Here is a 72,089-nt window from a genome sequence, read left to right on the forward strand (position 1 = left end):
ATCTGACTCATATCTAGAAAAAAACAGGAACGGAACAGTTTCAGTTAAGGACAGGGCCAGGGCGGTATAAAATGTTTAGCTTGTAAATTGGAACGCTTCATCTTTATTTTCCAACCTGGGCCCAATTTTGAGATCTTTTAGGGTCTACTATGGATAATTAATGATCGAAATTGGTCCAGTATGGAGTTAGAACGCTAAAACCGGCGACCGCAAAACGACCATACAATGGAATCCTATGAGCGCAAGCCAGTATACCGCTTGTTTACTTGTAAATGTTGTTATAAGGGTCTGACAACATGGAAAGGATCCCTACAGAGATTCACCTGTGTCTGTTTACTTAAATAACTGTAAAGAAACTGTACGGTCAGTGTTTTACCTGTCTCGATCTTCCGGTCTCTGATGCAGCATCTCACTCAGTGCCTGTAGTCGATTATCGAAGGGAGACGCTCTCCTTCGAGTGCTCACTCCAGCACCACATGGGAGGCCCAGTGGACTACAGGCACTGAGTGGGGTGCTACACCAGACACCAGAAGAAGGAGACGAGGACACATTAGAGCTCTTGCTTGGTCCTATTGGATGAGAAGATGGAGACATGGGCACAGAAGAGCTCTTGCTTGGTCCTATTGGATGACCCAGAAGAGCTCTTGCTTGGTCCTATTGGATGACCCAAAAGAGCTCTTGCTTGGTCCTATTGGATGACCCTGAAGAGCTCTTGCTTGGTCCTATTGGATGACACATTAGAGCTCTTGCTTGGTCCTATTGGATGACCCTGAAGAGCTCTTGCTTGGTCCTATTGGATGACTCACTTCTGTAGGCGTCGCCGCATGTCTTTCATCTGATCATTTTTCTTGGACAGAATCTCTTTCATGTTGCGGTACGCTGCCGTCTCCTGGAACTTTTTGTCCAGCTCCTGACCAAGACCAAGGAGAAGACACACACACACACACACACACACACACACACACACACACACACACACACACACACACACAGTGGCAACTTGTTATAAGAAGTCCGTTCACATTAAGCTCAGACAATGACTTCATTACCCCAAAGTGATGGCATACATCACATCTTAAGTGATAGCATAAAAAGGGGGGAAAGTAATTATGCATGTTCGGTGTTTGGTGTGTGAGTGTGAGTGTGAGTGTGAGTGTGAGTGTGAGTGTGAGTGTGTGTGTGTGTGTGTGTGTGTGTGTGTGTGTGTGTGTGTGCATGCAGAGAGCATTTCACCTTCTCAGCCAAAGTCAGCTGCTCTTGCACGCGCAGCAACTCGTGTTTGGCTGACACCAGGTTCTCCTGCAGGTCCCGCTGTGAGGCCTCCTTGGCGCTCAGAGACTTCTGAAACTCGGCCTGCAGTGAGGCAACAGTGTCCTCCAGGCTACTCACTTCCTGTGACTGCACAGCAAGCTGTGGTGGGGGTGGGTGGGTGGGCGGCAGGTGAGGACAAACACACCATCACTTCCTGTACACACCACACTATTGTTTTTGTTTCTTCACTTCTCTTCATAAAAATGTGACAAAATGGTTTATATCTACTAAGACTGCTCTCTTAGAAAACAAGGGAGCAATATAAGCCCTACTCAAGGTTCCTGGGTTTCACTTGATATAATGAATAATTAATACTAAGGATGGGTGCCGTGTAGAAATGTCTACCACTAAAGGACCCTTATCATCCCTGAATAATTAGAATAAGTAAGTAAAGTAAGTAGGTAAATAATATACTATTAAAGAAAGCTGCTGAACACCAATTCATGCATTTAAAAACTAAAGGATTCTGAGTGACGGAGATAACAGTATTCTAGTCTGTGTCAGATAGGGGTGTGTTTGTGAGAGAGTGTGTGTCTGTGAGAGAGTGTGTGTTTGTGAGAGAGTGTGTGTCTGTGAGAGAGTGTGTGTCTGTGAGAGAGCGTGTGTCTGTGAGCGTGTGTGTCTGTGAGAGAGTGTGTGTCTGTGAGAGAGTGTGTGTCTGCGAGAGAGTGTGTGTCTGCGAGAGTGTGTGTGCCTGCGAGAGTGTGTGTGCCTGCGAGAGTGTGTGTGCCTGTGAGTGTGTGTGCCTGTGAGAGTGTGTGTGTTTGAGAGAGAGTGTGTCTGTGAGAGAGTGTGTGTCTGTGAGAGAGTGTGTGTGTTTGTGAGAGAGTGTGTGTCTGTGAGAGAGTGTGTGTTTGTGAGAGAGTGTGTGTCTGTGAGAGAGTGTGTGTCTGCGAGAGAGTGTGTGTCTGCGAGAGAGTGTGTGTCTGCGAGAGTGTGTGTGCCTGCGAGAGTGTGTGTGCCTGCGAGAGTGTGTGTGCCTGTGAGAGAGAGTGTGTCTGTGAGAGAGTGTGTGTCTGTGAGAGAGTGTGTGTGTCTGTGAGAGAGTGTGTGTCTGTGAGAGCGTGTGTGTCTGTAAGAGAGTGTGTGTCTGTGAGAGAGTGTGTGTCTGTGAGAGAGTGTGTGTCTGTGAGAGAGTGTGTGTCTGTGAGAGCGTGTGTTTGTGAGAGAGTGTGTCTGTGAGAGCGTGTGTGTCTGTGAGAGAGTGTGTGTCTGTGAGAGAGTGTGTGTCTGTGAGAGAGTGTGTGTCTGTGAGAGCGTGTGTCTTTACCTGCTGCTCCCCCTGGATGCCCTGCAGATCTTTCAGAGCTCTCTCTGCCTTGGACCGCTCATCCAGAGCACCCGTAGCCTGCCACAAACAAGAGAGAAGGGAGAACCATGAGGCGCGCGTGTGTGTGTGTCTGTGTGTGTGTGTATATATGTATAGAGCTCTCTGTGCCTTGGACCGCTCGTCCAGAGTGCCCATAGCCTGCCACAAACAAGAGAGAACGGAGACCCATGATGCCAAGAAACTACACAGAAAATCACCAGAATCTCAGATCATAACACAACACTCCTACACACACTTTTTATATTACAAATACATTATTCATTCTGTCATCTGTCCCTGACCCATCCATCCATAAAGACTTCCTTCCTTTCATCCACAGACCATCAACAGGTCCATCTATTCAACCCTATAGAAACACATGTCCTTTCATTACATCCTGCAGGGTGCAGTCCTCTAAGCAGGCGTCTTGGCAGGGATCAGACAACAACTGCACCGCCTGGACTTCAACTAGGCTTTTATCTGTCAGTCTTTGCAAAGGCGCACAGTGCAGCACATTTCTCCATTTTGTTTCAAGATGAGGACAGGGTGACTTAAACACATCCTGCATACCTGAGACTCCAGGGTCCGCAGTCTGGCTTTCAGCTTGTCATTCTCCTCCTGGAGTCTTCCAATTTCCTGGAAAAGTAGTGTATTCATATTATAGACTGCAGCATGACACTCGTTTCGCAATAGCTCAGGTTACCAATGTAATGGCTGTAACATTGGTCACGTTGTAAATGCCCTCTAGGGTCATACAGCTGAAATCGAAGTTACCTTGTTCAGCAGTTCTGACACTCCGCCTTCATTTAGTGGTGCTAACTTTGGTCTGCTAATCTCCTGGTTTGTCTAACAAAAAAGAGAGACTGGTTAACAATGTTAGAGCCACAATGATAATGTTGATGACATGATGTTCACACGGGGTTCATTTCTGAGAATAAAGCCTTATGAATAGTTAATTAATAGTTGGACAGGGACTTTCCATTATACACTGGGTTTTCTTTGCACGAGCTATAAGTGCTGCAGCGTAGGTTTGCACGAAAGGAGGAATACCCACAGAACAAGTGTTGAATATGTTTCACAAGTCAGTGCTGCATCACACCCAGACCAAGATGTCATGTGAGCACCCAAGGCCAAGGGAAATACTAATAAGAGTGCTTTCGTCTCTCACCTTTCTGCCAGATTTAAAATCTGTCTTCTCAAACTCAGCAACCTGTTCTAGAAGCTCCCTACAGAGGAAAAGACAGAAGAAAGGCGAGAAGAGAGATAAAGAAACAAAAAGTTAATGTGGGGAATGAAAAGGAACTGGTTGTCTTTTTTAATGGAACGTTATGCAACCATGGCTCAAAGCATCTTCTGCGCCAGCCAGTGAGTGACAGAAAGAGAGAGAGAGAGAGAGAGAGAGAGAGAGAGAGAGAGAGAGAGAGAGCAATCAACCACGCAATCACATAGTTCAACAGGTGCAAGGCCTCGAGGAGAACAGATACTCTCAAGGTGGTGGCTGGGAAGGGAAGGAAGCCGGAGGGAGCCTGCACACACACACACACACACACACGTACACCGCCTCGCTTGCATATGGCCGTTACGTTTCTTTTCATGAGAAAAATATTACACCTCCCCGTTCCCCCGTGGAGGCAGTTCAACACACAAACACAGTCTGTGGGTGAACAACAAAAGCATGCGCATCTGTGTGTATGTGTGTGTGCCTGTGTGAATACGTGTGTGTGTTAGTGTGTGTGGTTAAAGAAGGCCGCAGTGAGCGTTGAAATCTCCTCGCGGAGGGCGTTCTCCCTGCTTCATCAAAGCATGACCGACTGAAACACCTCACTAGTTTGGGAAAGGGGAGGTGGTCTCGCGTTTGAATGTGTGTACACTTCTGCTTGTTTATTTACAAATGTAGGTGAGAACAAGGTTCTGCGGCAGCTATCGAGAGGCGGCAGCTAAGAGTCGAAAAAGCCGTTGACTGCCCTCTATCCTTTGATTTTGATCTTCTGTTTTTGAGATTCTGTTTTTTGTTTTGAAGTAGTTTCTTCTGTTCTGTTCCCATCATTACCTTTCAAGGTCAAACAAGGTTCAGCGCAAGCTTGTTTGCAGTGCTGTGGGGATAGGCCATTGCTCATTCTGTTACTGCTTTTTATTTACTGCTATGAGCAGTGGTGCAAAGCACCCCAACTCCTTTCTCTCACAAAATGTTTTATTGGACATCAACACAGGTGACAATAAATGACGGTGATGTTTCACTGGGGACATGGTCAAACTGATCATTCTTTTTATGTCAGTTCAGTATGGACATGACATCATGAACATCAGGACATGGTCAAACTGAACTGCTATCTCACCTCAGATAGATTATCATGCTTATCTAAAGCCAGTTTCATTACATCACTCCAAACCTCTGCGGATGAGGCAAATTCACCATATCATCCTCAGCACCACTTATCTGATGGCTGGACAGACCTCTTGAAACCAGCTCTTATCAGTTCACAGACACAACATTTTGGTAATGGAGGTCTCATTTCTTCCTTTTGTAACCCATAGCAACGTGCAGACCAAGCCCTCTGCAGTACATTTAATGCAATGACTTCTTGGAATGCTCCAACTCCCATTCAAGGTGTTGAGATCCATTTCAGTTGTCCGGAAGAGTTAGTTCTGTGCGTGTCTGCGCCACAGCGAGATAATGGGAGAATGGTATGGACAGGTCAAGTATTGCCTGTGAGCTAGAAGTCATGCTAACTTATCAAAAGAGTTCTGTGCAAGGAGGTTTGAGGTGGTGATCTTACACAAAATAATACAATCTGCTGCAGCACTGACTGAAACAAAGAACTTCCCACTGCATAACCATTCAAATCATTCACCATTTTTTTGGGGGGGATTTTCCGTTATCGTCAAATGGATAATTTAGCATGCTACTGCTGCCAATAAATGCACCGTAGATAAACAGTTTTAGAAACTTCTCTTGTTTGACCAAGCAAAGATGTTGACACGATGTAAATGGTGGAAAAAGCAAGTAATTATGATACGCCACAAAAGACTTTCCCTTATGACACAATAGGGGGGGGAAAGCAGCACACTGAAGTCTCCAAACCAGTGGTGTGTGTGTGTGTGTGTGTGTGTGTGTGTGTGTGTGTGCATGTGTGTGTGTGTGCATGTGTGTGTGTGTATGTGTGTGTGTGTGTGTGTGGTCTGTTGAGTTATTATCATTTATGCTTTTCAACCACATGCAGAGGATCAGTGGGTGGCAAAAACGGCTTCACAATGCAACATCAGACATCAGGAGAGCTGCTGCATGAGATGACCTTTTCACCTGAGGTTTGTTCCCCATCTGTGTTTGTGTGTGTGTGATGTTGGGGAGGGGGGGGGGGGGCATTAGCCAATGTTCATATCCACAGAGATTTGCTTCTTTTGCGCAAACATTTGTAAAAAAACAACAATAATTTTCCTAATCTGAAAAAGGCATTTGTTAAGTGTTTGACTGTAATTTATTTCTAAGATATTGAGGTACATTAAGATGTGATGGACATAGTAGAAAAGTTGTATCTTTTCATTTGCAGTAATAAAACAAAATTAAGCATTGCACCATTGGCATTACAATATTTATATATGATTGTATTATTTTGAGTAAGCTCACCACCTCAAACCTCCTTGCACAGAACTCTTTTGATAAAGTTAGCATGACTTCTAGCTCACAGGCAATACTTAACCTGTCCATACCATTCTCTCATTATCTCACTGTGGCGCAGACACGCGCAGAACTAACTCTTCCGGACAACTGGATGGATTCTCAACACGTTGAATATTCAGAAACAGTGCAAAAATAAACAAATAGACACACACACTGCATACTGTATATATACAGTATTACTGTATATATATATATACAGTATACAGTGTGTGTGTCTATTTGTTTATTTTTGATCTGTTTCTGAATACTAATACTGAAAGTATCTCTCTCGTGCGTGGTGCGAGTTTAGATTCAGTTCTGAGCTGAGAAAGGGGGATTTCACCTTCTCACGGCTCTGCACAAATATTTTGTGCCCAATGGACCGGTGTGGCATTGACTGCACATGTGTATATAAGTAATTACAGCACAGGATCAGACACCATGCTGATGATGAAATACTACTATGGGCAAGTCTTTTACCATGTCCCTCCCCCATTGCCAGTCAGGCTTCCCTGTATGACTGACCTGTTCTCCAGCTCAGAGATGTCGCTCTGCAGCCGAGGTAGAACTTTCTCAGCCTGGGAGAAGAGCTGGCGCAGAAGCAGCACGTTGGTGTGGGCCGTGTTCAGCAGCTCTGTGTCCACTTCCCCACGGACCACCACCTGCAGACCGTCCAGCATCTCAGACACCTCGTCCACTGTGAACGTGTCCTCCACCAGCCTTCAGGCGAGGAATCAGCGAGGAAGAGAAGGGGGGGGGGTATTTAGGGAGTTTGGGAGGTGGGCCTGAATTGAGATTCAAATATCTGTATGCTGGGACACATGAATGTTAAGTAGCAAGTAGCCAACCTGCTGTCTTTCAGGTCTTGTAAGCAGGAGTCTATGGTCTTGAGTCTCAGGGTCCTCTTAGCACGGGGCAAAGCGCATATAGTTGATGATTTCATTCTGGTGATGCTCATTGAAACCAAATCACTCTGTATACACACACAATGTGAATACATTAATGGTCATCAGAAAGTACAAATCCACATTGTTTTCCTATCTATAATCATTGTCATGGCCTACATCATCTGCATAAACCGCAGGTATTCAAACATACCCATGGGCGTCGCCACAATATAACTTGGGGTGTCACGTCCCCCTCACTTTAAAAAAAAAGTCGTTTGGACCCCCCCACATTTGCCATCAAAATATTAGTGCATGACTGGTCTACTAGTCCAGCGTTCTTTCCATTGCTTCACAATCAAATCCGTTTCACTTTATCAGTATGGGGAATACCCATAGCAATAGAAATCCACTCCGCGTTTTCCTGGTTTCCTACACATCACGCACCAGATTCAACTCCCATATACTCTTTGATTGAAGCGTTGCGCTAGCTGTTCCACAGACGAGATGGAAGGAGTTTTTTTTCGAGGAAGAGTAAAGTAAGTCAGAGTTGCCCAAGTTTTCCCTTTAGTGGCCGAAGCACCCTTATGAGACATTATCTGGCTATAATAGCATTAAGTCACAAAGATCCTTCTGCAAACATTATGATTATAGCTAGATAGGCAAGCTATTTACCTACAACTAGCACTAGGCAATACCATACTTTATTTACCCATTACAGTGGGAACAGCATTTGTTGATTCTTATTCTGGGACTTGAATATGTTGTGCTTTTGGGCCGTGTTCAGACCTAGGCGTCTGTTTCAGGCAGAAAGCGATACCAGGATGTTTTTTTCAAAAGTACAAAAAAAAAATAAGGTGGTTATTTTTAACAACCGTGAGCTAATCTGGAGTTAACGTTAGCTAACATGCTAGTTTTTTCTAACGACTTTTAAATCCTCCTTTTAAATATTTTGCTCTCATTAAATGGAGAATAAAGTGCCAAAGTTGTCAGTGTCAGTCCTCTGTGTATTACACCAAAACATTATCCTGGCTATCACCAGACCAAGCTCAATCTTATTTAAGATTGCAGATCGGGCTGGGTTTACCCAGTCTACCAGAAACATAATAGTAGTCAGTTAATGCAGACCAATGCCACTCCAAGGAAAACAACAAATGAGAGAGAAATTTTTTATCTAAAAACATGGTAAATGCACCAGAATGCGGGAAATTGCATCTACATCTTTCAAAATGTTCTGGGGGAGAACCCCCAGACCCCCACTGAAATATGCCCCCCCCCACTCTCAAAATGCTGCTGACGCCCTTGAACATACCACATGCTCTAATAAGCACAGGGATTTCCCAAAACACGAAATAATTAACAGTGGCTATAATACAAAGCTATGTTCCCTTTTGAACTGCAGAGGGCATCGTAGTGACATGTTTTAGGTGTTAAGCCTATGACTGAGGATTAAGAGAACTACAGCGCCTTCAAGCGTAAAAAGTCAGTAGCGTAGTCTACACTTTATCTTGCAGTATCGTGTAAGGCCAAGCGACCAGAAAATCGAGGAGTGCAAACATTAGAATGGATGCAGTTTTCCCCTCAGCAAGCGTCTAAAGAACACACGACTTATCCTCATTGACGCCGTGGTTTATAAAAGTAGTGGCTCATTCAGTTTCGACAGTGTTTACTGAGTTTTTAAAAACAACATGTGGAACTAAACACATTCAGGTTTCTTTCAGTTAATTCGTTTATGTTAGCTTGTAATCACGTGTTATCTGCTGTTTGTAAACAGGTAACGTTAACTAGCTACCGGTAGATAACAAACTACTTGCACAACAGGATTGTATCTTCAAACTCCACTCAAGTTCCGAGCTAACGTTACGTCTGTGAACAGATAAAAGCTAGGATTTCAACTAGCGCTTGCATCATTTAGCGGTGACGCTATTTAAGAGACACGTTCACTGGCAAACTTCTATTTCATTATTACCTGTCTGGGACAAATCAAATGATTCACGAGTTTGCTAGCTGTGCTGGCTAGCTCCAGAATAGCTTGTTAGGGAGGAGAAACATTATATCTACCCCATGTAACCTCAGCGCGCAACTCGGCAGTAACATCCTATTCCTTTTCATTCACCCACACAGTCGCTACATTACCAGACACAAGCATCAACTTCATCTATCGCTTAAACGCAACCTTGAGTTGACAGTAATTACGCTGTTTTGACAATTGGTTAACTGCATCTGACATCAACTCTTTCATGCAGAGACGGGCTAGCCAGCTAAGCTACTTACCATTATGGATCTCTACTATCGAAGCAATTCGTGAAACCAAAGAGGAGTGTAAAATTAATGTTTAAATGTGTTGTAAAGGGACTGTCCTCCTGGTTATATGAACTTCAGTCCTAAAACCGCTATCCAACTCCGAGCTGACTGAAAAATTCCTGCAACACCTTGTTTGGAATGGATGGAGTCGGTTGTGCTTGGAAACGGAATAGCGTCATTGCGTTACTAACCAACTTGCAGGATAGGCCACTCATAGGTTTCTCGTCTGCGTGTCTTGGGAAGTGTGAGCTGTGCATTGTGTACCTTAGCTCTTCGAGAATTATTAAGACTGAACTGTATTACTACCCATATAGTGTGCTGATTATACAATTATATGTAAAATTCAGCTATGCTAAATTTGATTATTTGGCTTTCATTTGACATTTTTGTTTAATTTAGTTCTGTTACTGTACTGGAAATGAGTATTACAGAAAGTGCCCGTATATTTGTACAGCAATGTATAGCATGCTGTTGCGTTTGTGTTTTGTCTGTGGTAGGCTATAGTAGATGCACACATGAATATGTGTTCCATATATCCACTTATGAACACATTAGGCTGTTTGTTTTCTGTTATCAGTTCCATTACAGGCTCTAACAAATGTCTACCCTTTTGATTCCGTGTAGATAAAGTTCAGAAAAGTTCATGCTTGTCTTTCTTTACTCGCATGAGTGAGAGAGTGAAGTTGAGTCAATGTCCGTTTTGTTTCCAGAGCATCCCAAAGAAAGCATGAGCACAAGTCTTTCCTCTAGTGTAGCCCGATGTTAACTGAATTAGGCTAATGGACAGCGCATGTTTGGCCTCCCTAGATCAGATGCTTCATGTAGCGTGACCGCTCTGTGCGATTCCTCTTCATATCACTCTGTTTGCAGTCCACACTATAGGCCAACATGTTTCCCCTTTATCTTCAGTCACGGTGAGTAGATTTATTTACCATTTTTGGATAAGATCCAAATGTGTGCTGGCGTTTTTTGAGAGAGCAAAGTTGTTGTCAAAGATGAGATTAGGTCATTGGGAAATGTCAATGCTGGGTGCTCTGCAAGTCACATTCATTAGGTTCACCAGTGTCTAGGGGAAACAAGGGGTGAACAGCAGTATAAAGTCAACTCATGTATCAAAATAGTATCCTCATGTGTTAGACCATATTGGCCGGTGTGGGAGTTAGACCATTAGAAAAATGAAAAATGTGAAACAAATTGAAACGTTGTGCTTAAGAGACCACTGTGTAATCAATTTCTCTGATTATGTACAGGTCACTTTATTAATTTGCTGTGTGTGTGTGTGGTAGGGCTTTGGATGAAATGTAGTGAGAGTGAAAGAGATAGAAAGAGGTCAGATAGGTGTAATGGTTACCTATTTATACAAAGAAATATTTTTTGATCGTGACAAAGGATTCAGGACCCATTATGGCTTTTGTTTTACTTGGTGAACTTAATATGAAAATCAAACATTAAAGTATTTATTTATAAGTGGTACATATTCTACATTCAACCACATTAAGTGCTTCCAGACTTTCACACTTGCACATAGGAATCTATCTATCTTGTAAGACATCCCACTTTAAAGAGCAGCCCTTAAAAAAATGATTTGCTTTAAGAGCAATCGTTGTGCAAAACTGTTCAATTCTGTTTGTATGGTGAGAGAGACTGAGAAACTATCAGTGGGAAAAGGGTTCAGCTCTCAATGTTTCTATTTTCCATTTTGAGCTGCTACAAAATCTCCATTCAACTTTTCCGCCAACTATATTCAGTCCAAAGGTAAGCCTTTGGGGGGAGCTAGTAGACCTACAAAAGAGCTTCATAAGTAAAAGAGAGCTGTCAGTCTGCGGGATAGAGTTATTTCTAAGCATTTAACTAAGTGGATGAACTAAAAGAAATGTTAAGAAAGGTAGGCTACTTATACATTCAGTCGAAGTTTGTCAGATTGCTTGGTTATTATGCTTCTTTTGTAATAAACATAAAAAAGTGCATAGTTCCATGGTAACACATTTAACGCCGGCCTAGGTCTAATTATTAAGTTAATTATTTGCAAGACACGAACTGTATTATGTCGTACTTTAAAAAAAATAGCTTCACATTCAATTAACTCACTCTCCCTGATTTTTTTAACGTTATTTCCTAGGCGTTTGTAGAAATTAGGCAGTTTAGAGTTCGAGGAGAAAATAGAGACATAGGCTAATAAACACATTTTGAGCGGCTTAGCACTTCTGTCCTGACTACAAATCTACAGGACGCCACATACATTTCTTATCCCTCGACGTCGAGGTGTAGGTGCTTCCTGCCTAACCAATCAGCTGATAGACCCATGACAGGTTGGTTCTCTGCGCCTGCGCACTCTTACACTTGAAGCAGAACGAAGATGGCAGCGTCCTGAGTTTCTGACTGAGGGTAGCGCAGTTGATCAGCCACAGCATCGATTTGGGAAAACAAAACACAAGCAACAAAGCACATTGGAGGGTGGGGGTTGAGGGACGGAACACATTTGCTTCTGAAACCGATCGTCCAGGTAAAATTGCATTCTGGCTTCAACTGTCTTCTTTGCATTATAGCCTACCTCCATTTGAAATTCCTCGACTGGTTGCAATGAATCCAGCCAGCTAGCATAGGCAACTAGCTAGTATCAACGATTAGCCTCCCTTTCAGACAGTCATCCGTTAGCTATACATACCAAGATAGTACGTAACATAATTCGTACTTGTAAAATGTCGTCTAAACGGCCAATACAGAGCATTTCTGTGTTAAATCATTGTTACGTTTCCCTTGGAGCTTGTCACTGCTTATTAAGACTTTTTTTTTCCAAAGTTGTGCCGCCCGCTTGATGAACCTATCTAGATAGCCTAAGTAACGCTACCAAACCTAGCCTGCTATTGAGAGAGCTAAAATGGATGGCTAGTCGCCGTATCAAACTGGGTGTGATCAAAGTAATGTTAATCGGCGTTAAGTCTGGTATTCTGTTTGTGTTACAACAGTGCACTCATTTTGAGGTGGGCGTTAATTTGCTAGCTAACAGTTAAGCTAGCTAACGGTAACATTACATAGAAGTAGCTAGGAAGAATCAGGGTGCGTTTTAGCTACTTATGTTGTTTATCGAGTTTGCACGTTTCAATTGTGCCTTGTCAGCGTCCTTCTTGTTCAATCTGGATACTGTTATCTTAATATTGGTTTAAATAAGCTAACTGTTAGCTATTTGTTTGCACGAAGAACACTGTACGTCAGCAACCATCATTTGCTTGCTGGAAGCAGCTTTGCTGTTATCGGGAGGCGGTGTTACTAATGAAGTTGGTGACAGCAGGCGACAGCGCCCTCTTAATATGATGTGTTGCTTGCTACCGCGTTAGCTTTAATAAAAGTGTAACTTCGGTTAATGTAAATAAGTCCATTTTCATTTCCACAAAATAAAAGTATAGCCTGCGCTACATGCCCTCGCCTCTCTGGTTCGCAGTACTCATGCAGGAATCGTGCAAACCAACTTTTTTGTTTTGTGAATTGAGGTGGTCAATTCTTTATTGGAGTCATGTGCATCTCGTGCAGAGGCAGTGGCTGTTCAAAGTTGACTGCAAATAGGATGCTTCATATTTAAATCGTCATGGAAATGGCTGAATTAGGCTACAGCTTACTTGGGATTTTGCCTTGTGTGGTCGAAGGAAAACTAAAAAAAAAAAAATCTAGTATATGTCTTTGTTTTCAGAGAGTATTTTTTCAGTTAACCATTTCATTTCATGACAGATACCCTTAATTGCAATTTTAGGACTGGTTGTGTTTGTCTAGGTTTACAAGCTTTTTAATGTGCTGCTTACCTTCGTCCCACCTTAGAGGCATGATGCCATCACATGACTCCACAGCTGGCTATGTTGAAGCAAAACTGTGAATGCGTTGATGTGTCTTTTCTGTTTCTACTCACTCAGGGTTTCTCATTCAACACACTCACATTCAGAATAGTACTTAGAGCTGCTCACTTTTGATAAAAAGCCATAAATGCTATGACTGTTAGTCCTGCATGTCTGTTCAACCGGGTTACATAAGACCCCTTTGCCTGGCTTGACAAGATCAAGATATCCTTAGAAAAAGACAGAATAGAGTGAGTTCATTAACAGTATATCATATTGTATACAGTATATCATGCATACATGTTTATTACAAGGTCTGAGAAAGTGTCAGTGTTTTTTAATTAGATATTTCAAAACTAGTTATACTATTTTTGTTTGTCTTGTTATTTTGTGATGACATGGTAATGAGCAAGCAACAAATATGTCAAACACTTTGATCAGATTATATGCTATATTGGATGTCTGAGTGATTGAGAACTGGCATTGTTTGAACATTTTTATTTTTCATAGGTGGTCCTGCTCACATTTCAGACCAAGGAAAACACCTTTTGTTGTGATAGGTCCTATGGTCTGAATATTAAACACATTGCCTTACCGTTTGTAAACACACAGGGACACTTAAAAAGACCCCAGACAGACGCAGGGTAGTAGTGCAAGTAGTGAACACTGACATTCTTGAATTCACACGTTTTCTTCTCTTCTCCTTCTAGAATGCATTTGTAGCTAGCAGCTATGATTATCCATTGCTACTCTCATAAAAAAATGGAAGTTTCATGTCCCAAGCCTAAACTGTACAGTGGCTTTTGTGCAGGTGTTTGCCTACTTGTTATATGTTTGGCATGTCAAGATGCTGCTAACTCTATCCTGAAATGGATGGGTACGTAGATTTGGATAGAAATGTGAGATAAATGAAGATGAGATAACAGAAACATGTCATGACCTGCCATCTTGTAGGCTGACATGTCTAGTGCACATCGCCTGCGAAGGAGGGAGGGTTCCAGCCTAATTGGAGAAGCAAAGAGAGATCAACTCTGAATCCTGGCCTGTCAGAGAGGCCCTGTAGAGTCAGCTGTTATTGATCCACGCAAAGAGCTCAGAGAGCCAATTACATGGCCTCATCTTGGAACGGTTGCGGCTGCTCCTATCTCTCTCTCCCTCTCTCTCTGACACATAACGCCCTTTTCTCTTTTTGACCCTTCTGTCTCCCTCCACGTTGGTCCCCTTCACTTCACGGTTTCACTCTGTTTTTTCCTTTACTCCGTCTCTCATGTTCTCTCTTGGCCTTTACTGTCCTGAGCTCCATAATGAGGTAGAGCGCCTTGGTCTCTGTGGCATTGCAATGAGTGATGTGCCCATTACAGTATACCCTATTTTGTGCTGAGAGTCTCCCCCTCCTCCACAGCGAGACTGTCATTTACCCATTCAGTAATTCACCCCAGACCAGAACCGTGTCGGTGAACGACCTTAGTTGACCGTATCTAATCTCAGGTTAGTTGAGGAGCAAACCTGGCAACCGTAAAAGCATTCCATTGTTACATCTTTTGCATTCAGCCCCCATCTCCTTGATTTCACTTGAGCCGCCAACACACATCTGAGATCAAGGTTGACCGGAGAACAGGGCCTCACTGTAAGAATTTCTAAAAGAAACATGCATTCAGATTATTGACATCAAACATTGGCAAATAGTTGATGTCCCAAGGCATTTGTCCTCCCCCTGAAAGTGTCATTCCCCATTGGGCTTAGAGCCTGAGCAGTAGTACTACAGCCAGGTAATGTAGTGGGCAGGGGCTCCCATCTGCTGGTGTGCTGGCAGAGGAAGGAAGAGTGCAGACAGGCTTTTCCAGCGGTGCTGCAGAATGCTGACGAAGCCTCAGCCTCAGCCTCGTGCATGCACACAGCTCCTGTCAGATTATCACCCCTCGAGACCAAAAAGTGTTACGCCTTGGCCTCAACTCTTCCCTCTTTTATCTTTTTTTTTTTTTCCTCCCCTCTTGCTCTGGAATTCACATGCCCTCTGTTGCTCTGCTGTTGTTTCTCTCCTTTCTTCCTCTCCATCCATCTCATTCCTGTTTTCACTCACAGTTTCGTTTGCTCTCTGTCCCGCCTAGTCTTTTTTTCATGATGATGTCACCCCACACTCCCTGTATCTCTTTCGTTTTGGGCTTCTTCTTGCCTTTTACTTTTTTTTTTTTTCTCATGTCGGTGGTGCAATGTTTCGATTTGACTTGGGTGAAGCAGAGTTTGGGGCGAGAGCTCCCTTGCACACAAATCAAACTGAAATCTCTCAAAAGCCTTTAAACTCTGCGGTCACGTGCAGCCGTTTCTCCTCAGCAGAGAATTGTTCACTTTGAGTTTCCATTCTTTCTTCATGGCACAGTGCCATAGTGGATCTCAGCCAAAGTGCCCGTCTCATGGGTGAGATTTACCCCGAAACACGGGCCGAGGTTTGGAAAGCGACACAGTCAAACAGCAGGGCTTTTCACTTCACAACACTGAGGCATAGGAGGTAGCTCAAAACTCCCAACCATGAAGCAGCCTTTGGGTTATCAGTCTCTGGTATTGAAGAAGATGAAATGGTAATTATGATCCTGATGCAACAGATTGCGTTCCTCCACCTACAGGCGTCCGCAACACTGCACATGGAGCGGTGATGCTTCAGAAAGGGATAATGAGATCAGTCGATTTGATGTGAATGGCGGATGGTCCGATTTTGCAGTGGGGAAATAATCCTTCTCCACTTTACTCCACTTCTCGTTGATGTTTTTTACTCCTGCCACCTGGCGCGTTCGGTTGCATTGTCTCTTGCGCCCGGTCTGAGGGAAAGGGCGTTGCGGGCACAGTGTGAAATGTGTCTTGAGTGTGTGAGGTACGCTTGCAGCGTTTATTTTTGGGTTTTGTGAGTTGAGAAGGGAGGTTGGTGAGGTCAGGAGGAGACTGCATAGGGTCCGGCCAGCGCTACCTCTTGATGAACCCAGCTGGCCATCCCGCTCATTGTCTGTTTGGCCACATTCTTGCTGAGTTTGGCTTTCGTGGAGAGCAGGCACTCCAAGCAAGCGGTGTGCTTGGTCAAAATAATTCAATGAGCTCCCTCACATGCCGAGGAATGTCTGGGCATGTTACTGTCGCCAGGCAATTTGAGTTTTACGACTAACTTGACCTAATTGAGTTTCGGTGGGGTGGAGTGGACAGTATGTCTTAATTGATGGCGATCTGTCGGTAGAAATTTTTTCCCATCTATGAGACTTGTCAAAAAGTATAGTCAATCGGCGTTGATGAGCACATCCAGTGTTCAGAATTCACTGTAAGCCCTAATGTCATGTATTCAGTTATGTTAAACAACTTAACGTGTATTACGAGTTTAATGCATCGTTTTATTTACGCGGTCAAGAGTGCCCATGTGATCAGTGGAGGCGGCTTCTTTTGCTTTCTCTTTTTTCTTGCTGAGTCAGAATTTGTAATGTCAGTTTTGAATGTCCAGGAAGTGTCTCGTATTTCATGTCATCTTACTGCGTGTTCTTGTCCTCTGCTCCCAGGCCGTGCCAAAAGATGAACGTCCTCAAAGATAACAAAGACCTGGCCTGTTTCTATACCACCAAGCACTCCTGGAGGGGGAAGTAAGTGAACCCAACCTCACCCTCTCTCTCTCTCGCTCTCCCTCTTTCTCTCTCCTCTCTCTTTGTCTTTCTCTCTCTCTCTCTCTTTCTCTCTCTCCCCTGTCTCTGTCTTTCTCTCTCCCCTCTCTTTGTCTTTCCCTCTTTCTCCCTCTTTCTCTCTCCCCTCTCTTTGTCTTTCTCTGTTCTCACACCCTTTTGTGTCCTGCAGAGTGCTGTTATAGAGTTTCTTGTGGTGGAGTGGTTGCTCTTTATCAGTCAACATCCTGACCCCACAGTCAGTTATTCTCTGAATGTCACACATTTCCCTGTATGTCCTTATCCTCACATGAGCCTCAAACAGAAACTCAAAGGTGGCTTAACACTGTTGTTAGATTTGAATGGATTAGAAATGATAAAATATACGCTTTCAGTTGTAGGTGTACTTTGTAGGTTTACTGTGTTTTAAAATGAACATTTATCATTTAATTAAACAAATTAAAAGACATACCCGGCGTGAGAATCTCGCTTGTCTGTTGTTTTGTTTCATGTGCTTTTCAAAAAACCCACCCATGTGGTCTGGCTTGTGTGGAGGGCCGGTCATGTGACTGCTGACTGGCTGCGATGCAGCTCGGGTGCCACTTGAGCGGTCGCTGAACTTGGTAACTTAGCAGCTCTGATGATGGACAGCTCTGCTAGGGACAGAGGAAGACGGACTGCGGGCGGCCTGGCTGTGATGCTGACGGCTCTACAATGAGTCAGGGGTTTCAGCGCAGTAGGGGAAGAGCACACAGAAGGTAAAGGAGGAGGAGGAGGAGGAGGAGGAGAAGAAGAGCAGCGCAGCAGGGGGTGTGGGAGGGGTGACAGACGAGGGAAGAGGCCCCCCAGTCCCCTGGATGCACTCCGAGGGGGTAGGGGGTGCTGAGAGGCGAAATGCCGGCGGCCATTGTTGTGTCTCTTGGACACGGACCACCGCCAAACTGGGCCAGAATGAGGCCCTTCCTCCATGCAGACTCCTTTAAAAGGCCTGCTAGTGGGAAATACAACTCTGGTTTTATCATCCCAGTAATCTCACTGATCTCAGCCTGACCCACATCTCACGCATCCCCCGTCCAATGCTCTGCCCTTGGCCACACTCAGACAGGAGCTAATTTTGAACAGAGAAGCATGAGGCATCCGAGCTCTTCATGAACCCTGACGATGCTGTCAAGCTGCATGAAAATTCACTTCCTGCCTCCCCAGGAGTCTGGAGGGATAGCCGATTCAGTATTAGTTGGGACCAGTGAAAGTGTTGGACTTCAGCCATGGCCCAAGGCTCCTTCATTGGAGAAAACGACTATTTCCACTGCCTGGCCAATAGGCAGGTCAAAGGTCACTGATTCAGATCCTTATGGTGCTGTGTAACATTGGCCTTCACTGTTCTGGCCTCCACCTGGGGTGAAATATTCTGCTAAATTACTCTCTCTCGCTCTCTCTCTACACCCTTGCCCTTTCTCCCTTGTCTTTCTCCTACTTCCTGTAGCGAGGCGGCCTCCTGTGCCTCAGCGTCCGCTTGTTGTAATTACTGAGCCTCAGATGTAGGCCAGCTTTGATTTGGCTCAGACCCGCTTGCGTCCCTCTTGCCTCTTCTCCTGCTAGATGTCTCTCTCCTCTTGTGATTTACATTTGAGCAGTACTGAAGGCTTCTCCTGCTAGATGTGTCTCTCCTCTTGTGATTACATTTGAGCAGTACTGAAGGGAGGAACGAGTGTTCAAATCAGGAATCCACCGTGTTGGCCCACATTTTTCTTTTCGCTTTATCAAATTTTGTTTATATTTACCTTTGTTTCTCTTTTGATAGAGTTCAGGTGCGGTGTGGGCCAAAGATAACACCAGCGTTGTTTTACACACACACACACACACACACACACACATCGAGGGTCTCCTCTCCAAGGGCATGCCTGAGAGGGTAGGAAAGAGAGTTAAGTCTCATGATGTAAGAGGATTGCTGTTTGGGTGAATGGGTTCCCACACAGACGAGCCAAGCTTCTGAATAGCAGAAGTGGCTCAGTAGGTCTGTGAATGTGTGTGCCATTGAGTCAGTAGATGGGGAATCTGTGAATGTGTGTGCGTTTGAGTCAGTAGGTGGGGAATCTGTGAACGTGTGTGCCTTTGAGTCAGTGCTGTGTTTGGTCTGTACTGCAGCCTGCACTGGTTGACCTCAGAGCTCAGATTGACCATAGAAAGAGCCGTCAAAGAAATCTGTGTTCCTTCTTTGGGCAAGGAATCCACACTCCACACTTGCTCGAGAAGGGGTCAGTGTGAATCCACACTCCACACAGGCTCGAGAAGGGGTCAGTGTGAATCCACACTCCACACAGGCTCGAGAAGGGGTCAGTGTGAATCCACACTCCACACAGGCTCGAGAAGGATCAGTGTTATACACTGCTGTTCCTGAAATGTGTGTGTTCCCCGTGTCTTGTCAAAATAAGAGGAAGGGAAGTAGACTGACGGAGTTGTGGGGCACATGAGCCAGAAGATGTTTGTTTTGTGACTCCATGAATCACTGTGCAACATCACACCAGAATTCCCTCATGAGCCCTTTTAGGGGAGACCATAACGTACGGGGACCATCTGACTGTAATTTGATTGGTCTGTTCTGCTGTTTCCTTATTGGATGAAGGTAGCTGGAGGACTCAGTGTGGTTTAACACATGCAATGCCAGATTAGCAGACACTGTCACCACCTGCAGCAGTGGAACCTTCCTGTGGTTTTGAAACAAATTTTCCATTTGCGAGCTTCTTTTATATATGTGTGAGTGTGTGTGTGTGTGTTTCAAAGTTTGTGTGCCTGCACGTACGTGTGTGTGTGTGTGTGTGTGTGTGTGTGTCAAAGTGCGTGTGCACGCATGTGTGTGTGTCAGAAAGTGTGTGTGTGTTTTGTGTGTGTGTATGTATGTGTCAGATAGTGCGTGTGTGTTTCTGGTGTGTGTTTATGTATTGCAGTTGTCTGTGTGAACCCATTTAGAGGTGTGTGTGTGTGTGTGTGTGTGTGTGTGTGTGTGTGTGTGTGACTGATAATCATAGAAGGAGAGTGTGCGGAGCGAGGTGGAGGTTTGCTGGGGGGCTGAGAGACATCATCTCTCCGCTCCTCTCCTCTCCACAGTGAGCCTCTCGCACACAGGAAGTTACTCAACCCTCAGCTCTTTGTGAGAAAAACAAGTAAAGGAATCAAAAGCCGACTGCGTGGGTCTCAATAGAAAAGCAATACAGAATTGGCCAGAACAACCAAACCAACATGCAACGGTCCCTACATCACAAAGCCTAAGAAATGAGCCACGCGCCCAAATGCACTTTTATTTCCCCGTCGAGTGTCACTAGTTGCCAGTCTGTGCTATGCACTATGGCTTTGTTATACGGCCGCAGTGTGTTCTCCCATAAAGGCTGTTTATTGACCAGTGCAGATCTGCCAGGCTCTTCTGTGTCCTGGAGCTGTCCTGCTTCACCACGGGCGTGTGTGTGTGTGCGTGTGTGTGTGCGTGCGCACATGAGCCGTCCTGCTCCACCACGGGCTTGTGTGTGACTCGAGCCCTCTGAGAAACAGGCAGGAATTGTGCTGAGAATAGTTAATGAAGAAGCTGATTCAGACTGTGCGTGTGTATTTGTGCACATGAGTGTGCGTGTGTACGTTGTGTGTGTATATGAGCATGTGTATGTCCTATGTGTTGGAGTATGTGCTATGGACATGTGTGTGCCTCTGCTGTCTGTCCGTCTCCCCGTCTCCTCCATGTTTTGAAAGGGTGCATTCATACGTGTGTGCATGTGTTGTGATTCATTATTTGCATGTACGGAAGTAGAGGATCTTTGTGTTGCGCAATGCTTTGGCGTCTGAATGTTTGAATACTTGCTTTATGTGATTTCATTTTTTTTCTTCGTAAATGCACAATTTGTGTTTGGTAGATAACATCGGAAGTCGAGCTATTTTTATATTCTCAGGAAGACAGGGTATCACATTTCCTTGGAGGGCAAGTGAAAGTGAATGCTGTTTTGTTGAAACTATTACTGTGCTTAAGGATGTGTCTCCATGATATATTGTCAGTAAGAGAATCTTGAATGCTGATTCAAGGCAGAAATATAAGCAGGAGACATACAGGGGTTTTCTGTCTCTCTGTCATTCATGCTCTCACACTCTGTAGTAGTTAGGGGTGGGACATGCCATAGAGATGATGAGACCATACTATCACAAGATTTTGGCCAGGATGCAGTATTATTGCCATTCTTCACATTTAGGTCAAAACATGCATTTATAACTCAGTAATCTTACTGATTACTGATACTGCATGGCAGACTTTTCCAGATTGGTCAGTTGGGTCATTATTTGAAATGTGTTGGTCTGAGGTTGTTGTGATGAAGCAATGCATCTGGCAAGTGTCTTGTCCTTGTTGGGCTATAGTTTGTGTGAGCGTCTTGCTTCTTGTGCAACCCAAATCTAGTATGCTATTAGGAAGCCAAAGGGAGTTATATGCTTTTTGTGAACTTTCCTCACCAGGCCTCAACAACAAGCCTGGTTATTGTGGCGTGGATCAATATGCAAGATCTCTACTCAGTTCTGTTTACGTGCACACTCGTGGTCAGGACCTGTCTGCTTTGATGGGACAAGTCTGTTTGGTTCAAGAACTTGTGATCCGTGTCGATTGCTGCGCTGTGCATTAGTGCAGTGCTGTGCTCAGCTGTTGTGGACTTTAACCCCACTGGATGAGTTTACAGTCAGGTGAGGCCCACGTGTCCGCTGCTGATGCTGCTGCTGCTGTTCTAAGTGCAGGTTACCTGTTCACTTAATCACCGCAGCTGAATTTCCACTGTAAATCCTGACCTTGACCTGTAGCTAGGAGGTCAGTATGGCTTGTCCTTGCATCTTATGCCACTAGGAGAGTCATCCAACTGTACTTATACAACTGTTGACTCTACTCATACAGCTGTGATTGCGGTGGTGGCATATTAAGAGTGGCACAAAAAAATAACTTCCTGTGGCTCTCTAAGGTTAAGGGCACTCGCTACTTCCTGTTTGACAGGAAGCAGAGGCTTGATCATGTGCTTGAGGCTGCGTGCACAGTAAAGCCTGTTATCTGTGACCAGCATTCACTGAACTCTCTGAAGTCAAACGCGCTGACATGCGCTTAGTTGCCTGTCTATGTACAAACCCTGAGGTTGTGTTTTTTTGCTGGATTCAGTTCCTATTGCATGTATGGTAACTGTATAGAGTTTTGTAGACTATGTAAGCTCAATGTGATAAAGAGGAATATTGTGTTCCCTTCTGTCCTGATATAGGTTAATTTATTTGGGTTTACTTGAGTTCAGCCTCTTTATTTGAACTTTACTGAGTTGTATGTAACTGTCAATCAGATTTTTACAGGCTATAGTGTGATCTGATTAGAGTTGTTGATTAACTCCATGCAGAGTGCTCTTGTTGTCATTTGTCTGGTTGAGAAGGGAAGAGAAAAATCAATCTGGTTGGAATCTCATTATCGCGTCTTTGTTGTTGTCTAGCCCCAAGGAGATTTGGATCAGAGTTAGCGTTTTATCAGTTTTTGTCATCCTTCCTTATGTTGACCTCTCTACTTTTTGTTTGTAAGCATTATTGTGCGCAAAGTCCACCTACTGCCTGGTGATTGGGACTGTAAGCCTTTGTTGATGTTTTCTGTCTGTGAATCTGTAGAGCGATTCACCACCAACTCGTGTGTGGTGGGGGAGGAAGAGGACGTTCCATCAAGTCGTTTCTCTCCAATTGACCTCTGGCCTGTTAATGTGCAGCACAGGGATGGGAGGAGGTATCTGCACACACTGTTCAATAAACCCCTCTATGTGGTGTGGTCGATCGGCGTGTGTGTGTGTGTGTGTGTGTGTGTGTGTGTGTGTGTGTGTGTGTGTGGGCATTTCTGCGTTTGTGTGTGGTTAATAATTCATCCTTGTAGGCTTTTTTCGTTCAGCACAAAAACAGTCATGTGTCACGAGTCCCCTCCTGCACAGCCTCTTAAAGCAGAAAAAGAAAGAGAGAGAGTGAGAGAAAATCCAATAAAAACTGAGAGCTGTGGCACAAAGAGTGGAGTGAGGTGATTGAAGGGCTGTGACTCTGTCTGTCTTCACCGCTTTTAACTGGGTGGAAATATGCACTGCATCAGCACTCAGATGGGTGGACCCATAAAACACAAAGATAGGAGAGGTGGACAGACAGACAGCCACAGACAGACAGACAGCCACAGACAGACAGACAGCCACAGACAGACAGACAGCCACAGACAGACAGCCACAGACAGACAGCCACACAGACAGACAGCCACACAGACAGACAGCCACACAGACAGACAGACAGCCAGACAGACAGCCACAGACAGACAGCCACAGACAGACAGCCAGACAGACAGCCACACCTGGTGGTGGGGTAATGTGAGGAAAGAGCTGGATGGAAATTAAGATCCATAGCATCAACACCAAAGGTGCTGTCTAGCTTCTGAAACAGACCAGAACAGAGAGCCAGTCACTCCAGGTCTATTTTAGGTTAGTGATGCCATTATAGGGCAATCAGACTGGGTGGGAAACTCATTGGCTTGGAGTGATGCCTAGTCTTAGCCTCGTTAGCAGGGCCTGTCAGGGAGAACGGTCTCAGAGTAGTAATATCACTGTTAATATGGTTCAATCGACACTTTTCTCTTGTGCAATGGCATGACCAAAAAATACTGCCACCAAATGAGAAGCCTCCGCTGTGAGTCGTTAGTCTTTCAGGAAGGACCAGTCGGGAGTAACGGCTATCCCAGCCTGAGCTGTAGATGCGTCCATTGTGTCTGTCTGCGTAGAGCTTTGGTTTGTGTAGCGTCTGAACTGAAACTGAACTGAAATTCCCCAAACCAGCGATCACATCTGCTCACTTATTAGCTTTGGGATGTTTAGAGGAGAGCACACACACACACACACATACTCTCCTGGTACTCTTCCTGAATTATGGTACTACTTTCTTTTTCCCTCACACACACACACACACACACACACACACACACACTCACTCATTCCTGTCTTCCTGGTAATAGCATCAGCTCTTACGGCGCTGTGACACAGAGAGCTCTTTTGAAGCGAGGCGTATTGCTGACACCAGGCCTTTCAGTGTGTGAAGAAGCTCATCAGGGCCCCGTCTAACACCAGCCTCTGGTGCTGGGAAGCACAGGCCCTCTTCCCCTGGAAGAACAGTCAGCAAGCGTTGCACCATCTTGGGTGGCCTGGCTTATGTTGTGTCACGTCCACCACTTCTCACCACAAATCTGATGTGCCTGTGGCTTTATTGTGAAATGGCAGTTTGACTAATGCCTCTGTTCTGTCAGCTTAGCCGGTCATGCTAGTCTATGTGGCAGGGTGTGTATCTGTGAACTCCAAAATGCATGTTCCCTAAAGTGTTTCATCTCTCGTCGATCTCATGAAGTGATAGTTTTTGCTCCTTTGATCCGAACTTGGGCTAAATTGGGAGGTTTGCAATGAACAAGCCCAGGACCTGGATTGATTGCAGAACTGTGCAAAACCTGTCTTGTTTCAGTGCTAAACCTGACTTGTTTCAATGTTTAACCTGTCTTGTTTCAGTGTTTCACCACAGAGGGAATTGCTAATGCAGAGTAGCGGCTGTAAGCTGGTAGCAGAGTGGGAGATGTCAGCATGCTTTGCTCTGTCTGTGAGGACTGCAGCAAACCCTCACATAATATCATGTCTGAGGAATTGAATCAGGCTACAGGACTCTCCTGTGTGTGAGCGCTCTTCTGATCTGTGGTGTCTTTGAGGAGCTGGCGAGGCCAGGCCAGGCGGTGCTGGGAAGGCTGCTGTTTGCTTGTGCTTCTGTTGTTTGGTCCATACTAATGTGTCTCTGGCTGTGCTGATGATTGACAGCGCAGTTGGTATGAAGTTATGGGTGATTATGTCCCATGACTCTCCTCTTTGTTGGTTGCCTTGGTGATTTCTTAAGTGTGCCAGGGCCAGCCGTGTGTGTGTGTCTGTGTGTGTGTGTGTTTGTGTGGCAGCAGCTCTTATTCGTGTCCTAACCCTCAAGCAGCTCTTGTGGCAGCATTCCGCTTCACACCCCTACTGATGGCCTGTCTCTTCTCTCTCATACACACACACACCCTTACACCCAGAGCCTCACAGCATCTCAGTTATACACACACACACCCTTACACCCAGTCCCTTTAAACACATTTGAAACACGCCCGCCCCACGGAAGTGTTTGTGTAATGGTGAGACCGCCATCTTCACCTCAGGCAGCATGGTTGCACCTTGGGGCTCCTCTGTCTGCCTGATATCATGGAGTTGGGTATCTGTGCTTCTGCTCTCTGTCAGCTTGCTATGTTATATTGACTGGCTAAGGCAGCCACCATTCCATGTGTGTGTGTAGTGGATAACAGACCACCATTCCATGTGTGTGTGTGTAGTGGATAACAGACCACCATTCCGTGTGTGTGTGTAGTGGAGAACAGACCACCATTCCATGTGTGTGTAGTGGATAACAGACCACCATTCCATGTGTGTGTGTGTAGTGGAGAACAGACCACCATTCCATGTGTGTGTGTGTGTGTAGTGGAGAACAGACCACCATTCCATGTGTGTGTGTGTAGTGGATAACAGACCACCATTCCATGTGTGTGTAGTGGATAACAGACCACCATTCCATGTGTGTGTTGTGGAGAACCGACCACCATTCCGTGTGTGTGTGTGTGTGTGTGTGTGTGTGTGTGTGTGTGTGTGTGTGTGTGTGTGTGTAGTGGAGAACAGACCACCATTCCATGTAGGGATGGGAATCTCTTGGCACCTCACGATTCGATTCCGATTCTAAACCGATTATCGATTATCAATTATAAACCGATTATCGATGCATCTCGATATTTAAAACATTTGAGTTTGCTACTCAGAGGTTGCTAATCACTTCCTACGTTGTGTTTGATAAATAAAGAAAATCAACAGATGAATTACCTTCTCTTTTTTATTAGAGAAAAAGCTTTTCCTTGTCACAATTATGACTTTCTATGAACAATGCAATAATCGATGCAGCTTGCATTTCAACACAATATGGATGTAAAAAAAAAAAAAACATTCATTTTTCTTTTCTTTTCTTTTCTAAGACTTCAAACACAAAATCCTCCTCTTGTGGGTAATACGCAGCATATCCCCGAGACAGAAAAAAACTGCTGCAGTTGCTAAGCTGCGAAAATCAACAGATGAATTACCTTCTTATAAGAGAAAAAAAATCTGTCACAAATATGACTTTCTATCAACAATGCAATAAGCAATGCAGCTTGCATTTCAACACAATATGGAAGTAGCCTATGTAAAAAAATATTAAACAGATTAATTTTTCTTTTTAAATTATGAAAGAAAAAGCTGCTCTTAGTCAATGATAAGAATAAGACTTCAAACACCAAAATGCCCCTGTTATTATGGGTAATAAGCAGCATATCCCTGAGACAGAAAAAAAGTTATGCTACACAATAATACGCTACTTATGCCGCTTGCATTTCAACACAAAAACCTTCTTGGCGATACTTCACCGACACAGCAATACCCAACGCTGTACTTGTGCTCCAAACAAGAACAAATGTACGAGAGTCACACGGGCGCAAACGTGGCTGACTTGTTGAAGAGGGTAGCAGAATGACCATATTAGCAGCATTGTCTGTGACCTAAAACGAATTCTTTGTCATTCAGATGCCATTCCTCTGCTACCCTCTTAAAACAAGTCAGCCACGTTTGCGCCGGTGTGACTCTCGTACATTGCTCTTGTTTGGAGCACAAGTGACACAAGCTGCCAAAACGGCTCGCGCACATGTGTGTATAGTGCGCTCAGGGCGCTCAGTGCACTCAGTGCGCATGTGTGTATAGCAGAGCATCAGCAGGCCAAAGAGGAGAGTTTTCTGTTGCGTTCTGCAGCGGGCGAACAGAATGTTGCAGCAGGCGAACTAATTTCATTTAAAAAATTCCGATTATGAACTTTTCTAAATCGAGACAGAATCGTTTTTTTTATTGTTTTTTTTACCCCTAATTCCATGTGTGTGTAGTGGAGAACAGGCTGATAAATGATACAGAAACCTGGGTAAGAAATGCATGAGCCTTCAGTCAGTGATGAGACCTCCCACCCCCCTCCCCAACACACACACACACACACACACACACACACACACACATACACACACACACTTCTCACTCTTTTGCTATCCAGGGCCCTCCTTAGGCCTGGAGGCCATGTCTTTGTGTCTGTGAGGTGTCTCTCTCTCTCTCTCTGGGTGGAGATTGAAGAGCCTTGAAGTGTCTGCTGGAGTGGCCCTGTGTCCCCTGGGCCTCTATCCGGCTCTCACACCCCACCCTGGGCAGGGCTATTCTCAGGACGGGGGAGTGGGGGGATATTTTTGGATGCTTGAATGGGTTTGGAACAGTGTCAGCTTTGATTATATCAGTTCTTACCTCTCCCTCCTCTCATCCTCTCTCTCTCGTTCCTCCTCCCTCCCTTCTCTCCCTCCCTTCTCTCCCTCCTTCTCTCTCTCCTCTCTCGGTGTCTGATGTGTCTGAGTTGGATGTGATGGTGTCCCCCTCTGGCACCAGTGTCCCCACGCCACCTCACTTATCATTGTCAAGTGTCTGTGTTGATAAGGCACTTGCCAAATAAATGATATTGTATGTTGGTCAGTCTTTTAATGTCTTAGTGTGTGTTTGTGTGTGTGAGTTAGTGCGCACAAGAGAGAGAATGTGTGAACATGTACTCTTGATTGGGAGACTTGTGTCTTGATTGGGAGACTTGCCATGAGTGTGTGTGTGTGAGAGAATATATGTACAATATGTCTGCTGGCTAGAAAAAAAAATTGACATATGATTTTTTTTCTTCCGTCTGTGTGTCCGCAGGTATAAGAGAGTCTTCTCAATTGGCTCTCATGGTATCACCACATACAACCCCACCACGCTAGAGGTCACAAATCAGGTGAGTCGCTGCGTCGTTGCATGCGTTGGTTGCATGCGTTGGTTGCATGCCAGTCGCATTTATGCCAGTACTGTGACTAGCGAAAATGGGTATGTTGTGACAAGGAATTAAGAATGTGTAGGTCACTTTTTTAAAAATATAAAACTGAGTTATGATCATTATTGTATATAAAACTTAATTTTGTCTGTACATCACCTAAACCTAATAATGAAACATTTTCCAATGTTATTGTGTGCGTGTGTGTGTGTGTTTCTGTATGTCTGTCTATGTGTGTTTATGCACGTGTGCCCTGTCCTGGCGGTGTGCGTGCATGTATGTTTTTGTGTGTCTGTCTGTGTTTTTGTATGTTCTTACCTGTGTGTGTGTGTGTGTGTGTGTGTGTGTGTGTGTGTGTGCCAGTGGCCGTATGGAGACATCTGTGGCATCACGCCAGTGGGCAAGGGCCAGGGGACCGAGTTCAACCTCACGTTCCGCAAGGGCAGCGGGAAGAAGTCGGAGACGCTCAAGTTCTCCACGGAGCACCGCACGGAGCTGCTGACGGAGGCGCTGGTGAGGGAGCACTCTGTGTGTGTGTGTGTGTGTGTGTGTGTGTGTGTGTGTGTGTGTGTGTGTGTGTGTGTGTGTGTGTGTGTGTGTGTGTGTGTGTGAGGGAGCGCTCTGTGAGTGTGTGTGTGTGTGAGCACGGAGCTGCTGACGGAGGCGCTGGTGAGGGAGCTCTGAGAGTGTGTGAGTGTGTGTGTGTGTGTGTGTGTGAGTGAGGGAGCACGGTTAATCATCTCACAGACACACGTTCATGTTTCACACGGCCCAATAGGCTTGGTGAAGAGGGGGGAACAAGGCGTCCTGCTTTAGAGTCTCCTACACGCATGGCATGGAAGGGTCTGTTGAAGATGCTTGAACACATGACAATGCCATGTTTGTGTTTGTGGATGGAAAGGCTGCAGCAGGATATCATGATTGATTTGATTCTGTTCTGTTTTTTGATTGCTTCTGTCAATAGAACGTTGTTTATTCGGACCAAGAGGCCATTTTTTGTAGTGGGGCTATAACATGATCACGGTCACAAATACGGTCCTAACATATACACAGAGTTTTCCTCTCACATATACTGCATGAGAAAGCTTCTAATATGGCAGACTAGCATGCTTAATGATTTAGATTTGGAAATGTCTGAAAGATTAGGGAGATTGTCATTGGAGATCGTATTGATAAAGCATTGATAAAGCAAACCAGACGAATGTAACATGGGAGAAGTGTGGGAGAACTAAGAAGTAGTCGAGAGGACTCCTAACTCACTAAGACCAACTTCCAGACGAATGTAAAATGGCAGGTTCTATCTTTCCAAATGCTTTGGAATGCAGAGGCAGAATGACTGTAAACGAGTCCGTCTCAATCACGAGGGAATAATTATAGAGCTTGTAAGGGATCAAATAACGTCACCAGCCATCTGAAACCAGTTGCGAACTAAGTGCCGACATTTAATTAAATGTGACGTGAATGTGATTGTAGAATTACAGAACGATTGGAGCTCTCGTCTACACAAACAGACAGTGTGTGTCATCACACAGATGCATTTGGAAAACTGTGAAAGTGCTTGCTCTGTGGCTAGCGTATTCCATGATTATTCCATTCATTGTGGTCGGCTATGAAGCGCACGCCTACTCTCCGTCACAGACCTGTCACTCACCAACCGTCAGAGAGGTCATTGAAAGTGAGCTTGTGCGTGACATTTGACGTCAGCCATAGCAACGGTGTCTCTCTTGGCTTAGGAGTTCTCTCTTTTCCTTAGTATAAGTTGGTCTTCGGCAGCATAGTGGAGAGGAATTAGGAGAAAACTTCCAGTTAGAAACGTTTAGAACATCTTAGGAGTACTCTTAGTAGTGAGATCAAATGCTTTGTGAATACAGACCCAGGATTTCTTTTTGCTTTTCAAAGCTTTGCCTCTGCACTGTGCCCTCTCCCCCTCAGACTGGGTGTGTGGGTGTAGACGGAGGCCAGCTCCTCTTCGCTGTGCGCTGTCCTCCTCAGACTGGGTGTGTGGGTGTAGACGGAGGCCAGCTCCTTCACTGTGCCCTCTCCTCCTCAGACTGGGTGTGTGGGTGTAGACGGAGGCCAGCTCCTCTTCACGCCTGCCTGACCCCCTGCCTGTTTTAGCCCAGCCCAGACCAGCGCACAGGGCAGCATGAATATTTCATGTGCAGCTCTCCTCTGGAGCGCCAGTGTGACCCTCAGTAGGGCAGCTCTGTTAAAGCCCACTAACATCCTGTCTGTCTGTCTGTCTGTCTGTCTGTCTGTCTGTCTGTCTGTCTGTCTGTCTGTCTGTCTGTCTGTCTGTCTGCCTGCCTGCCTGCCTGCCTGTCTGTCTGTCTGCGCCTCTGTCTGTCTGTCTGACCTGTGTTACTCTGTTCTCTCCACAGCGCTTCAGAACAGACTTCTCCGAGGGAAAGATCACCGGGAGGGTGAGTAGGAATGGCACTGTGGTGGTTACCATCCCATAATGAGTCCATATTTACATGTGTCCTTTGTGATGCGTAGTCAAACTCATGGTTTCCCAGACACGCTACCGTACTTGTACACACATGACCTGATTGTGTCCTCTTGTGTTTATGAAAGCACACACACTTACACACACACGCACGCACACATTGGCTGTTACAAACACTGACACACACACACGGTGTGGGGCCTACCTAGAGCCCTTAGCAGAACTAGAAAGGGGAACACGTACATCAGCACTCGGTGAAGAGAAAATGAAAGAAGCAGCAGCTGAGGGAACAAACGGCCCAACTGACTCACCGCTTCATTAAAGCGCTCTTTGTCTTCTATGTGTTTGTGTTTCGCATTTCCCTGAAAGTGTGTTTGTTGACTCTGCATGATTGGTGCATAGTGTTTTGTAAGCAAACGGATCATCCAGAAGCCCGCACCGGCTGGACTTTCATCTGCCTTGATTAATACCACTTCTGCCGTATGACACACATGCGCTAAAGCTTGTTTTTCACCGGCAGGCTAGCCGCTAGCTCCTTCCTAGCCACTGAGGGCTTGAACCTTCACAAAGCTGTGTTAGCAAGCTTCAGTATCGCTGTTAGGCTGTGGAGCTACAGGCAAGGCTAACAAAGATTACACAAGATACCATGATGTGGATTCCAATGCAAATCTCAGTATGTGGTTGTGGACAGTGATAAGCATGTGAAGATCCGGGTAATGAGGTGATAGCGCGATATTATGCAAAGAGGTGGTGGAAGTTTTGAACTCCTCTCTGAGCAGGAACTAGAACCCCCACGACACTCCTGGAAAAGTCACAGGATTTTAAAAATACCCTTTTTTCCAGGCCTGAAAAAGTCATGAAAGTTTTGGAAAAGTTGTGGAATTTGATTTTGTTGTATGTAGGTCTAATGAAATAAATGATGTTGTGTTACTCTTGGATAATGTTTGTATCACGCTGCAAAAATTCGCACAGCCAGTTTCCAGTTGAATTGACATGGTCTAACTAGCCTAATAAAAAAGGAATGGAATTATTCATCTTCGTTCAGGAGCAGGCCCAATCTGTGCTGTCAACTACGCTATTTTGTGCACCTGTAGGTTGTGAAGGGTCATTGAGATTTCATGAAAGGTCCTTAAAGACATGGAAAAGTTTTGAAATGTTGTTAAAGAAAGTGACCCTGTACACTCCTGATGGGGGGGGTTGTAGCTGTAATCACTCTGCTTTTAGTTAGGTTTGTCACAATACAATTTGAACCATAGACCATTTACCATGGATGAGTGTCAACTCTCTGATACAGCATTCAAAGACATATTGCAGCTAGGAATGAAAAGGTGTCAGGACACAGCTCGAGAGCCACAAATTCATTTGTGCAGATGAACTTGCTAGTCCCTGCAGCTGTACCCTATGTCCCACCTCTTCATCCTCTGCAGCTGAGCTCTATGTCCCACCTCTTCATCCTCTGAGCCCTATGTCCCACCTCTTCATCCTCTGCAGCTGTACCCTATGTCCCACCTCTTCATCCTCTGCAGCTGAGCTCTATGTCCCACCCCTTCATCCTCTGCAGCTGTACCCTATGTCCCACCTCTTCATCCTCTGCAGCTGAGCTCTATGTCCCACCTCTTCATCCTCTGAGCCCTATGTCCCACCTCTTCATCCTCTGCAGCTGAGCCCTGTGTCCCTCTTCTTCCTCTGCAGCGCTTCAACTGTTACAAGCACCACTGGAGCGACCAGCGCAAGCAGGTTAGCCTGGAGGTCACGCCGGGGGGCATCGACCAGATCGACCCCCACACCAATCGAGTGATCTCTTCCTATGACTACCGGTCTGTAGAGGGCTTCGCCGAGGTCTCCGACTACCAGGGCGGCTTCTGTATCCTCTACGGTGGCTTCAGCAGGCTGGTAAGGTTTTGTGTGTGTGTGTGTTTGTATGTATGTGTGTGTGTGTGTGTGTGTGTGTTTGTTTGTGTGTGTATGTATGTATGTGATTGGTTGATTCAAAGAAAAATGGAGTGTTAACTACCTTGTGAGGGTATTTCTGTGGAGAGTGTTCCGTCCAGCATGTTATGAATTTTGCGAATGTTGAAGCAGTGGCTTCCTGTCAAATGAAAGTAAATGTAACACCGACCAATCACAGACATGAGCTCAATCCCACCGACCAATCACAGACATGAGCTCAATCCCACAGACCAATCACAGACATGAGCTCAATCCCACAGACCAATCACAGACACAAGCTCAATCCCACAGACCAATCACAGACATGAGCTCAATCCTACTGTAACACAGACCAATCACAGACATGAGCTCAATCCTACTGTAACACAGACCAATCACAGACATGAGCTCAATCCCACAGACCAATCACAGACATGAGCTCAATCCCACAGACCAATCACAGACATGAGCTCAATCCCACAGACCAATCACAGACATGAGCTCAATCCCACAGACCAATCACAGACACAAGCTCAATCCCACAGACCAATCACAGACATGAGCTCAATCCTACTGTAACACAGACCAATCACAGACATGAGCTCAATCCTACTGTAACACAGACCAATCACAGACATGAGCTCAATCCCACAGACCAATCACAGACATGAGCTCAATCCCACAGACCAATCACAGACATGAGCTCAATCCTACTGTAACACAGGCCAATCACAGACACAAGCTCAATCCCACAGACCAATCACAGACATGAGCTCAATCCCACAGACCAATCACAGACATGAGCTCAATCCTACTGTAACACAGACCAATCACAGACATGAGCTCAATCCTACAGCCATAAATGATTACTTGCATCTCCACCCACAGCACCTGTATGCGTCAGAAAACCGCGACGAGATCATCCGCAGTGCCATCGAACACGCCGGTAACTACATCGGCATAACGCTGCGGCTGCGCAAGGACCCGCTCACCTTCGAGGGCTTTGTCGGCGAGCGCCTGGGCAAGTACGGCTCGGACGAGTGCATCACCTCGCTGGCCGAGTTCGTGGTGCAGAAGATCTCCCCTCGACACATGGTGAGAGATAGAGACAGAGAGAGGCCTCAGAGTGGTTCAGCTCTACTGTGTAGCAGGCTCAGTCGACTTTAAAGGGAAAGTTTTGCCAGTGGCTGACGCTCAATGGCAACGCTGGACGCTCAATGGCTACTGTGTAGCCTCTCAGGTAGACAGGAAATGTTTCATTTCCCTGCTATTGGCGCAGTTTGTAATCAGTTATCATCCTTTATTTCAGTATCTTTAGCTTATTTGGAGCGGCAACCAGTAGTTAGAGTGTGAAGAGAGCTCCCCTCCCCCGGATGAAGCTGTTGTACTCTCCTACTGAAATTTATAGTTCGAAATAACATGTTGAAAAAACATTTATTTCCTTTCTCTCTCTTCTTGTTGAAATTGTAGTTTGAAATAAGACGTTGAAGAACATCTCTCTCTCCTTCAGTTCTCAGTCCGTACCCTTCTGAATGCCTTGCTTTCCGCAGTCTTTCTCTGTCCCACTCCATCTCTCTGTCTAGCCCTCTGTCCACTTTGCTCTGACGCTGACCTCTGCTGTCAGGTCCGTGATCGGTGTTGTGACAGTGCTGGTCTTGCGCAGTTTTTGGACTGTGCCTGTTTTCATTAGTGCTGATGGCCTCAGCTCTGTTTGTCCCTCTTAGGAGCCCATCAAGAGGATCCTAGCCCTCACAGAGACATGCCTTGTGGAAAGAGACCCTGCCTCTTACAACATCGTCACCGTCAAGCCCTTTGAAGAGGTATGTTGAAAGACCACTGAATGACCATCTGTAACCTTAAAGTCAGACATGCCTGTTTAGTTCTATATGATCCTGAAGGACATGTTTGCCCTGAACTCTAGTAGTTATGGGCACTACTCACACGTCATACCTGTGCACACCTGATCATTGTTGGAAGGTAGTAATAAAGTAGTATTCATGAAGGATACTACAAGGACATGCAGAATGCATTAGGCTGTTAATATAATACCTTTGTGGGTGGAGACGCCAAACAACCAAAATGAAACCACAAAAATGTGCTTTCAAATGAAAAACCGTGATGCAGTAATAATAGGGACCTGACAGAACGTGTGTGTGTGTGTGTGCATCTGTTAATGTGTGCGTGTGCGTGTGTGTGTGTGTGTGTGTGTGTGTGTGTGTGTGTGTGTGTGTGTGGTGGAGAACGGTAATGTTTAATTGGCTGTGTAAGCACGGGTGGGTAAACAGACGGGGGCAGAGTGTGAGATGAGAGAATGAAGTGATGGGCTGTAATTTCTCCCCCTCCCCCTGCTGGGCGTGTGGCGCGTCTGCAGGTGTTTGCGCTGGTCTGTGATGAAGACAACCCTCAGGTGTTCTACGTGGAGTTCATCCGAGGACAGATCCGCAAGTACTGCTCCACAGAAAGGTACACACACACACACACAAACACACACACATTAACAGATGCAAACACACATGGATACACATATACACCAAGAGATATACACACTTGTCTATCTGTGTGTTGTTTCCTCACTCCTGTTTTCTTGGATTTTGCATTTGCACATCCAATTAAATGTTCCTTCCCAACACTTTTTCAATCTCTCACCTCTGTCTGTTCCCACCTTTTTCTGCGTCTCATTCTCTTCCTACCCTTCATCCTGCGCAGGGACTCTTTGCTGGCGAGCCTGCTGGACGGGGTGCGTGCGTCGGGGAACCGGGACGTGTGTGTGAAGATGGCCCCCACCCGGCGGGGCCAGCGCTGGGGCCTGCTCAGCATGCCCGTGGATGAGGAGGTGGAGAGCCTGCACCTCAAGTTCCTGGCCGCCCCACCGAGTGAGTCTCCTTCCACAGCTCTCCGTCCACCTCACGCCAGCGCCTGTCTTAACACATTATTCTCACGATGATGCGCATCAAGGGAGGGAGAGGAAGGTTTTACTCCGCAGATTCACCCGTGTCTCTGATTAGACATTAAAACAGTCCAAGTTTAAGTGTCCCAAACAGAAGAATGGGTGGCAACCAATAGCCCCGACCCTAGATGAATACTGTTTTAGGCAGCTACTCGAGATACGGGAACTACCGCAATGTTGGTTCACGGAAGAAGTTGTTAATTAGAGGATCCAGCCGTGAGCAAATGTTTCAGAGGCCTGTATCATGGGGGTGGGTGGGTGGGTGGGGATTACGATGACACTCTGACACGACCTGAGATAAGAGGCTGTGAAAGACACCTATTCCATCACACCTCCTGCTGTCCCTAGGACACAGATTCCAGATGGCAGGACACTTAACCAAAGACCCTTACATTCCAACCAAAGTCTAATTAAGAGGCAAAATACAAATGAATTTGAGATTCATTGGAATTATTAATTATCGTCATTCATTATTAATTCTGATCTTTAATCCTGTTTTGCAACTCCTTCACTTGCCAAAACTACCTTTTGAGTTGCCATGTTTCTTAACCTGTTTGGGCGGAAGTGACGCTAAAAGTATCGCAACCGATATATTTGCCGGTACATTTTTTTACAGCAACGTAGCGACAAAAATAAAAAACATTTCACCAAAAACAGTTTGATTACCAATTAAGCACTAATACTGCCAAAAGCACCCGTAATATCAAATACCTGTGTCCAACAGTTCACTAGAAAAACTTCGTTTCTCGGAAAAGGATATGCCCACTGCTTTGTCAGAATTGTGATGCCTCCTCACACTAATTGTCCATTTAAACAGGCTATTTTTGCCAAAATGTCTTTTTTATTTTATGAAAAAATCGCTATCTATCCAAACAACTAAATAATGATACTGGAGAGTTTAACTGAGGGTTTTATCGTGGTTTATTTATGTACTCACATCATAGCGAAAAACGTGTCTCCATTTCCCTTATGATACAATTTCAAACTTCGCCGTTTTTTCGCGGGCATGACCAATATTATTTTTCTAAAACATACCCTAATAATCAAAGCCATATGTCTCTTCTACGAAACTGTGAGGTTATTTTTTGCCACAGTACAGTTTATCCCTCGTTCTAGGATAGGTTTCATGTGAAATGCACACAAACTATTCCCTTCCTGTAACAGTTGGCGATTTACAAACTTGTTTTTTTCCGCCAATCCAGGCCACTATAAAGTAATTGACAGCTATTTTATCCAATAGTACACATTCTTAGGTTTACAATGATACGCCCATTGTCTGTCTTTGAATGATGTAGGGGTCTGATTGGACATTGCGTAATGACTCGGTGCAAGATTTATGACCTGTGCGTCACAGTCAGCGACCATTACGCTTGAAGCAGCTGTGTAAACACCTGCCTTTTGCTCTGCTTTTTGCGACAACTGCCACTCTGCTCTGCTTTTTGCGACGATTACTGTTCGGAAGAAATGAAGTCTTTTACGCGTGAAGAAGTGTTGGAGATGCTGTTCAATAGTTCGGAGGAATCTGAAAATGAAGAAACCAGGACAAATTTCTCAGAAGGAAGAGAAAGAAGTTTAGATTCATCGGATGACATGTAAGTACATATCAGCATTTGTGTTTGTGAATTATATACTAATACTATGAGCATGCATTTCGGTATGTTACCACAATATTATTACCATGTATTATCTGACTAAATACTAGCTGCTCTTTGGCTCACGCTAGATACGTAAAAATGGATGCATTATTTTCGGGCGCACATTGTTTACTTTATATTGCATATATGATTTATATATTTATATGATATCTGCTGTTGTAATTGGTTGCAATGGTTAATTATTCTTGTGTGAGTATAGAAATAAATGATATACAGTATATATGTTTATGTACCGAGATATACCGAGCATTTATGTTACTGAAACTGCTGAATGTTATTTTATGGCTGCTATCTGGCTCACGTTAGATACGTGAAAGTGGATGCATTACTTTCAGCACGCATTGGTTGCTTTAATTTAATTGTTCTAATTTGATTGTAATGATCAGTAATTCTTGTGTGAATGTAGAAATATATGATATGTTCTTACACCTAAATATACACTATCTTTGTATTACTAGCACCACAACTGCAATATTAGCACCTGTTAGAGGCCCTTTGTCTCTGTGGTCTCAGCCCCCCCATTTTAGAGAAGCCCCATCACCTGCAATATTAGCACCTGTTAGAGGCCCTTTGTCTCTGTGGTCTCAGCCCCCCCCATTTTAGAGAAGCCCCATCACCTGCAATATTAGCCCCTGTTAGAGGCCCTTTGTCTCTGTGGTCTCAGCCCCCCCATTTTAGAGAAGCCCCATCACCTGCAATATTAGCACCTGTTGCAGGCCCTTTGTCTCTGTGGTCTCAGCCTCCCCACGTTAGAGTACCCCCATTACCTTCAACATTAGAATATATTCATTCATGATGCAGGCCCTTGTCTCTGTCTGTAGTTGTTTAGTCATGCAAATTCAGTAATCTATATGTTTATGTTTTTTGCTGGATTGCTGGGTTGTTTTTGTAACACTTTGCAATTGATTTCTTTTTCCCAGAGATGTCCCTGCAGAAGATGTCCCTTCAGACTCATGCCCTCCTCCAGTGCCAAGGCAGAAAAGAACAGCAAGGCGTGTGAAGACAGCCACAAAGAAGACAACACCCACACCATCGCTGCCTGCAGAGGATGTCGCTTCAGACCTGCCCGGGCCCTCATGCCCTCCTCCAGTGCCAAGGCAGAAAAGAACAGCAAGGCGTGTGAAGACAGCCACAAAGAAGACAACACCCACACCATCGCTGCCTGCAGAGGATGTCGCTTCAGACCTGCCCGGGCCCTCATGCCCTCCTCCAGTGCCAAGGCGTGTGAAGACAGCCATCAAGAAGAGAGCACCCACATCAAATAGGAGCACCCCTGCCCCACTGGTGGACAGATGGCATGATGGTGCTGAGGAGGATGTGTGCCCCCCACAGTTTCCATTCTGCCCTAAGAGGACACCTGGACCGCAGCTGGATTTCCAGAAGTCATACAGCCCCCTGGACATTTTCAAGCTGTTTTTTCACACCCCGTGTCATTCAGACTCTGTGCTCCAACACCAACAAATACGCTGCCAGGAAGCGTGCGCATGGTGCAAAGACGCCGTGGAAAGACGTGAACCCAGATGAGATGAGACGATTCTTGAGCATTGTGCAGTATCTCGGCCTGACCAGGGTGACCGCTGCAAGGGACATGTGGAGGAAGGATCGTCTTTTCAGGTTTCCCTTTCCTGGAGAAGTCATGAGAGGCTACAGGTTTCAGGCCATCGGTGCAAATTTTCACATGAGTGACCCAGCTACTGATGTAGTGAATGAGCGGCTCCTTGGTAAGCCTGGGCATGATGGCCTTTTCCGATTGAAGCCTGCTCCATGATGACATCCTCACGGCCTGCAGGGCACACTACCACCCACGGAAGAACCTGTCTGTTGATGAGCGCATGGTGCCCACAAAAGCAAGGATTGGGATGAAGCAATATATGAAGGACAAGCCCACAAAGTGGGGCTACAAGCTGTTTGTGATGGCCGATAGCAAGAGTGGGTACACCTGTGACTTCTCCCTATACCAGGGGAAGGGCAAGCATCCAAGTGGCAATGGACTGAGTTTTGATGCAGTTGTTGACTTGCTCAAGGTGCCCTATCTTGGCACGGGGTACAACGTGTTTGTTGACAATTATTACACCAGCGCCAAGCTTTTCCGCCACCTTCACCAGCTGCGCTTTGGGGCCTGTGGGACCATCTGGGAGAACCGGCTGGGGTTTCCCAAAACACAAGCAAATGCGATGGACAAAAAAACAGAGCGAGGGGGAATGCGCTGGATCCGCGAAGGCTCCTTGCTGTATGTGAAGTGGAAGGACACGCGTGACGTTGCCATGCTTTCCACAATTCACAAGGCATACAGTGGGGAGTCTGTTCAACGCCGTGTCCGCCACCCTCATACAGGCTGGTCCAAGAGGGCGTTTCCTGTGCCTGACCCTATCAAGTGGTACAATAAGTACATGGGGGGGGTGGACCTCTCTGATGCCCTCATAAAGTACTTCACCGTGACCCGGAGGACAAGGCGGTGGTATATGAAGATGTTTCTACACTTTGTAGATATTGCGGTGGTGAACAGCTTCATAATCCACAAGGAGATGGCAGAGGCAAAGAATCAGAGGCCCCTCACCCAGAAGATGTTCAGGGTGCTTCTGTGTGACCAGCTGTCATCCACTTCCGGGTGTGGAAGGCAGAAGTCAGCTGTTGGGGGAGCCACGGCTTCTCAGGCAGCTGTTGGGCGAGCCTCGGCTTCTCAGGCAGCTGTTAGGCGAGCCACAACTTCTGAGGCAGCAGCTGTTGGGCGAGCCACGGCTTCTATGCCGCCAGAGATGCGGCCACTGGAATGTCTCCCAGTAATAGTCTGTGAACTCTCCGATGATCCGAGCCTGAAAGCCACCAAGGGGAGGAGGAGGTGCAAACTCTGCCAGGCCCTCACTATGTGGCTATGCAGGGCTTGTAAAGTGCCCCTGTGCATAATCCCAGGGCGGTGTTGCTACACAGTGTGGCATGATGCCAAGATCAGCCAGCGTGGCTGATTTTTTTTTTTAGATTTTTTTTTTTTAATTTTTTGATTTTTTATATATACATATTTGTAAATAATTCTTTTTTTGTGTACTCATTTGTAAATAGTTAATTTTCCTTTGCCTCCTAAAATCCATCCCCTCATCCACGTTGTAGGAGGTGGTAACAGCACATTACATGTCAGGCATTTGTAATTGTTCTGGCTAACGGGGCTCTGGTATGGATTTTTTTTTTTCATTTTGATTTTATTTTATGAAAGACTGAGACCACTGGAACAAACATCAGGGCAGGCTACACCTCAGATAAATACAAAACCACAAAAACATTCATGATAATGTGATAATGCACTTCTAAATGAATTTGGATAGGTTTTTGGGTACATTTTGGATAGGTATAGACAATCATGTATATTCTCACAAAAAAATACAATACAATAGAATATATTACACTGAAATTCATTTTTAAATGGTTTGCTGTAGTACAGATGACAAGAAAAAGTTAGAATTCTTGATATACAGTGACTTTTGTATTTGGTGATTTGGAGAGGTTAGGAGACACTTGGAGACGTCTAAAGACACCATATGGAAACTGATGTGTAACACTTGTAAACTTTTGTCTATCTGATTGAAATTTTGTACACATACTGTCAAGATGTTGTTGAATCAGGATATATAGGCTTTGTTTTCCTCTGATATTCAAAACCCAGTTCTATACTGGGCGCTCGTTCAATGTGTCATGGCAAGGTCAGCTGTCTGTACCTCACCACCTTACCACAGGGGTGCCCCAAGGCTCGGTGATGGGACCACTTCTCTTTGCCATTTACACCACTTCGCTGGGCCCTATCATCCGCTCGCATGGTTTTTCCTATCATTGCTATGCCGATGATACTCAACTGTTTCTGTCTTTCCCTCCTGAGGACACCACTGTCTCGGCGCGCATCTCGGACTGTCTTGCTGATATATCCACATGGATGAAAAACCACCACCTTCAGCTGAACCTGGCCAAAACGGAACTGATGGTCTTTCCAGCCAAACAGGCCATCCACCACAACATCAGCATCAATATTGACTCCTTGTCTCTTGTTCCATCCAAAACAGCAAGAAACCTCGGGGTCATTATTGATGACCAACTGACTTTCACGGACCACATTGCCTCTGTCTCTAGGTCCTGCCGCTTTGCGCTATTCAACATCCGCAAAATCAGGCCGTACCTAACCCAGTATGCCACCCAGCTGCTGGTGCAAACCTTGGTGAATTCACGCCTTGATTACTGCAACGCCCTCCTAACGGGCCTGCCGGCTTGCGTGGTGAAACCACTACAAATGATCCAGAACGCGGCGGCGCGTCTGGTGTTCAACCAACCGAAGAGGGCACACGTCACCCCGCTACTCATTGACCTCCACTGGCTGCCTGTAGCTGCTCGCATTAAGTTCAAGTCACTTATGCTTGCCTACAGAGTGCTTGATGGTTCTGCTCCCACCTACCTAAATGCTCTTGTAAGGGCAAATGTTACACCCAGGATGCTGCGCTCTTCTAGTGAGCGTCGTTTGGCACTGCCGTCTGTGCAAGCACGGCAGTCCAGACTATTCTCATTTGTAGTTCCACGTTGGTGGAATGAGCTGCCCAGCACTACCAGAGCAGGGGCGTCCCTCTCTACCTTTAAGAAGCTTTTGAAGACCCAACTCTTCAGAGAGCACTTCCCGTCCTAACTGGCACTTCGACTAGTGCGTAACTTGCAATTACAGCAGTTACACTTCTGCACTCTTTCTTTCTTTTTATTTCATTTTGTTATATTTCTAATGTAAAGTAGTATTTATTTATTGTTACACCAGGTTCTATTGCTCGTAGCTTGAATATTCTCTCCCTTGTACGTCGCTTTGGACAAAAGCGTCTGCTAAATGACTAAATGTAAATGTAAATGTCTATACTGAAACAAAAAAGAAAACACCAAGCGGTTTTTTTTTTTCTGACAAATCCTTACTTTTGATGCTCTGAAATGTAAACTAAAATTACATAATAAAACACTTGAACTAATTGCAGTTGGTGGCCCAAGTGTCTTCTTCAATTTAAGCCATGAATGGTTATTATGCAATGAGTAGAACAATAGATATTCAAGTTTTAAATGAAACAGTGCCGAAATAGGCTGAATTGTCAAAAAAATACTTTGGATACAAACAGGTTAACACAAAACGAATCAAATAAGACATACAAACCCATACCGTGTGCGCCCTCAAAGTTACGGGTAGCTAAATCTCTTTGTTCTCACACACATCCTTCTTCGTGCACATCGTAGCTACAAAAGAACGAATCTCACATTTTCCCTGCTATTAGTTAAGTGCATCACATGACTATGGTAGCCTATTTGCCTCAATTCACTTCTTCACCAGTAGGTGTCCTTACCATGTAATACCAAAATTCCACATCAGCAAATAATAAAATACAATTTGGTATGCACAAGCACACAAATAAACAAACACAAACATATTTTAATAAATAAAGAAAGAAAATATGCGTATATTTCAGCGACAGCTACATTATCCCTGTGCAACTTCTCAGCGTTTACCTGTTTGTTTGTGATTCCTCCCTGGGTGTTTCCCTGTTCTCTGGCTGCAATCTGAATTAAACCATACTTTCTCCTACACACCCGTCTGAGTCCTGGCCTCTCGTGACAGGTGGGACCTGGGAAGGAGAGGTATGGTTCAACATGATCATAACTAGGAATATATTCTTTTTTTTCTACAGGTTGTTGAAGAGTGATGCTGCAGAGAAAGCCTGTCATTATCTGACTTCAGTTCAAGATAAAAACCCCTTACTCCTGACAGAGCTGGATCTGAGTGAGAAGAAACCAGGAGACTCAGGAGTGAAGCAGTTTTGTGCTCTACTGGAGGATTCACACTGCAAACTAAACAAACTAAAGTGAGTGTTCTACATTTTCCATCCATCCACTTTGAAAATTACATTTTGCAGTATTAGAGAATAACTCATATTGCATTTCTCAGGCTAACTCGAGTGCATTTTATTGTGTTGTTTTCCTACGTTTTTTTAAGTACTTGAACTTCCGATATTGTGGATCAAGATTACAGATCAAAAGTCAATATGTTGAGAAAGAAATCATAATCTAATCCGCTAATAGGCTACTAAGTCTCCCCTGCAATCTCCAACTACGGTCAGAGACCGACAGCAGGAAAGGTTAACAAACGGAATGAAATAGTCTACACATTACACACGCTATGCCGTAATACAACTCACGTTATATGCTACACCAAAGGAGCCACAACAGACACGTCTTACCATTGAAGATCACGCCAACATTTGTTATAAAACTATCTACATAGTCCAACCATCGAAGTTTAATCCATGTTGTTGTGGAGAAAGAGGATTGCATCAATCATATTTCATTAAAACTTCTAACATTGGACATATCCAACAGCCTAATTAGAATCTGCATCGACTACTAAGCAGAAATGTCTCCATACAGTAGATTTCCCTTCGTTTAGTATCGTTTTAAACTCTCCAGATGACCGTTTCTCTTTAACTTCCTCGTGATGTCATTTTGCCACCTGTAATCGCGTCGTCACAGCTAGGACATAAACAAATTCCCGCCACTGGAAGAAGGCTGTTATCCTAAATGTGATTTATTTTATTCTCAAAAACGAACTTCTGCCTCATGTGAAGCAGACACGTTGACTTCACTATTTATTAAGATATTTTAAATATGGAATGTTCAATACATTATTTCGCTGATGTGTCCGAGCCTGACCCGAGCCCGATTATAATTTCTAAATATTTGTCCGAACCCGGCCCGACCCGTCGGGTCCCGACAGGTTCCGACGGGCTCGGGTCGGGTATCCATCCTCTATTTTACAAGCATTTGGTGGGCTGGCTAGCTTATAGCATCAGTTTTCCTGAGCTCTGCTATTAAGAACCTATAAACGAAGCTACTCAAAGCTAACATTACTTCACAATTCTTCTTGTTTTCACACATGTTGACCCAGATGATTAATAAAACAACTTGTGATGTGTGATGATAAATCACAGTTTAATTTTCTTGTTTACTAGCTACTGCTACCTCTTAACCCTTCAGGGACAGAGGCCTGTTTGACTTTTTTAGGAAGTCTAACATGCCTTGATGTTTTTGTATATTTCCCCTAGCTAAAAGTATTGATGCACAAGTGGCATATATGATTATGTTATAGAAGTTATAGTAAACTAAAGTTATAGTAAAATAAAATTGTATTTAAATCAAATGTAAAATCACCCTTACGAAAACTTTCATACAGAGCTGCTCAGAATTTGTAAAAAAAAACATTGTAAAGATTTCGGACTGACACTTTTGAACTCTGAACCTTGTAAACATAGGTGTTGGCTATACATAGTATGTGAGTTTAGCATTCAGAACGTGAGAGTGACCTGTGCCTCTCCAAAATGTGTGTTCCTACAAATGCATATTAATGAGTTACCTGGGACACCTCAGACAAGAACAATGGCCATTACATAATGGCCCTGAAATGTCTTTGTGGCCCACTACCCCCACAGGTTTTCTCGCCACACCATGGCCCAATAGAGATCACTGAGACACTATTTCTCATCATATGAATAGCTGTCATTTGCTAATGGGTGGGTCCTTAGGAGCAGAAACCTCACTCAAATGTGCAAGAGATCAGCTTCATTCTCCCTACAAAGTGCTTATTTATATTTTATTTTCGAACTGTATATATTTTAAAAGAAAATGGTTCAAGGTTCATGTGGGTTTTCTTTATATGTCTCTAGGACAAAAACTTGCAGAGTTTTGACAACAAGAAAAAAAATTCCCACCGGTGGGATACATAAAATACTTTTCCAATGTGCAAGTACAGTTTGCACACACATCTGCACATGTGAACAATAACACTTACAATACCATAACTGTAGCAGGGCAAGAATGAACCAGAGGCAGAATTGCAGCGAAAACCCGGCACCTCAACGTGTTCCGGTGCTCAGGGGAGAAGGTCTTGGGGGAATCAGCCAGGTAGGCAGGGTGCAGCTGAGGGGCTCACCGGTGGTGGCAGGGAAGAGAGACCGGAGGCCGGGATTCAGGCAGGGTTCCGCCGGTCGTTGGCTCCAGTCGTCTGTTTGGTCCTCCGTTGACGCGCCTTCTGTGAAAAGGAGATATTCAAGCAGTGGTTAGCGAAACACAACTCACTTGTCCTTGACGGCGTGGCTCCTTTTGTGCAGAGTAAACGATGGCAAACGAGAGACAGGTTTAGGTGGTGATGATTGACTGCCAGCTGTGACTCGTTGAAGCTGTCTGACTTGGCCCTGTGCTTTTGTTGACAAAAACAAAGTGAGACAGGGTACCGTTGAACATGCCCTCTAGAGCAGACCTGGGCAAAGTGCGGCCCAAGGGCAATTTGCGGCCCGTTGGCTGTCCCTGTGCGGCCCGCGGAGGTCAATTGTAAATTAGGAATCAAATGTAAATACCTGTACTTATTATACGGCTCTTCAGAATGTTCCAAAAAGTTCCGTTGATTTGAATGGGCCATTCCAACGTTAGCAGGTCTGTAATTTCTTTATATACACTGCTGCGAAAAATGTATGACTGCTGTCATTGGCAACGGGTTTTGTGCTTCTAATTCACATCTTTTATATCATTCCACCACGCAAGTAGTCCGGTCATTCAACATAACTGAAAGTCATTGAAACTTGAAGTTAAAAGGTGGGTTGCTTCGCATTTGCGTGAAGAACTAAACGGCAACAAAATCATTAAAAAGAGGTATTTTGGAGAAATGTCTTCTATTGTTTTGGCAAGTAACTGTATAATAAGCGGGATATTTTTTATTTCCGTCCGTAGGCCTACATTCGTGCGTGTGGGCGTACCTGCGACCATTTGCGCTGATAAAAATTGATATTACTATTAATTTGTATACTTATACTATTGCATTGCAAGCTTGCTCTCGTGTGTGTGTGTGTGCCATGTGTATTGATCGTATGGGAACACCTTTAATACTGCAAAAACATGCTCATTTTCAAAATCGTTTTGGTGAATGTTGATTAAATGTTGATTAAATAATGTTGGCGTTTTTACTATGCCTGCACCAATTTTTTTGATAGCCTAAATGTAACATCTACTCTTACCAGTAGCAGTTAATCAAAACCATACAATTTAATGTTTTTTTATAAAGAGATACAACTTATATTGAGCAGAATTGAGTTCAGCCTATTGGTCCGGCCCTCCACAACAGTCCCACTATCTCATGTGGCCCCTTGGGGAAATGAATTGCCCACCCCTGCTCTAGAGGGTGCTGAAGAGACTCGTGACGGTGTGAGTCCGGCATGACACCGACTCGAGGGCTGTCTGGCCACATAACTGATCTCAGAACAGTAGATGCTTTGTAAAGGGCCATTTGACTTGTTCATTGCTAGCTATACCTAGTGAACCACAAAAGATCCCAGGATTATCCACAATGCGCAAACGTCCACGAAATGCTACTCGCCCATCTGTGGGGTAGCTCTCCACCTACAGTAAGTATGCTGCTGCTGTCTATTGAGCATGTACCTACATACTTGTATACTTACATTTTATGAAATATTTATAGATGACTTCGACTTCTAGCAGAGCTTTTTCTTTGGCAATTACTTGTGCTTCTACTTGAAAATGATTGTGAACACCACAGCCACCTCTGATAACCAAGGAGTCAGTCAAAAGTGAGTGAACACACTGATCCACTTTCACCGCTCCACTGGTCCACAGTACTTACTACCCATCTTTGCAGTAGTAGTTTGGGAGACTAGTACAATATATGTAAGGGGGCCGCAAGGGTGGTGTGCTGGTGGGAGGTGTCCGACCGATTGTGGTGGGCCGTCTGGGACAAAAATGGCCTCTGGTGATAGTTTTGCCTAGGATGACAAAGGCATGACATGCCCAACTCTGCCTCTGATTGGCTTACCCTGATATTCTTACCCAAACCAACCTAAACCTAACCAACCCATTTAAAATAAATTCCCTCTTGTGTCAGGGTTTAGCAGGAAAGGACCCAATTGCAGACCAGATGCAAAACAATAGCTCAGGATTTATTTTCAAAGGGTAACTTAACAATCAAATAGGGTAAACACACAAAAGATCCAGGCCAAAACTCATAATAAAAAAAATAAAAAAACACAGAAGATCCCAATTTCAAAAAGGAACAAAAATCAAAAACGTATCTAACATGGGCAGAGTATCCACGGGAAAAAGACAAGGGAATAATCCAGACATTCACAGGTTTAAACAGGACTTGAAGCTTCTCACCAGGCATAAACTGCGTACAGACAGAGAACACAAGACAAACTGAACTTAAATACCAAAGGGGAAACAGATAATAAGACACAGGTGAACTAAACAAGGGAATTAACAAGACTAATAATTGGTGTGAAAAGGCAGCCTCTCCCTTCCACCAACCCGCCTGACACTACCCGCGGCATTTAAACTGATCACCACTTCTTTACCAGATGCACACACGCATCCATACTCAACCCTGTGTATAATTCCAATTCCATGAGAACCCCTCATGTCAAGAACTCCCCTACGGGATCCCAATACCACTAGCTTGCAGGAACTTTGTATCGTGGCAAAACCGTGAAACACAACTACCCGTCATACTACTGGACATGAAAACACAGGTGATGGGAGGGGAAGAAGAAAAACAAAACAAATATCAGAGAGAATCTGTTGGTTTGGCAGTTTAATTTGTCCCTACTGTCGCAGCCCAGCTCTCAGAAGGACGCAACAAGGGAATTTCTCAAAGCACGTTCTTTATTAAGGCTTCCAACTTATAACAAAGGTATTCAAACATAACCGAAAATGGGGTAAACCCTCCGGCTTGCACCCAGTGCTACCGGCACCTTCCCCTCTGTCTCTCACTCTCCAGTCCTTCTTACTGACTCTTTAAACCTTTTGTTTGACTAGATTGGCACTGATCAGCAACTAGTCAAACAATCTGCAGGTGAGCTTTCAATTAGGGAAAGCCCGACCTGCCTAGTCCCCAGAACACCTCCCCAGGGTCCTAAAGTCTGCCTCGTATAGGCCTGGTAAGGGAATTCACTCGTGTTCAAACCAAGTGGGAGCCCAAGAGCAGCTTGGGCTACCACACTACAGATAAATAGATTACATCTCAGATTACATCTCATAACACAAACTATCTTCTAGAGAGTGCAGCTAAAATCTCTTGTGCTTTCCCTGTCAGTTTACACTGAAGCAGTATCGACCAGACCTCTTTTGGCCATTTCAGTGAGGTAGCAAAAGCAGTAAAATAAGCATCTACTTCCGCCTCACGAAATTGAGGTACCAACACTATATTTCTGCTCACCTCAAAACCTCTCGTAGGCAAGGAGGGATCAGTGTGTATGGGCCTAGTAGGGCCAGGAGATTGAGCTATACTCACAGCAGCAGCTTCTAGTCCTAGGTGCTTTAGCTTCACCTCTTTTTCTGCTGCTATTTCTAATGCCATTCTTTCTGCCTCCATTTCTAACTCCATCTTCCGAATAGCCAACTTGTGACTGTATTCGGCATCTCTCTCCTTTTCCTGAGCCTCGTAGCCTATGGCGGGCATCATCGCTTATCCTAGGTAAGGAAAACGGAGAAAATTGGGGCACAGTACGAAGAGGCTTCAGCTCCACATTAGAGGGAACTGACTCATCCTCAACCAGCCCTCCCTCAACTACCTCTTCCTCCCTGCTGTTCTTCTCTGCGCTAGAAGACAAGGATTGGGGTGGAATATCAGGCTCACTAGCCGTCGCACTGCTGCCCGTACCAAGCACTTTTTTCTGTACTAACATATGTACAACAGCTTCTTTCAATTCTGCTTTTAGCAGACTTGGTGAGGCTGCAAATTAAAAATGTGCCACAATGGCATACAAATCCTTTTTCTTGCAGCGATCAATCTGCGCCACAGAAGGATCACTAAGAAAACCCTCAAGATCAAACGTGCTCATGTTGTCTCAAACAGCCTTAAGCCAAACCTCAACTAACCTAACCAATACTACCAGCCTACTTGACGTGTGCACTGCACACCAACACTCATCAAACCTGTTGCTTAAAAGGATCAAGGATCCCGGAATAGCCCCCAATTTATGTTACGCCCCCTGGTGGCTCGGAGTAGGACGCAACATAAGGGCAACAGGTTTGGGCAAGTGAGGGTGCAGTCACACAAAAGCCAGGACACGAAAGTGACAAGAAAGTATTCATTTACAAAAAGCAACACAGGGATCAACAAGGACTGTCAGTGGCACACAAGAAAAGAACATAACAAAACCCACCCCCCATTGACAGGTGCTTTGCACCCAAAAGTACAGTGGGTGGTGCTCACTCTAACCTAGGGTATTACATTTACATTTACATTTAGTCATTTAGCAGACGCTTTTGTCCAAAGCGACGTACAAGGGAGAGAACAGTCAAGCTAAGAGCAATAAAAAGCATGGTGTAACAATAAATACTACTTTACATGAGAATTAGAAAACAACAACCTAGACAAAAGGAAAAAGAAGTGCAGGAATGTAACTACTGAAGTGCAAGTTAAGCGCTAGTCAGGTGCCAGTTAGGAAGGGAGGTGCTCTCTGAAGAGTTGGGTCTTCAAAAGCTTCTTGAAGGTAGAGAGGGACGCCCCTGCTCTGGTAGTACTAGGCAGTTCGTTCCACCAACGTGGAACTACAAATGAGAATAGTCTGGATTGCCGTGCTTGCACAGACGGCAGTGCCAAACGACGCTCACTAGACGAGCGCAGCGTCCTGGGTGTAACATTTGCCCTTACAAGAGCATTTAGGTAGGTGGGAGCAGAACCATCAAGCACTCTGTAGGCAAGCATAAGTGACTTGAACTTAATGCGAGCAGCTACTGGCAGCCAGTGGAGCTCAATGAGTAGCGGGGTGACGTGTGCCCTTTTCGGTTGGTTGAACACCAGACGCGCTGCCGCGTTCTGGATCATCTGTAGTGGTTTCACCACGCAAGCCGGCAGGCCCGTTAGGAGGGCGTTGCAGTAGTCAAGGCGGGAACTCACCAAGGTTTGCACCAGCAGCTGGGTGGCATACTGGGTTAGGTACGGCCTGATTTTGCGGATGTTGTATAGCGCAAAGCGGCACAACCTGGAGACAGAGGCGATGTGGGCCGTGAAGGTCAGTTGGTCATCAATAATGACCCCGAGGTTTCTTGCTGTTTTGGATGGAACAAGAGATAAAGAGTCAGTATTGATATTGATGTTGTGGTGGATGACCTGTTTGGCTGGGAAGACCATCAGTTCCGTTTTGGCCAGGTTCAGCTGAAGGTGGTGATTTTTCATCCATGTGGATATATCAGCGAGACAGTCCGAGAACCGCGCCGAGACCGTGGTGTCCTCAGGAGGGAATGACAGAAACAGTTGAGTATCATCGGCATAACAGTGGTAGGAAAAACCATGCGAGCGGATGATAGGGCCCAACGAGGTGGTGTAAATGGCAAAGAGAAGTGGTCCCATCACCGAGCCTTGGGGCACCCCAGTGGTGAGGCGGTGAGGTACAGACAGCTGACCTTGCCATGACACGTTGAACGAACTATTAACAACAAGTAAACCTACCTGCATGTAATATGTAAACTCCGGAGTATCTTACCTATCCTCATTGACCCTGTGCGCACAACAAATGGAATTAACAAAGACAAAGACAAAACAAAAGTAGGCTGCTAACAACTAAAGTAATAGAGTTTAACAAATGTGTTATAACTAAAGACAAATCAATAAACCAGCAAAAAACCAAGCAATACCAACACAAGCAATCAGAGCTCAAACAGAGCTCTGCCACAGCTCAACCCAAAAGCAACAACAACTCTTAACACACAGGACTATTTAAAGGGGAATGGTTGATGGGAGATCTGGAACAGGTGTGGTGATTTGATGATTGGAACCAGGCGTGCACATCTGTGAAGTAGGAGAATGAAAACAGGAGGGGGAGACAAAACAACAACACAAAACAGAACACAATACACGTAGGCCTAAAACATGTATACATACAAGACATACAGAACACTGTACGTAACAGACCAGTAGAAACAACACACTATAACACTATAAACAATTGACATTTTTTGAGGTATGGTTTTATAGGCAACTAGTTTTGGTACCATCCTCAAATTCATTTTGATGGCATATGGTCATGTGAAGGACAGATAAACACCTGTGTCTTTCCCACTAGCCATCCAGGATATGCCCTATGTAGTTCTGTGTAACGGGCTGGTACACCCTGCAAAAATGGAAGAAAAGCTTTCACAGCATGACATTGTCAGCTATACTGCCAAAAGACACCAGTTAGTGTGTTGGCAAGCTTCTATCAATGTCAACTGGACTGTTGGTGGTGTTTGCAAAGTTTTTGCATGCCTTTTAGGTATTTAGCTGGCTAGTTTTGGAACAGAACTCCTTATTGCTGCTTTAAAGCTAGCTGACCAAATTTAACTCTTTTTCTCTGAAGGAGATTTGCTTAAGTTGCTTAATGCTTCCCAATAAGTAGCCGTACATGTCTTCAAAGACAGGCCTACTATAGAAGGTAGGATCATTTTATTCCAATATGAAGATGACAGTGACTTGCCTTCCACAATATCTTCTTACATTATTCTGTATAAAGTGTCCACACACACAATTATGGCAATATATAATTATTTCTAAAAGTTCCTTCACTTACTGTTTTATTAAACAATAAGTTAATGACAAAAAGGAAAAATGAGAAGCAGCAAGATACAGTTGACGTGGGGGCCAGCCAGCTACAAATGTTTCTCCCCAAACTCCCAAGGCTGAGGAGGTTTCAAAGGCCAGGCTCCACCCATGTGCAATAAGTCTCACCTTTAATTAATTAGGGCAAGAAACACCCAGAACATGCTGCTGGGCAGTCAAGAACGAACTGGGAAACAGTGCCACCATTAGGGAGAACACACTGATATTATTCTTCTGAATGCAAGTGTGTGTGTGTGTGTGTGTGTGTTTGAAACTGCACCCTGTATTCCTCGCCGGGTGACATCCCTACCTTAAAACATACCGGTAATTCAGTTTCCAATGTGAATGGGAACTGACAAAAAAGGTAATGCTTAAAATGTATTATTGCAGTGAAAGATTTGGGGTGCCCCTAAATTATGTGCTGGTGCCCCTAAATGGGAAAGGTAGGTGCACCAATTCAACCAATGTAAAGGTTAGTCTGGAGCCCTGATATATATATATATATTTATATATATATACATATTATGACCAGAAATACATGGCATATAAAAAGTGGACTAATTGAGATTGCATTGCTTTTTACATTTTATCAAAGACTTTATTCAGTTTCCTTCTCTCCCTCTCTCTGTCTCTCTCTATACAGGCTTAATAACAGCAATATAACAGAAGAAGGCTGTGCTGCTCTGACTTCAGCTCTCAGATCAAACCCCTCACACCTGATAGAGCTGAATCTGGGTGGGAATAAACTAGGCGATTCAGGAGTGAAACAGATCTCTCATTTACTGCGGAATCCACACTGTAAACTACAGAAACTGGAGTGAGTAAAACAGCAATCAGATTATAAGCAACATCATCTGCAGTGTTGTTTTAATATTAAGCATTGCAAAGGGAGTTTCATTGGCTAATACGTGTAAACTTAATTGGTAATCTGATGACATAATGTCTTGTCTGAGTAGCATTAAAGCACGGTAAAAAGAAAGTTTTGCTCCTTTAAAATTAGAGCATTTGCCTTTCAAATCTTTGGAAGAAACATATATCAATAATGTGCAATTTCAATGATATAACAGCTTTTAAAATAAACAGTTTGTTAGCATTTGAATATAAAAGAGCAATAAGAAGTTCTCTCCCCTCTCTAGACTCTCAGACTGTAGTGTGACAGGAGATGGATACGCTGATCTGACTTCAGCTCTGAAATCAAACCCCTCACACTTGATGGAGCTGGACCTGAGAGGGAACGACCCTGGAGACTCTGGAGTGGAGCTGCTCACTGATTTACATAATTTACTTAATGATCCAAATTGTAAACTTCGGACCCTGAGGTGAGATAATATGATTAATACAAATGGTAAAGCAAATTAATAATTTACAGAAGAATGCAAACAACAGATTTAAAATATACAGAAATGAGCCAAAGCACTGTCAACATGATTGAGCACTGAAAACCATATTTGAGATATTTGAGATATATGATCTGTCTTTGGTTGATTTGTGATTTTTGTAATTATATGAAATTATGTTTTCTCTGTTATCGACCTGATACCTCAGTCAAATATTTAGGAAGATTGTATCAGCATTTATCAGCAGTTAATTAATGGTTATTTACATTAACATATTCTTCCTCTCTCTGTAGGTTGTTGAAGAGTGATGCTGCAGAGAAAGCCTGTGTGTATCTGAATTCAGTTCTAGGTACAAACCCCTTACTCCTGACAGAGCTGGATCTGAGTGGGAAGAAACCAGGGGACTCGGGAGTGAAGCAGTTCTGTGCTCTACTGGAGGATTCTCACTGCAAACTGAAGACACTTAAGTGAGTGTTGCCATGTTTTCATCCATCTACTTGGAAAGTGACATTTCCAAATATTACAAGTTGTTTCCCATTTCCTTTTTTAGAAACATTTTAAGGTGTTTTGCTAGAAGTTATTGTCTCACTAGTCATGTTATGGACATGATGTGTGTTTAAGAAATGTTAATGAAATATAGGAGAATTGTAAGATTTGGTGACCTGTAGCTGTTGACTGGTAGTGATTCAAGTGCTGCACTTTAGACAAAGATACATTCAAGGGTGCTGGGACATTTTGGGAATGAGGTGCACCTCTTCTCTCCACTATCAGATCCGTAATGCTGAAAATACTATAACTTTATTTATGGTTTTTATGGTTTTTTTTTAAGACTTTTGACTTGTGACGATTTTTTTGTTTTGTTGGGGACCACCCTGGGTTTGTGTAGGCCCTCATTTGAGAACTGAGATATGAACAAATGCTTTCTGCCTTCTCTCTTCTCTCCAGGCTTAATGACAGCAGTATAACAGAAGAAGGCTGTGCTGCTCTGACTTCAGCTCTCAGATCAAACCCCTCACACCTGATAGAGCTGCATCTGAGTGGGAATAAACTAGGACACTCAGGAGTGAAGCAGATTTCTGTTCTACTGGAGAATCCACACTGTAAACTACAGACACTGCGGTAAGTACAAAACATTTAATGAGCAGAAACTGATGAAACTGGCAGAAAGTTATTTTCAATAATGAATAAATCATCTGAAAATGTTACATTCATTAAATGCTGGTTTACATATACTGACTGGTATATGTAGTGTTGGTTTTAAAGCCCAAACCATATACGGTTTTGTTTTTGGAAAACAATAAATGTATGAACAAGACCAAAAACATTTGTTAATAGCAGTAATCAGTTAATCAACAACAATTTTAAACCGATTCATCAATGAAATTTCCCCTTTCTCGTAGACTTTCTGACTGTAGAATAACAGGAGATGGATACGCTGCTCTGACTTCAGCTCTGAAATCAAACCCCTCACACCTGGTGGAGCTGGACCTGAGAGGGAACGACCCTGGAGACTCAGGAGTGAAGCTGCTCACTGATTTACATAATTTACTTGATGATCCATATTGTAAACTGAAGACAATTAGGTGAGAATTTTAACAAATACAACTGATTATTGAAATAATTTTAAAAGAAAATTCACAGCTCATGAAGAATGTGAACAACGAATTTACAGAGATTACAGATATTATGAGGTTATGGAGGGTTAAATGTGTAATACATTGTATTGGCTGTTATTTTTTCTGATTTGTTATTTGTCTGATGTAAACATATTCCTCCTCTCTCTGAAGGTTGTTGAAGAGTGATGCAGCAGAGAAAGCCTGTGTGTATCTGACATCAGTTCTGGGTACAAACCCCTTACTCCTGACAAAGCTGGATCTGGGTGGGAAGACACCAGGAGACTCAGGAGTGAAGCAGTTCTGTGCTCTACTGGGGGATTCACACTGCAAACTGAAGACACTTAAGTGAGTGTTGCCATGTTTTCCATATGTGTAGTTGGAAAATAACATTTCCTCTTCATGCATAACAATTCATTTTGAGTTTCTTAGGCAGGTAGTTTTCTTTCTGTTCCTCTTAACATGCATGGTTCAAATGTATTACTAGAAGTTATAATAATATAATTTTGCTTCTTACATGTATGTCTGAAACCTTTCTTTTCTATGTTTATGAATAAATGAGAATGCAGGAACTATAATTGATCTGTTTGATGATGGCTTTGCAGTGATCAGCTCAGAATAGCTGCGTTTCCACTATCGGGCAAGTGTGAGCTAGGGCTATTTTCGGACCAACCAGTGCTAATGGCCAGGGTCCCTTAACGCTTAAAATTCTTGTTAAAGCTCCACGAGTTTTTGTCCTAGAGACATAAAAAGAACACCCACAGCAACCTTGAACCCTTTACTTTTAAATATATATACAGTTTGAAAATAAAATATAAATAAGCACTTTGTAAGGAGAATAGAGCTGATCTCTTGCACATTTCAGTCTGTGAGGAGAGGTTTCTGCTCCTAAGGATCCACACATTAGCAAATGACAGCTATTCATATGATAAGTAATGGTGATTCAGTGATCTCTATTGGGCCATGGTGTGGCGAGAAAACCTGTGGGGGTAGTGGGCCATTGTCTTTGTCTGAGGTGTCCCAGGTAACTCATCAATATGCATTTGTAGGGACACACATTTTGGAGAGGCACAGGTCACTCTGCTATTATAAATATGTAGTAGTGAAACCACACACACTTTCTGAATGCTAAACTCACATATGTATAGCCAACACCTATGTTTACAAGGTTCAGAGTTCAAAAGTCTCGGTCCAAAATCTTTACAATGTTTTTTTGTACAAATTCTGAGCAGCTCTGAATGAAGGTTTTCGTAAGGGTGATTTTACATTTGATTTAAATACAATTTTATTTTACTACATTTCTTCTACTCTAATGTTGTTATTGCTGATGTCTTCTATAACATAATAATATATCCCACTTGTGCATCAATACTTTTAGTTAGGGGAAATATACAAAAATATCAAGGCATGTGAGACTTCCTAAAAAAGTCAAACAGGCCTGGGCCTCTTAAGGCTTAAGCCACGAGAACAAAAGAGATTTCAAGTCGATAGAAGATTGCAGTAAATTGTCTTAAACCTGCCAGAGTCGTTATATTAATTAAAAGTCAGTTTGTAAACAGAACCAGAACATCAGTACATGTGGTCAATAATTGAAAATAAGTAGTGCTCACTTAAAAAAAGCTATTTAAGTATTACCTACTCAGAATAATCAAGCGGAGTTCACTTAAAAAAAGGAAGTTTATTTACTCAGAATAATTAAGTTGAACTCTTTCACCAATATTAAGTGCACTGAACTTGATTTTTAAGGCTTAAAACTTAATTTTATTTTGTTTTGTTGAGTGAAAATAATTTAGTACATAGAGGTTAAAAGATGTAAGTATAAACATATTTGAATATGAGTTCAGAGAACTTAAAAATTATGACAACGATAACAAAATAAATCAGTATAGCCGATGTATCATTTTTAAGTTAAGTTTACTTAAAAAATAATAATATATGTACTCATTTTATTATGTAATCGGTTACATCAAAAGTTTTAAGTACTCTGAGCAGGTTTACAGTGTATATATTGCATAAGCATAGTTTCCTGGTAGATATCACAGCATGCTAATGTGTCTAAGTTAGTGAAATACATAGCCCATGTTTAAAGCACACCAGTCAAGGTGGGCTAGCATAACATGCTAATCCTTCATTCCTTGCAATGAATTAGCTTTAATAATCATCCATTCTGAATGTGATGGTAATTAAACATCCATACATATTGTGTTCATTTAAGACAGCTGTGATTTGTATAATATGTTGATATTTGATCCACGATTGTTGTGGATCATGACACGCACTGTGTCTATATAGCCTGCCAGCGTCGTGTTTATAACATAGGGCAAATACATTTTTTTTAAAGTTGTAACAGGCTGTCACGGAACGAACCGAGTCAGAGATGGTAATCTTGAGAAATAGAGTTTATGGCAAACGGAACAGACAAGACAGACGACAGGTTGTAGAGACACAGATGACGAGGAAACAGATCCTCTTGCACGCAGGCAAACCCCACATAGGGACGCAGGCTCGAAGCACTGGAGGAAACTCAGGAAACTGGCACTTGAGGCGCAGAAAGAAACAAAACAGAGTCTTACTCTTTAACTTAACTAAACTATCTAACTCACTCCGTACTGTAAAAAAAAACACGAGTCACACTCGGCAAGGCTATGAACAGAACTATAACACAGACTATGAACAAAACTATAATAAACTCGGTAGGGAACTATGGCAATACTCATCCGTATGTCAGGCAGCAGGAAATCCAATGTACTTGTCATGTGCGATACCAGACACAGAGTGAAGGGAGTGAGCTGTATTAGTAGGGACAGTGACAGGTGTGGGTAATTAGTCAACAGGTGTGAGTGATTAGTATTCCGGTGAGTGTGAACGTGGTGCAGGTGAGCGAGTGGAAACCAAAGGGGGCGTGGCTGGTGCAGGTCCGGGCTCTGACGTGACACAGGCTTTGGTTGTACACCCTGGTTGTTGTGCAACTTCATATTTCTTAGCTTTTATGCCTGTGAACCGAACAGACATCTATCAAAGAAATTACAATCTTGTAGGTTGTTCTCCCATACCTAATCAAGCTACCTTTGCACATTTTTATTAGAACAAATATTAAGCAGAGCCCTGATTTTGCATGCTGACCAGATCCAACAATTGTCTATTTACAAATATCCGGTAAGGTTATTTGATAGTGCCTACTTTTGGCGCTGAACCACTCTTACCTGACTCCGCAAACCTCGCTTTGACCTTGACACAGCCGCAAGCACCAGATATGTTGTTTGGCCCAAGGATAATCGGTGGGCCAAAAGCCCCTGAGGAAGCCCCAAGGAGGCACGATAGAGCCCCGGAACAGTGGAACTGGCTTTGGCACGCAGTAGTTTGCACACATTTGGCCCGATAGTGGAAACATGGCTATTATGTTCCTAGTTTTGGAATACTAATTAATTCTACTTCACAGGCTGAGCCAAACTCTTAGTGTGTGTAAGTGTTTCAGGTCTGTCTTAAGCTGCTTGCCTTCAGCCTTCCTCAAGTCATTTTCAACTTTCAATCTTGCACCACACTTTGATATGGTGGTGTTGTAAGGCTGTTTTTAAGTTTAATCTCAAGTTTAGCTGTATAGCTGTTGTATTTCCAGACTATTAATGGCACCGTATATACACTGCATTACAGAATTTAATTACATTCTATAAAACAAACCCATGTATTGACCACATCCGTGTATTAACCACAGTTTATTGAACATTACGTCATGCCATGTAGTTGTGGTGTGAGCACTACTAACGATTTCAAAGTTGCATGAAGTAGGGATGGACATTTCAACCAAAAAACTACCCCTCACCCCTCCCTGCATGCACACACACACACACACACAACCTAAGATTGCTTTTTATTGGTGAGCTGATTTTGAGAAATTAAACTTAACATTGTGTTTCCTGGTTGCTATGGTTATCTTGTTGATATGCTAGGCAGTGGAAAAACTCCCTAAAATGAACAGAAGGAAGATATTTTGGGAGGAACCATGACTCAACAGGGGGGACCCATACTCACCCATACTCTTTTCCCTCTCTCCCTTTCTACTCTGTTTCTACAGGCTTAATGACAGCGGTATAACAGCAGAAGGCTGTGCTGCTCTGACTTCAGTTCTCAGATCAAACCCCTCACACCTGATAGAGCTGAATCTGAGTGAGAATAAACTAGGAGTCTCAGGAGTCAAGCACATCTCTACTCTCCTGGGGAACACAGACTGTAAACTACAGACACTGCTGTAAGTAAAAAGACAAAAAGTATAAGATGAAACAGAGTATTCAAATTATTAATGATTCAAATATAAAAAGAATGTGAAAGTTTTTTTTCTCCATTGAATTATTTATGAAGATACTTTATATACATGGCCTGTTCTTTCTTCTGAGGGGGTCTTAAGCCACTCGGTAATTAAATAATCAGCAACCATTTGTGACTCCATCATGACATCTCTCTTCTCTCTAGTCTTTCTGACTGTGGTGTAACAGGAGATGGATACGCTGCTCTGACTTCAGCTCTGAAATCAAACCCCTCACACCTGGTGGAGCTGGACCTGAGAGGGAACGACCCTGGAGACTCTGGAGTGGAGCTCCTCACTGATTTACATAATTTACTTGATGATCCATATTGTAAACTGAAGACACTTAGGTAAGAACTTGAACTTGAACTTAAGTATCAACTTAAGAACTAGTCTGATCAGCTGTACTGAGATACAACACATATCTAAAAATGACGGGGTAACATCAACATCGAAAACATTTAAATCTTAGATTATTTCACCAAACCCTGGCCTCTGCTAGGATGGTCGGCAATGAAGGAGACTTTAGTACGATTAGCAACTCTGTATGTTGTTGTATTAGCCCAGACTTTTCATTTTGGTTGAAACAGACAACTATAAACAGGCACAAATTACTTTTGTGTCGTCTCAGATGCTGAATATAACTCATATGATGATGAGCCCAGTAGATTATGCTATGAATCACTAACAACTTTTTGAATTTTTGTTGGGATTTTGGTTTCTTGTTCCCTATGCTTAACAAGAAGTGAATGTGATACTGAGAAGTCCATTGAATGTTCCACTAAACCAAACAGAGCTGTTTGGAATTTTAATAAATACGTCAATTAATGTATGAATGCATTGCATGTAAGTTTTCATTATTTGTTTCTAACATCTGCTTAATGAAAAAGAATGGTGCATAAAGCATGGTGCGATCCGAGAAGGAGAGGTATGGTTCAACATGGTTATAACTAGGAATATATTCTCTTTTTCTACAGGTTGTTGAAGAGTAATGCTGCAGAGAAAGCCTGTGTTCATCTGACTTCAGTTCTGGGTAAAAACCCCTTACTCCTGACAGATCTGGATCTGAGTGGGAAGAACCCAGGAGGCTCAGGAGTGAAGCAGTTCTGTGCTCTATTTGAGGATTCACACTGCAAACTGAAGACACTTAAGTTAGTCAACAGTTTGTTGTTCCTTAGCTTCAAAAAGCAAAAAGCTTATTGTTGTATTGTCTCACTGGCATAGACTGAGGTTTTTTCTACAGATTTATTTTATTTATTTCAAGCATTTGTGTAACAGGTCACATGCTTACTAGTCAGCAGAGATCTCTTACATTGACCTGTTAGAACCTATTTATGAGGAATTGGTACACAGACAACAAAATAACTTTTAAATCACATATGTAGTGGCTAAATCTTGCCAATTTGTTTGACCACTTCTTGGAGTTCCCGGCGATTGTATCTTGACGCGTGATTTAAATAGAGTCCATGAGACGTGGATAATGAACTTGTTTCCATTTATTTCGTACATCAAAAGTAAATTAAAGCATTAAAGTCTTTTTCACGGTCACGATTCACGCCTCCCGGTCCCGGTCACGGTCAATAATGATATGCGCAGGCCGCCGGAACTCTCCACTCTCTTTGGCCTGGCACACCCTTATCCCAACGCCAATCAATGTCTGACCTATAGGGGGCACACACTCAGAACCAATCACAACTTCCTAATTTGGGATAATTCAGTACAAATCAAATCACCAACAACAATACAGTCACAAAAACTGAAATATCAACCAAATACTCCTAAATAGCTCCTACAACATATATAAACTGATAGGTGAGAATTCACCCTAGTTACCTCAGGACTCCGGAGCTGCATATAAGTATATTTATTAGACAAACAACAATTGCAATCGGGCTCACTCCCAGCACAAGGCTGAAAGTGAAGCAATGATAAACACATCGCACAAGGTTTATATAGACAGAAGTTTAGCATTCAGCAGAGATAACCACATGGTGGATTTCTGATATCCGAGGCAAGGATGGAAGTTTTGCAAGGTCGGGAGAAGCACAGTTCGACCCTTCTTATCACTTCTGGTCTAAGCATGCTCTTGTACATATGCAGACTAAGTGGCACCTAGAAAAGCCATGTTCCTGCTTACATAAGTACATGATTCATATAAGGTAATTAGTAATACAAGACACTTGATTAATTTATTCTTAAGTCATTAACAGTGTTTTGAAATGATCTCCATCATAAACCATGGTGTATAATCACATATACCATGATTTATTATCACATATATCAATTTGATTACATTTTATATAGCACCAAAATAATACAATTGTCCCAAAGGACATATATAATCACATATATCAACCATGATGGGCGGAATGTTGTATAGATTCCCTACCATTTTTATTTGAGTTTAGCTATGAATTCAAGTTATTTATATTTTTTATTTTATTTATATAGCGCCAAAACAATACAAATATGAGTGTAGGACAGATATCATGTTAGGGGATAAACTACCACAGGATAATCATTATTGCTGCTGAACAAATCTATAGACTTTAGGATCCTTGTAATCCTTAGTCAATCATCTGCAAACAAGGCTGTGCATTTTGTGTTTCGGCACAATCATGTTATTATGCTGTTATTGAAATTCTCATTAAATCCATCCCAAAGTTTCCCCTGACCTATGTGACATGTTGTGTTTACAAGTACATATGTTTGAGCTCCTCTAACATGTAATTTCCTTTTAGGCTCAATAATTATGGTATAACTGAGCAAAACTGCACAGATCTAGCCATGGTTCTCAGCTCAGGGTCTTCTAATCTCACCCATCTCGAACTGAGTCACAATAACCTACGAGAATCTGGAGTGAAGCAGCTGTCTACTGGGCTGGAGAGTCCTCACTGTAAACTGGAGATACTGAGGTGAGTTGATACACTGTCCCATAATCTGGTCCCTCTTACAAACCCTACAGAGCCAAGGAATGGAATCCTACAGAAGAAACTGCAAGATGTATGAATATGTGTGAGAAATAATTGTTCTCCTTGGTTGGTAAAAGAAAAGATAGAGTGTGACACAATGAAAGTGAATTTGCAGGTAATCATAAATGTAATTTTATTTTCATGTAAAATGAAGTGGAAATGAAAGCTTGAAATACATCTGGTTGTCTAGTGAAGGGTGTAAGGAGCTTAGCATGGAGAGCTGAATGTTCAGAATATTCTAAGGTGATACATATTATTCTACCATTTCATCATCTTACTGTACAATTAGTAATGGTTCTCTCTCTCTCTCTCTCTCTCTTTCTTTCTTTCTTTCATTCTCTCTCTCTCTCTCTCTCTCTCTACAGGCTTAATAACACCAGTGTAACAGCAGAAGGCTGTGATGCTCTGACTTCAGCTCTCAGATCAAACCCCTCACACCTGATAGAGCTGAATCTGAGTGAGAATAAACTAAGAGACTCAGGAGTGAAGCACATCTCTGCTCTACTGGAGAATCCACACTGTAAACTGCAGAGACTGTTGTAAGTAAACGAGCATCAGTCGTCATTTTTTTTTCATGTAAAATGAAGTGGAAATGATAGCTTGAAATACATCTGGTTGTCTAGTGAAGGGTGTAAGGAGCTTAGCATGGAGAGCTGAATGTTCAGAATATTCTAAGGTGATACATATTATTCTACCATTTCATCATTTTACTGTACAATTAGTAATGGTTCTCTCGCTCTCTTTCTCTCTCTCTTTCTTTCTTTCTTTCTTTCTTTCTTTCTCTCTCTCTCTACAGGCTTATTGACACCAGTATAACAGCAGAAGGCTGTGATGCTCTGACTTCAGCTCTCAGATCAAACCCCTCACACCTGAAAGAGCTGAATCTGAGTGAGAATAAACTAAAAGACTCAGGAGTGAAGCACATCTCTGTTCTACTGGAGAATCCAGACTGTAAACTGGAGAAATTAAAGTGAGTATTTTATTTTGTTTGTTTATTTTCAGGTCATAAATAGATTATTTTAACTGTTTTAAGCAGTTATGATTTAAATGCCTTTTCATTCATTACAAGCATTTGGCATGTCTCTCATTGCAGATGATCATATTGTTTGAGAAAGACGTAGAAAGAGAAGATTATATCTCCCAAGTTAGTGTCGTCATATGATACATGGATATTCTGCTATTAACAAGATGTTAGCATCATATCATTAGGCGGCCCTATGGGGGGGAACAACTCTCCACCACTGACCCAAATTAACTACAGGAAAACAAAGGACCCCGTAAACAGTTAATTACGACTATTGGTTAATACATTACTTATTGCGAATTGTACGACTATAGCTAGGTGAATCAGCTAAAACTTAGAGGCGTGATTAGTTTGTTTTGGAGTTTTTATATATATACTCACCGGCCACTTCATTAGGTATACCTGTTCAACTGTTCATCTTTGCAACATTATGCAACAATTGAGACTTGCCACTTTTGGAGATATGGATTTATCTGGCAACTAGTTTTAGTATCATCTTCAAATTCGTTTTGATGGCATATGGTGTGGGGGATCATTTCTTGGCACACTTTGGGCCCCTTTTGAACATCAATTGAGCATCATTTATATGCCACAGCCTAGCTGAGTATTGTTGCTGACCATGGCTACTTTCAGCAGCATAACACGCCATGTCACAAAGCTCACATCATCAGTTCACTATAATCAAAAGGCCTCCACTGTCACCAGATCTCAATCTAATAGAGCACAGTTGGGACGTGGTGGAACAGGGGATATTAGTCCGTTGCAGTACAAAAGTAAAGTTTTAGCTGATCCAGCTACCTAATGCCATACAGCTAGCTAGCGACTATGCGCTACTTACCTTTTACACTTGAAAATGTTAAAACCAGACCTGCAATATGACTGAAATACTGTCAGGGTTTTTCAGGAAAGGACCCAATCGCAGACCAGATGCACAGAGTTCAGGTTTTAATGTCAAAAAGGGGTAAAGCATAGAAGATCCAAAGGCAAAAACTATGAAATCCAAAAACACAGAAGACTCCAACGTAGGAGTCCAAAAACAGGCAGGGCAAAAAACATCAAAACACGGAAGCACGGTAGAGAAGGAATACAGGAAGGTATGATGTTACAAATGAACCCGAGGCTTCGGAGCTTGTGTCGCGAAAGTGAAGCACTTCCAGACGGAGCGCGTATCGAGGCTTGTATCGTTTTGCCGGAATGACGTCACTGGTGTCGTCCGAAGCCTCATTTGAATCAAGTGCTTCACCAGTGGCGGTTCTAGACAATTTTTACTAGAGGGGCCAAGGAGGGGCCAGTGTTTAACCAGAGGGGCACATACAAATTATAAGATTTTTGTAACCAATAGTAGCTAGGTAGTCATATATAATAATATATAGTAATAATATAATAATTATAATAATAATATTAAAATGGTATTGTTTTCTGTTTAAAGTTTCTTCAAATTTAGACTTTTTAAATGTAGTATTTTCTAATTCTAGTGGTTGGTTAGCTGGAAAAAACACAGTCATGACAACGAACATATCATCATACAAAATTGCCCCACCAGAAATTTCGGCTAAAATCGCCACTGCTATTCATACTAAAATCTAAGCATGTGCTTTTTTATGTGATGTCTCCTTTATGATTTGTTTTTGGCGTTGATACAATCGTGAATAATTACTGTGTCTTATCAAACCTAAACTCTCCTGAGCAAGCTAGCGAGCTGTAGCTGATAGCACATCTAAATGAGACAGAAGGACAGCGATATTTCGAAAAGGCATTGATTATTGGCTGCGATCCATATTTATTAACTTATTAACTGCTTTATTTTCCCGATATTTACATTTATGTTGTACATAATCCATCCCCATACACCGGAGATTTCAAAAGTACAAATGTGTGATTGTTTTCAGTGGTCCGAGACGTAGCGATAGTTAGAGATTTAGCAATAGTTGGAGATTTACTGATAGTTGGAGATTTAGCGGTAGTTGGAGATTTACTGATAGTTGGAGATTTAGCGGTAGTTGGAGATTTACTGATAGTTGGAGATTTACTGATAGTCGGAGATTTAGCGGTAGTTGGAGATTTAGCGGTAGTTGGAGATTTAGATTGTTTTCTGTTGTTAGTAGTAGGCTATAGATTATTTGAGATAGTTATGGAGCCAGTTAGGAAGAGAAAGTTGCACAAAGCACTTTCGCCCCCTTTTCACTGCCCTGCACTTTCTCTGACCAGTTGTCCAAAAGCACTCTCACTACCCTTGGTTTTACAAACGTACTGACCAGTATTCCAAAAGCACTTTAACTACCCTCTGTTCCACCATACAGAAGAGAGTAAAGATAATTAGCAGGCGTTTTTATCCAAAGCATCGGATTAAAATGTACTTTTTCCAGGAATCGAACCTCCCTTGGCACACACAAGAGGTGACGTCGCTAACCGTTGTGCCACCATATAACTTTTAACCTACATGTCAAACAATTATTAGAATAAATAACAGAAAAAGAAAGCCTTTATTGTCATTGTATTCTCATACAACGAAATACGTTTTTTTCACCATACGTTTGTGTGCATGTTATTTTAGTAGGTCTTGTGCACCACAAAAAATTGACCAAATTCACTGTCCCGAGAAAGTCTTTCCTACACCGTATTTTTATTGACCAGCAGGTGTCACTAGAGAGCGAACGAAGGTTCGAGTAGTGAACCTTTTTTCAACACTTTTGGCTGGAAAAGTTTGAAGGTTCATCAAACTTCATTTCGCCATCACTACAGGAAAGCACACAGCTAAACAGGACAGAATCTCTCACCATACTAAAACTGACGAACCCACGCGAAACACAAGACAGACTGAACTTAAATACCAAAGGGGGAACTAGACAACAAGACACAGGTGAAACCAATCAGGCAAACAAACAGGGTGATAATTGGGAACAGTTGAGGGGTGGAGACACGAACAAAAACAAGGGAGCACATGGCATATACAAACAAACACGGGAAAGCACATGGTGGGAACAAGGAAGCACAAGGACTATACACAGGAAGGAAACAATGGCAGACAGGAAGTAACATAAGAGGACGAAAGGGAAACAAAGTAAAAGCACGGAACAGAGCACAGTCCTGACAAATACAACTGTTGTTGATATTCTCTGTCAAAACTCAATACATAAATCAATAGGCAGATTAATAAAAATGCAATTAACATGTTTTTATATTTTATTCGAATATGCTTGGCAAGGGGCGGCTGTGGTACAGGAGGTAAAGAAGTCGTTTAGTAATCAGAAGGTTGCTAGTTCGATTCCCTGTCGAAGTGTCCTTGAACAAGGCACTGAACCCCCAATTGCTCCTGATGTGCAGTGTGCCATCAGTGTAAATGTAAAATGTGTATACATATGTAAGTCGCTTTGGATAAAAGCGTCTGCTAAATGTAAATGCTTGGCCAACAATTCGTTTTCAATGCCAAAATACTTGAGTTACTTGTAATGGGTTTACCATGAACACTCCAGTTCAAAATTAAGTTCTTTTTTTTATCTTACTTTCTATGGTACATGTTCACACCTTTGTGGAAACAGTAAACATTTTGAAAAAGTTGCTATAAAATGTTGCCTATGCACAGATTTACCACTAAGATTTTCAGAGGTGTCAATTGAGTTTATATCCGGAGAAAATAGCATGTGAGTTAATAAAAAGAGGCCATAGACAACATTAGACAACTATTACAGTGTACAGGTTTATTGTTATAATATTTTACAGCGTGTTGCTTATTTTTAAATGGTTCTTTTAGGTGTTAGAAATCAAGTGTAGTGATGGCAGGAAGACAGGACAGTCTTCAGGTGCAGGATCTCTGTATGCTGAAGTTGTTCATTGAGGCCTGATCTGTTCAATTATGCAGACCTGTGAAAACATACAAAAACAAGAAAATGAGATGGAAGAAATGGCCAAATATTTATAGCTGAAAGTAATGCAGTCTAATACACCAATCCTACAAAAAATCTTTGCTTTATGAAGATTATAATATTCTGTATTAGTTTAAACTAATTTAGAGAGCTGTAAACCAGGATCACAGGGACATTTACTTGAGAAGCATAGTCTCTGCCATTCACACTACTCAGTGTGGGCGATGTCGAGGACACCATAGAACAGTTTACTACAGATATCACGACTGTAACCTCGCTATTGCTGAGACAGTATGCATGGTTCCTGACCAGTGGTCCAGGAGAAAGAAGAGCAACTCAGTGCTGAGGATATCTGTTCTAAGGAATAATTTAAGGGAGCTATGGTGAGGGGGAAGAGTGGAGTGAAGTGGGGGTCCTGGTTGTTCTTGCTGCTTTGTTTGCCAGGTGTGGGCTACAGACAGTCCCTGGATGTTGCTATGGTTCCCAGGTGTGCCTCTCTCTAGGTAAACCTGGGGGAGAAAAGAAACACACAATAATTAATTTAGCAAACATAAAAAAGGCCAATCTATACCATACCAAAAACACAATGTCACTGAAACTAATGAAGCATATGGTTGACACATAATGATAACTGGTTTAAACCATTTGCATGTCATGACTTACACACTGAATAGATACCTAGATATTTTGAAGGGCAAAAGCATTTTTTCATTTCAACAACCATGATGAAATACTGCATTACATTATTACAAGGCTTAATTCTGTTGTCACATTGACTGCCCACCAACATTTAGCTCTACGTTTTAGTTCACCATTAACAATTGAGGTAGATACTGTTAGATTTGGGCGTTTTTCATATACTTTCAACTCATGAGTTCCTCCCCCACAAGAATGTGTCACATTCTCGCTACCTTCATTAACACACAAATGGTCAGAAAGACCCTTCCTGTCTGCTGACATTCACACCTTTTCATATATAGACCTTTGTCAGGTTTTTTATAGGTAGCCCAGCATGCACACAACCAGACCACAGACACACCCATTATGCTAAGTTGTGTATTCTATTGACTATAACTGAAATGTAATTTGTATACTGAGTGTGTTGTGTTGAAGAAAGGATGCCGTAGAGACACCAACCGCTACGACCGGTGAGAGAACGGAGCAAGGAGAATTGAGGAGACATCGCGGCCTGTGGAGTCAAAGGCCAACCAGAAGACAAACTACACTATGGACCATACCTCCTAATCTCTCCTTCTCTCTCTCCATCGTAGCGTGTTGTGTGTGCTCGAGGTCTGGTACATAGAATAAACCGACATCACTATCAGACAGCATTTCATCGAGTTCTTTGCTAGAATCACGCAACCGCAACTAACGTCAGAGCTAACATAGAGGTCTGTTATATAGTATAGCAGTGGTGTTTTCACGGGAAATCTGTTTAGCTTTCCACCCATACCAACGATATTCTTCAGTTGGTGTTGATCCACCCAGTTTCACAAAAAATACAAGAATTAACGACCAGGAGAGACGCGCATCTCAAGCCTGCTGCCTCGATCCAAACGGTGAGTGAATATCTTGTATTTAACGCTGAAAAAAACAACAGAAATTATCGTTAAAGTTTAGTCTGAGTTAGGTTGCAAGGACTCCTAAGTTTCCGTACCTGCAGTGATTTGAGGGAGAATTCGCTGTATGTTTTATGTACACTTGCATTCATGTAATGAATAACAGGCCCAGTAGGGATGTGTACGTTTGAGAGGAAATCAACAGTTGTGTGTTGGTGCCGTTCCTATTCTAGGTCATCCTAGTCTAGATTTATTTGGAAATAGCTACTATTTTAACCATAGGGGTAATTGTGGCCGCTTCACAAAGCGTGGCATTTTCAATTAGCTGGCTGAAAAAGCAGAATTGGAAATGCAATAAGCAAGCTACCATACTGGTTTAGGTATTCTTATGACCGCTCCACAGAAGCGTGGCATTTTCAATTGGCTGGTTGAAGAGCAGAAATTGATTATGAAATAATAAGTTGCCGTACGTAGGCTGTTTGTTTTGGTGCTTGAAGGCTTGGTAATAATTAAGCTGATGCTTGGTTGTCCTGTGAAATCGAATCGCATGATTTTAAATAGCCGAGGAGCTAATTTTGCGTTGATGTGGGCATCTTGTTTAGCTTAGAGATTATTGATCAAAAACCAGACGTTTTAATTTAAGATTTAAAACTGATATCGCAAGCGACCGTTCGTTGGCACAGTGAAGCTCATCGGGAGTATTCGACCTCGAGATAACGTAGTAGGCGAGGCCTAAGTGGGAAGTCGTGTACATACGATTTAAGTTTTAACTTTGTGGAAGATAATGTATGTTTTGTAACATTATAAGTTATAAGTTTATTTTTGTCTAGCTGTAAACAATTAAAGATGTTCAGGAGAAGTTTGAGCCAGACCAAAAACATCCCTACTATTGAGATGGGTGATTTGGCAGTGCGTGAGTTTGACGAGAATACCATGATTAAGACAATCAGAGGTTTTTTGAATAGTCATCTCAAGTTGAATTCGACCGAGAGGAAAATTGAGCTGCAGTACAACATTCCGCCCGACAATGACTTTTGGCCACTTGATGACAGCAGGCGCAGTTTTGAAAAGCTTTTGCACGAAAAAGATAAAATCAAACTTTCTCTCGTTACCTTAGATCAGATAATGCGCCGTCAGAGGGCACAAGAAAGAATTGAATCAGACAGAATTCTGAAGATTGAGAGAGATAAGGTATCGTCACTTGAAGGTGAATTGGTTAAAGTAAGACATGAAAAGACTGAGCTAAAATGGCGCCTGAATGTTGAGAACAGCACAGTTCGAGCAATTGCAGATGATGTGAAAACATTAAAAGCAGGACAGGCCAAGAATGAGGCAGAAATAGCAAGCCTGAAAGAACCCAGGGAGGGGGAGAGACGAGAGGCTTTTCAAACAATGCCGATGCTAATTGCTAATTGTGGGTCAAAGAACATGAATGTAGACTCAGGTGTTAATGATGGCCTGGTCAGATTGAGAGCTTTGACATCTAGGTATACTGGTAGAAATGTAGTGCATTCTTATAAATCTGCAAAGCCGCAAGATATTGACCAGTGGTCAAAGGACCTGCAGCATCCGCGTAAAGCAGGGATGAATATCTGGTCTAAGATTACTCGTTTGCGAAAGATTTATCAGTTGCACCCATATGATGGCGTTTCACTGTTGTGCACTGTGCTAAACAACACAGAGGCTGACAAGGTGAAACGGGATGTTGATATTGGGTTAGGAGAGGATCAACAGAACCTAGATCATGGCTGGAAGGCAGTCCATGAGTGGATTCAGGAGGCTACCAATGCAAGTACAGATTGGGGAAAAATATCTGGTGGTAGACAGAAGGCTAATGAAGCGGTGGATGAATTTGCCCAAAGATTTGCTGAAGCGTTCTTAAGACATTCAGGCATGAGCGGGATGACAGAGGAGAATGTTATGACCAATAACAACGGTGCCTTGAAGGCAAATTTCTTGCATAATACTGTCCCTGAGCTCAGAAGTATTGTTAAGTTGACTACACCCTGTTGGGAAGACACAACGTTCACCTTTGAGATGCTAATTAATGTAGCAAGGAGGATAGAACGCAATACAGAACAAAGGGTCAGAAATGTCAGCACACATGGCCTACACACAGATTCAGAGTTCATGCTTAGAAATGTGAAAGTGGGAAATCAAGGTGATCCTAGAAGCATCAGAACTAGGAAAATACACTTACACAATTGTATTGTTATGGCGCTATATAAATAAAATTGAATTGAATTGAATTGAAAATAGAGACATCTCGGAATGCATGTCATAAATGTGGAAAACAAGGACACTGGGCTGACAAATGTCGTCTCCTTGGTAAGAGGAAGCACAACCCTCACTCCAGATATGACAATGAAAGTATGTTCTGTAGGTTTATTAAATTAAACGATTATCAGAGACAGGCCCTTATGTCTGCGGTTCCGGGAAACTGAATCTGCCCTCCTTACATTCTCTTACGGCAGCTGAGAGTCAGCACCTTGACAAAGGTGATATGTGTGTAACCATTGAGAAAGATGGTCTACGTTCGGTGCCAGATGGAAAATCCCCAGTTGAGAGTGGGCTGTGCCATGTTGAGTGGGCAGTGCCAGGTTACTGTGATGGGATGATGGAGAAGGCACAGGAAACTGTGGCGCCGTTGGGGTCAGAGGTCAAAACACACATAGAACTAGAGTCAGTGGAAGCTATAGGCGATGCTTTAGCTGAGAAAATTGTAAAGAGAATTGTAGGTTTGGAGGGCCGAGAGCGTGACCTCCTGGAGCATGAACATAAGGTGAATGCTAGACCAGTTGAGAGTCAATACTGTACAGAAATGACAAGAGCCGTGCAGATAGCCCCATTGGTGAGGAGAAATCCAGAGCCACGTGATGGGGAACATACTTTGTGTAAGTGTAAGAGACCACACACAGTATTGTCACTTGCTTCTGCTACAGTCATGGTACAGGGAGAACTGACGTCACCCACAGCACACAATGCATGGCCCCAGAACAACCATCTCTGGTGGAGCGCAAGAGGGAAGCAACTTGACTACGGCTGAAATCAAGTCATGCTCTTGTGTTAATCATTTCATTGCTTTTGGCAATGATATGATGATTGGATGGGAATTTAGATGATGGACTTGATTATGGACATGATTATGAGATATGGGTTGATGATATAGGTCAGAGCCCTAGTATTAAGGCAGTTTTAATGTTCAGTGTTATGTTTTTTTTTTCAAAATAGTTTGTTGTTGAGGGGAACTGGAACGCAGGAACCATTGACCCGCTGCATTGACCAAGCCACCACCGCTGTCCAGATTCACCTCACCCGTTGGACAGCAGTGACGACACAACATTCAAAGACTTGACCAACAGAAACTGATGAACCAGAAATGCATGGTCGCCATTCACAGCTCGCGGAAGGCGGGGGTCGCTGTGCAAAAAGGGCCGTGAAATAATTTTACCCAAGCAAATAATGGGATTTTCGATTTCACCTGTGAAGATAAAGGACATGGCATATTGGTTTCAAGAGACACCAGATCTTGAAGATTGATACACTATAGGAACATGTGTTCTGTTCTAAACCTTTTTACCACTACACTATGGGAACACATGGTGTTTGTTGAAATTTTTGAACAATGTTGGATTGTTTGATCACTATGTCTGATTATGTTCATTATGGTTTTGTTAGGTTTTATTGTGATCATGATGTATTTTGATTTATGATCAGATGGGGAGATTGTTAGATTTGGGCGTTTTTCATATACTTTCAACTCATATGAGTTCCTCCCCCACAAGAATGTGTCACATTCTCGCTACCTTCATTAACACACAAATGGTCAGAAAGACCCTTCCTGTCTGCTGACATTCACACCTTTTCATATATAGGTAGCCCAGCATGCACACAACCAGACCACAGACACACCCAT

At 43.3% G+C, this 72,089-nt stretch overlaps 3 protein-coding genes across 6 annotated transcripts; 2 read left to right on the top strand and 1 right to left on the bottom strand.

Annotated features, from left to right (window-relative positions):
• Positions 1-763: 763 nt before the first annotated feature.
• LOC122130175 (leucine zipper transcription factor-like protein 1) lies at positions 764-7,246 on the bottom strand (the record flags this gene model as incomplete). The annotated part of the gene is given in 9 exon segments (XM_042704811.1): positions 764-910; positions 1,234-1,410; positions 2,582-2,659; positions 3,191-3,256; positions 3,395-3,466; positions 3,789-3,846; positions 6,804-6,998; positions 7,127-7,191; positions 7,193-7,246. Coding segments are annotated over 9 exon segments (873 nt in total), but the record flags the coding sequence as incomplete, so codon positions are not given.
• Positions 7,247-11,756: 4,510 nt separating this feature from the next.
• Positions 11,757-35,442, top strand: LOC122130173 (dnaJ homolog subfamily C member 13-like). Of its 4 annotated transcripts, none has more exons than XM_042704808.1 (10): positions 11,757-11,775; positions 16,824-16,904; positions 27,779-27,854; positions 28,254-28,403; positions 30,272-30,313; positions 32,032-32,232; positions 33,157-33,363; positions 33,993-34,088; positions 34,640-34,731; positions 34,975-35,441. In XM_042704808.1, the coding sequence occupies exons 2-10, from the start codon at positions 16,837-16,839 to the stop codon at positions 35,210-35,212; spliced, it is 1,170 nt and encodes a 389-aa protein (XP_042560742.1). In that variant the 5' UTR covers positions 11,757-11,775; positions 16,824-16,836; the 3' UTR covers positions 35,213-35,441. The 4 variants fall into 4 exon arrangements, with proteins under 4 accessions (XP_042560742.1, XP_042560741.1, XP_042560740.1 ...); XM_042704807.1 differs by lacking the exon at positions 11,757-11,775 and adding an exon at positions 11,791-11,969; XM_042704806.1 differs by lacking the exon at positions 11,757-11,775 and adding an exon at positions 15,278-15,866 and having other exon boundaries at positions 34,975-35,442.
• Positions 35,443-54,528: 19,086 nt separating this feature from the next.
• On the top strand, positions 54,529-59,105 carry LOC122130174 (ribonuclease inhibitor-like; the record flags this gene model as incomplete). The annotated part of the gene is made up of 4 exons (XM_042704810.1): positions 54,529-54,533; positions 54,630-54,803; positions 58,528-58,701; positions 58,923-59,105. Coding segments are annotated over exons 1-4 (536 nt in total), but the record flags the coding sequence as incomplete, so codon positions are not given.
• Between the last annotated feature and the right edge of the window lie 12,984 nt (positions 59,106-72,089).

The sequence above is a fragment of the Clupea harengus genome, unplaced genomic scaffold (assembly GCF_900700415.2).
Source record: "Clupea harengus unplaced genomic scaffold, Ch_v2.0.2, whole genome shotgun sequence".
In the NCBI taxonomy this organism is placed as follows: domain Eukaryota; kingdom Metazoa; phylum Chordata; class Actinopteri; order Clupeiformes; family Clupeidae; genus Clupea; species Clupea harengus.

What these genes read in the sequence shown, in the direction of transcription:
- LOC122130173 (XM_042704806.1), top strand. Translation starts at nt 15,817, where the DNA reads ATGAAGCAGCCTTTGGGTTATCAGTCTCTGGTATTGAAGAAGATGAAA. An exon ending in GTATTGAAGAAGATGAAATG is followed by an intron (nt 15,867 to 16,823) that starts GTAATTATGATC and finishes CTCTGCTCCCAG; the next exon opens with GCCGTGCCAAAAGATGAACG. An exon ending in AGCTGCTGACGGAGGCGCTG is followed by an intron (nt 28,404 to 30,271) that starts GTGAGGGAGCAC and finishes TTCTCTCCACAG; the next exon opens with CGCTTCAGAACAGACTTCTC.